Raw genomic sequence first — 72089 nt, 5'->3', positions numbered from 1 at the left:
CCCCTCAAAGACCCCCCCACTAACTACATTCTGTTGCCAGACACCTCAGGACACCCTCAGAAGGCCCTTGTCCATTCTCTGATGAGTCACCACAAGGGTAGACCTGCAGAATATTAGGAAGGTGGTCATAATGTTATGGCCTGATCAACGTAATAGCATCGCAGCTGTGCAAGATGCATTAACGAAACTTTACAGGTTTAAACAGGTATTTTATTGACATTAAAAAAATTAATAGAGAGCAAAAAAAAGATGGGTGAACATCATCGTCATCAGCTTTTCAGTTCAGTAATTTCATAATTTAAACAGCGAGGGTCGAGGTGCCAGCAAAACATGCAAAGACAGCAGATGTCTAGCTTTTTGTACTCAACTGAACGAACGTCTACTTGGAACGGTTCGCTATGTATTGGCCTGTGTGCACAGAAATGCAACTCTGCAGGAGTGAGACTGATGCTGGCCTCCAAAGGCTGAAGCTCCCAAACAAACGTCCACTGTTCAGGGTGATTTTATATTTTATCAAAGAATAAAACACAATTAAGTCAAATTAAGTTGCCAACAGGCAACTGCTTGGGGGGCTCAGGCCAATAGGGGGCTTTTAAGGATTAACTGTAAACTACAGCGGTGGCAATGTGTTAATTTTACAATGACAGTAGGAGACTTGACACAACGCTGGATACTACAAGACAGTGTGTTTGACTTAGTCAGGTTTTAGAATGGCACCCACTCCAGGATTAATAGAGTTATTCCCTATTCCAATAATAGATGCCTTGCAGCATTTATTTCCTTGCCACAGATCCTTTTCCAGTGCTTTTGAATATTGACGTTTCTAATTTCTTCAGTGTAAGCCAGGAACTTAACAGGCACAGCTAATATCTCTGCTCAGACGCTTTTGGTTTGTTTCTCATTACCACAGCCTGCATCTAAAGTCTTACTTTAAGCCACAATGAAGAGCACACATTTAAAAAAAAGAAAAGAAAAAGACACTTTAATGATCTGAGACGTAGTCATTATGAGCGGAGACCTTCAGCAGCTTCTTCTACCGGAGATAAGTGTGCCCCAAGCCGACCTTGAAGTGAAACAAGTCTGTTCTAAGTGCAGAGGGTTAGAGGCACGGTGTGTTCGACATCATTCACAGGACAGCATAAATATATATATATTTATATAAAAAGCCTTGAGGGCAGGATTATTTTCCTGCCATCTGAGTAAAAGCTTCATGATACAGGTTCAGGATTTGCCCACTTAACTTGATCCCATACTTTTTTCGAATATCAATCGAGGCTATATAAATGCTTGCTGGACCGTAATAAAGGTGGAGGCAGGCTGCTGCCTCAACTGCAAAATTATTCCACTCGGTTCCACTACAGGCAGCGTACGACCACAAAGGGGAGATTTATTGACGCATACGGGAGCCGGCCTGGCTCAGTCACTCATGTATGAATTCATACAAACATTCGTTTTCTTTGAGCGTTCACTCTCCTCTGAAGGGTTCTCTGAAACTAAGGCTGACCGTTCATCTACATAGTTCAGTTTTCTTCATGCAATGCAGTGTCAGTAGTACAGATCCCTACAGGTGACATACTAAACCAATGTTGTACACCAATCGGGCATAACATTACGACTAATAGTGTGTAGGTCTCCCTTGTGATTCATCAGAGAATGGACATGGGCCTTTTGAGGGTGTCCTGTGGTGTCGGGCAACAGAATGTTGTTAGTGGGGCGGCTTTGAAGGGAGGGGCCTCACAAAGTGTTTTGTGTGTGTGTGTCTGTGTCAGGCTGCATCCTGCTGGGGATGGCTGCTGCCATCAAGGAGTGTCATTGCTATGGGGTGGGGGTCTGGAGGTGGGGGTGTGGTCTAGCTTGGTGGTACATGTCCAGTTCCAAAAGTTTCCCAGCAGAACATTGAATCATCACAAGATGGTCAGGGTTATTCACTTCTCCTGTCATAATGTTGTGGCTGATCGGTGTAGAAAAAAGAAAAAAATTATGTTTTATATTCCTCAAAAGCCAAAAAACCTCACTATGTGATAGACACGAGAATCCAAAACGCACCATATGTGCAGGAAAAAATACCTCTGCACACGACTGGATAGTCCTCCAACCAATCAGAGCCCGCCCAAACCATTTGATTGGATCGTTCCGCCATTAAAAACAACTGTGGGCGGGGCAAGTTGGTCTGGCTCCCAGGCTAGGGGTGCACGACAAATTAAAAGCAGCCATCATAATCATAATTGTCAGGAGGCGTTTGAGGAGAAAAGAGGTTTTTGTGAATAAGACACAAGTTCCATAAATTCCAGGGAAAGTCTCCACCATGAAAACCCTTAAACACACCGCCACAAGCGCTCCAAGAAATTCTCAGAAATCATCAGCAGTTTTTCCACCGGCAGTCGGCTATTCACGTCTCTTGAAACTGAAAGAGCTGCATCATCAGATGTCCTGCGCTTTGCTGGCTCTGCCTCCCGTCTCATCCTGGCCGCCTGCCTCTGTATTTGTCTCCGGTGCCGTCCCGGTGCTCCTCCTTTTCTGGCCCGGGCTGCGAGATATACGTCTTGGTTGAACTGATGGCTTAATGCCAGTCTGTAAAACTCCTCCGGCCAGCGTCTCTCCTCTTTTTGTTCAGTGCAGTCAGGCTGTTTTTCCGATCAGGTCTTCCGAGGTTTTTTGCAGGACAGGTACAGTAAGAGGACCAGAGTCAGAATAATCGTGTTTCAGTACAAATATCAAGAGAATTTGAAGGTATTTGGAGTGGTTTAAAAAGGCTGCATTATAGGGCAACATAAAAGGCAAGAAGAATTAGAGGTCAGGAACCAAAAACAGGGAATTTATCAATACCAAGTACGCAAACTTCAGACTTTTGGCAATTCTGGCTCCAAAATTACAGCCGTGAAGGCACAGTACGGACACGCTGTAATTGGAAAGGCAGCGCACTTGATGACGCACAAAAAGTTACCTCCCGATGCGTCCTCCACAAAACAGACGAGCAAACATCTGGATATCTGGACTGTGCTGGAGTCAGACGTCTGCTTTGGATTGGAGAAGTGCTCGGGCTGCAACTGGTGACAGTTTCACAAGAACGCAAGTACAGACAAGAACGCATATTTACAAAAGCCCCCGGTCCCGTGGGAGAAGAAACAAAACACGTTGTCCCAGCCATTATAGTTCTTTTTTTCTTTTTTTTCGTGGGGGTGGTTGTAATTATTCTCTCATGTCAGCAATGACTATACGCCCATCATAGCTGCAGGGAGAACATGCAAACTCCACACAGAAAGGCCCCAGTCGGTGTGGATTCAAACCCGGAACCTTCTTGTTGTGAGGCATCAGTGCTAACCGCCATGCCACTGCGCCGCCCGGCATCATTTTTCTTTAATGCATAATTAAGGGAATGGCCGGTTTGAGCGACAGGCTGCTAACTGCCTCAGCTCCACCTCTTTGACTTTTTATGAATGAGCCAGGAGTGAATCCAAGAAGTACTGTGCAGCCAGAAGCAGTGACGTAGTGGTAGCTTCTTTGCTGCTTCTGCAAGGAGATACATGAGCTTTAACGTCCGAGCATCTAAACTGGGACAATAAAAAAAACATTCATCATATTACCATACGGATGTTGGCATATTAACATGCACTGATGTTGTTTCCTCTTTTTCTACAAATGGTTCTGTTGATGCGTACGATGTCGTCGCTCCAGGAGGACAGCAGCAACATGATGCACACGCTGGCAGCACTGGAAATGGCTGGTAACCTTGGTGGTGGTGTCGTGCCCTGCTGCTGCTTTTGCAGAAGAGTAAACACTGATGGGAGCTCAGTGTTTTGCTTTTATCAGGGCGTTCCTCTCATCTCGGAAGGAGTTTTCAGGTTTATAAACACAGTTTGCTGTCAATTTGTCAGTTTTTGAAACATTCATCGCTTAATTGGAGACCAGACCAACGTATCCGCCTACAATTTTGTTTTCACAGCGGAAAGTTGGTCCGGAGTCTCTCCGTTGGGAAGTGATCCACCTGGCCAATCAAATTGTTGGGGCGGGGCTTAATGCGGCAATGGACAGAGGAGTAACAGCGACGCAGTCAAACACGTCATCTGAGGTTTGTGGAGTTTAATTTGTTTACAATCCATAACATTTAAACCATCTTGTGACCATTCAGTGTTCTGCTGGGAAACTTCTGGACCTGGCATTCAATGGTGTGGACGTTACTTAGACATGTAGCACCCACCTAGACCAGACCAGGCACCCCCACCCCATAGCAATGACACTCCTTGATGGCAGCAGCGAAAACACTTTAGGAACAACTAAAAAAAAAACATGAAGAACAGCACAAGGTGTTGACCTGGCCTCCAAATTCACTAGATCCCAAACTGATCAAGTATCTGTGGGATGATCCACAGAGGACCCTCCCCTCAAAGGCCCCCCACTAACAACATTTTGTTGCCAGACATCACAGGACACCCTCAGAAAGCCCATGTCCATGATGAGTCACAACTGCTTTGGAGGTCATAATGTTATGCCTGATCTGTGTATATCATTGCTCTGATTGGTTGTAGGACTATCCAGTCGTGTTGAGTCACTTCTTTATTTAATAGAGTGTTATCCTGTTAATGTAATCCGAGGTTTTACACTTTATCTTTTGATTGTGGGCATTTAAGAATCAGAGTACATAAGTGGAATCCCAACGTCTGCAAGAATCTGCGAACGCCTCGACAATCACCAGATATTAATAGTAACCATGGCGCCAGGACGGCTGCATCTCACCGCTGTGAATGCACATCTCTCAGCACGTGCATTGAGCGAGCTTCAGAAACCACTACGTCTGGTGCTTGCGCTGCCGGCTCTTGTTCAGCGGTGCCTTTATGCACCGATACAATAATTACCGACAGACACAAACAGAAGACAAATCCTTTGCCCTGAAAGACATTCTGTTCTGTGTATTCCAAAAACAAGAGTGCAGGCACTTACAAGAGAAGTCACGCGCACACACACACACACACACACTTCTTTTTTCCAGCCTGGAATTCATATCCTTCAGTGTTTTGCCTTGATACATAATGGAATGACACTGACATTTCCCCCCAGCTATTTCACACACACACACACGTATCAACAATACAATACAATGCAAACAAAAGCCGCGTATCCTTGAAGCGCTATCTTGAGGCCGCGCCGGCGCTGTGCTCCCCCTTTTTTCTTGAAAAAAAAAAAAAAAACACCATTTGAATGTTGATGTTGGAGCTCTCGCAGCACTTTGCTTCGGCCGGTTCTGCTCATTGTGCGTCCTCAAAGATAAACGCGGAGAGGCCCGGGCTTTGTTGCCTCGCGTTTTTATCTCGGGACGGATTCCTCGAAAATGTTGAGAGCTGTTTATTAAAGTGACAATGATCAATAATGACTGATGTTGTAATTACAGGCCAATGGCGGCGCCGTTTGACGTTGAATTCTAAGCAGGCAGAAACACCGAAAGCCACGCCGTCGAGCGCGCGTTCGTCTCCAGCGGCGGCGTCTTTGTCTAATTAATCTTCGTTTTTGAGGACAGATCCGTCTCACTAATGCACTTTCATCATTGCTCAGTGTTATACAGTGGCGCGGCTATAAAAAAACATTCAATCAGAAGCTCGCTGCTGCACCTGAAGCCAGCGCCGCGTGTTTGTTCTGTGCAGGCTTGTGGAAAAGTGAATAATGCATGTTGTTCTGTTCTAATTCCTCAACCCTCGTTCCTCTGTTTTTTTTTTTCCTTTTCTTTTCTCTCTCCTGTAGCTCCGTTTGTTGCGTTTCTTCATTGTGAAACGTATCGACGCTCCTCGTGTCTGCCAGTACATCTGCCACTGTTGTCAAGGACAGGCCTTTTCCGTGCCTGATCTCTGTGGGACTCGCCTTGTTAAATACTGCAAATAGATGCAGGAGAATCACAGTTTTTGGAGACGGCTGTTATAAACAGAGCCGGGGGGTGAGGTGGTGGGGTGGTGGTGGGGTTGGTGGTGGTGGTGGGGGGGGGGGGCTCAGAAAATGGCATACTCTTCCCCCCAGTCTGAGCACTGATCCACCAGTATGTTGGTTATTTTAGTAGCAGAAAAATCTGCTCCTGCATCGAGTGTCAAAACACAACAACTGAAAAACAAGCCTTGACAAATTCTTATCCATTCAGGTAAATGCACTGTAGATGTGATAATTAGATAATTAATGGAAAAAAGCATTTTTTGTATTTAGAATTAGAAGAGAAATCAAAATAATTAAGATGCATGACATGTAGATCCATAGCACTAATATTGATTTCATGGTTCAAGGGTTAATGTTTCATGTGAGAATTAATTTTAGTTAACAGAAACTAAAGATGTTTAGTCTAGTTTTTCTTTCAGTCTCATTAAATATATATACACACGCACACCAATCAGGCATAACATTATGACCACCTTCCTAATATCATGTAGGTCTCCCTTGTGCCTCCAAAACAGTTGTAACTAATCAGAGAATGGACATGGGCCTTCTGGGGTGTCCTGTGGTGCTGGTAACACAATGTTGTTAATGGGGGGCCTTTAAGGGGAGGGGCCTCTGCCTACAGATACTTGATCAGTTTGGGATCTAGTGAATTTGGAGGCCAGGTCAACACCTTGTGCTGTTCTTCATGTTTTTTTTTAGTTGTTCCTAAACTGTTTTGGGGCTGCATCCTCCTGGGGATGGCTGCTGCCATCAAGGAGTGTCATTGCTATGGGGTAGGTGTGCCTGGTCTGGTTTAGGTGGGTTCTACATGTCTAAGGAACATCCACACCAATGAATGCCAGGTCCAAGAGTTTCCCAGCAGAACATTGAACTGTCACAAGATGGTCAATGTTATTCACTTCTCCTGTTAATGGTCATAATGTTATGGCTGACAAGAAGTATATGCAAACATTTGCTATGGGGTGGGGGTGCCTGGTCTGGTCTAGGTGGGTGCTACATGTCTAAGTAACATCCACACCAACACCAGGTCCAGAACTGTACATTGAACTGTCACAAGATGGTCAATGTCATTCACTTCTCCTGTCCGGTCATAATGTTATGCCTGATCCGTGTATATTGACCATGGTTACATATGTTCCTCTCGTCTGTGGCGACAGAATATTTTCCCTCAGACACAGTGACCACGTCCTTCTGGTTTTGCAGTAATCTAACAAACCGTGCCCTTTCTCTCTCTCATTCCTTTCCCCAAAGGTAACGATTTATGAAAATGACCGCGCTCAGACAGGACGTCCTCCCACACAAAACATTAATTGTTCAGTAGAAGTGGGCTGATCGAAGCCTCAGCGATCGATACTTAATCAGTCAAATCATTTTGTATCGGACCATGATTGCACCATCCCTGCCTCCAAAACACGCCTTTCCCCAAGTGACCGTGGGCGTTTACTGATGACACTGATGATTTCCCGATCACTGACTGGTCATTATTTACATCCTCGTTTAAGCATCTGAAGGCTTAAGAGAAAACGAAAGCGAGAAGAGTGGATGGATGAAGATCCTAAAGGTGAACTGAATCTTGCTTTTTAATTTCCCGTCACATTAAACTGCCGACATCCCTGCTCTGCTCTTATTGAGATAAATCCAGTTCTTTCTTTGGCTGAAGGTTTGATATTCACATGGATGTCTCAGTGGCATACACTGTCAATGAATTAAGTTAAACGTGTGGTGGGAATTTGTCCTAATAGGCTGTGTTTGATTTAAAAAAAAAAAAAAGAAAGAAATTGACTTAATGATGATGAAAACTGAGTCAACAGTGCAGCTCTATTGCAGTTAATCTCGAGAGGTGTGATTACGTGTTCCAGATTATTTCAGTGGGTCCAGTAGTTACTGAGTCGTTTTAGTAAATCCACAAATGTGGATGTGAATCTCTTGGAAATAGAATTAATAAATAAGGGGATCACCAGAGTCATTAGGGTTTATCCTTCAAGCAAACTGAAGGTCTGGACTGAGATATTTCACTCTGGACAAAAGAGGCCTGGACCACAGAGCCAGTATTGGTGTTTGCATCAGATGGACATGTCTTACAAACTATACGTGCACCGATCAGGAATAACATTATGACCACCTTCCTAATATTGTGTAGGTCTCCCTTGTGCCTCCAAAACAGTTGAGACAGAGAATGGACATGGGCCTTCTGAGGGTGTCCTGTGATATCTGGTAACAGGATGTTGTTAGTGGGGGGGGGGGGCTTTGAGGGGAGGGGCCTCTGTGGATCATCCCACAGATACTTGATCAGTTTGGGATCTAGTGAATTTGGAGGCCAGGTCAACACCTTGTGCTGTTCTTCATGTTTTTTTGTTTTTTTTTAACATCCACATCAATAAATGCCCAATAGTCCAATAGTTTCCCAACAGAACATTGAATTGTCACAAGATGGTTTAATTGTTATGAACTTCTCCTGTCAGTGGTCATAATGTTGTGGCTGACAAGTAGTATGTGCAAACATCTGTGAATGGAATCAAGTTTCTGTAGTGAAAGTTTCCTCCATGTTGCAGTCAGCAAAGCTCTCAAACCTCCCGTTGGTGGTGTGTAGGATTTGTTAGGTCTCTGGTTCATTATCCTGCTGGATCATTCACTTCTTAAAGTTTGCATTAAACCGACAGCACTCTAGGAGAAACAGCCCTCTGTGCTGTAAAGTAGTAAAACTGGTGCAACCCTGGTCTCAAACACAGAAGTTTAACCAACAGTCGGGAAGTCGCCTGGAACACAAAACTCGAAAAGCTGCCATCTTTCTGTGCAAGATCTTAATGTCTTGAGTTTTTCCCCCACAGTTGCACGGGCCCAACCTGCTGCTGCTGTTCCTTCTTGGTCCATTTGTGCGCCGTCTCTTCTCGTTCTCTGTCACAATGCATTCATTTTTGACAATGTACCCAATTGTGGAAGATCAATAGTAAAGTGTAATTTATGGCTGCTGGATGAAATCGGTCCAGAGCCCCAGATATTTGTTAGGTGAAATTTTAAAGGCTTGATCTTTGCCAAGTGACGTCCTGATTTATTTTAATTTTTAGTTGAATTTCCTCTGGATCAATTTTCAGTTTAATTTTCTGTACTGTATGAGTCTTTGTGAACTGGATGCAGCTTCACATAGAACGTTTTTCTACAATAGAAGAAGCAGAAGCAAGTACCGCAATGTCAAGGTGTACTTGAAAAAAATCAGTTTCCAGCAGCGTCCTCAGATGAATGAAGGTGCGTCTATTTTCTTCTACTACTTGCACGCACACACTAACATTGTGCCTTTTTCTATTCTCCTTGCTCCCGCCGAGCGCTCTGATAAGAAAAATGTTCTCCATAAATCATTGCTTTGGAAATATATATCATTGATCTGAGGGGAAGGCTCTCTGATGATCTTCAGCTGTTAGTGATCAATGCCAGCAGCGACCTCTGACCTCCAGTGTTTCATCAAAACTCCTGCCTCCCGGAGATCGAAGCCTCTGCGTATTGATCACCTCGCTCCGCCGCAGCCTTGTTCCCATCAAGGCTCTTTACGCGTTTTACAAGTTTTCATCATCTGTAAAAAGAACTTCTGCATTAACATTCATGATCTTTGGCTGTCAAGGTTGTCACGGTTCCTCCTCTTCTTCTTCTTCTTCTTTTTCCTCCGCAGCAACAGTTGAACTCGGCGCTGTCACATTATAATGAAGCCACAGATTCTTTATAGGGCACCTTTGGTTTGTCTGCTGTTGTTTGGCAGCTATGAAAATGTTCTCTCCCTAATTAGGCTCGGCAGCCGAAGACATCTTTCCCCATATCTTGCCAATTATCTCGCATTCAGTATGAAAAATGTGTGTGTATTTGTACGCGTGCGTTTCCTTAAGAGAGTATTTGCACAAAGTTCTGTCGGCCCTCTGCTTTGCTGCACAGTTCCATGTCGCTCATTATAAATAAAAACAGTGATTGAATGGAAATTGCGCTTTCAGTCATTACTTGACTGTATTAGGACCTTTTGGCTCCGTTAACTAATCAGCGAATTGCTCATTTGAATTGCAGATGAGGCGGTGTGCTTTTACAGTGACTGAGCAGACCTGAGGCTGGGCGAGGTCTCATTATATTTGACTTTATAAAGACAGACAGAGACACAACTCAGGTGCCTCCATGCAAATACACACAAACACAGTTGTCATAATAAAGCCTGATTCGTGCGGCTTCTTTCATTAGGTTAATGTGCTGTTCAGTATTACTGTGTTGTTGCTGCATGCCAAGGCCTTTACTGGCTTTTAGTTTAAGAGACATGAAAGGCGTTTGTCTCATTTTTATTTATTTATTTTTTCACGGTTAGGAGAAAAAGTGTCATCATGTCATCACCGATGATGCACAGTTGACAGTTTTTGACATTGAGCTAGAAATGGATGTCATCACCATCCCGGCGCAGAGCTCTTATCGGAAGGATACGTTTCACTCAGACGTCACGGGCCGAGTCCTTTTCCCAAAAACATGCACCATTACATCATCAGCAGACCCCAAAAACCTTCAGCTTGGCTTGCGGTTGCCACAGCAACAACATGCTCCGACATTGAACCGCCATCCCCCCAAAAGAATGCCTTCCAGCTGTCACTTCGCTAACACGTTTCTGCAAAACTAAAACACAAACCCAAGACGGGGTTTATTTCTTGTATCCCACTTAATCACCGAGTCGTGCTTGATTGCTCCTTGTGGTGATAAGTTGCTGCTTTGTTTTAGATAGCTGGGGACATGGGTTTACACAGTAAACATGAAAAATGTTCATGTTTACTGGTTTGTGTGTTTCATGAGAAACCATTCAGTCATGAGTTTTCTTTAACTGCTTCTCCTGTGAAGGGTCGCGGGGGGGGTGGGGGGGCCGGAGCCTATCTCAGCTGTCATTGGGCGGGTGCAGCCTGGACAGGTCTCCAGTCTCACACCTACGGCCAATTTAGAATCACCAATGAACCTAACCAGCATGTCTTTGGACGGTGGGAGGAAGCTGGAGTACCTGGAGAGAACCCACGCAGACACAGGGAGAACATGCTGAGGAACCAGTGTTACGTTAAAATCTGATTTCTGAGAGACACTGATGATGTCTTACATGGTCACTCAAAGCTTTGTACCATAGACTGAATAAAGATGGAGGGCAGAACTGCTCCTCAAAAGTGAAGCAAAAACAAGTAGAGCTCCCCCTGGTGGCTGGCTGCAGTATATGTCATAAGCTCCGCCCCCTCCACGTTAGAGGATGGGACTTGAGCCAAACTAAAACAATAAAGTACACGTCAAATCATTTTGTTTTCCAAGGATGGATTCACTCATTTTTAGTTAATATAATGTTGATACATGATCAAGTGTCAATGTTTTGGATAAGTTTCATTTTAGCTATGCTATAGAAACAGGATATGACATGATGGTGACTACCAGTTGCCATGCCAATTGCTCCGTAAAACAGTCCCATGGGGCCGTGAGAGTTGTAATAAATAAATATATACAGTGTATAATCAAACAACTGGTGGAGGTAGAGCAGAGTGTAGTATTAATTAAACAAAAATGTGAGTGAGTCTGGAGGAAGAGTGGGCGGGGCATCGATATCTCGGCTCCACGTGGCTCCACCCTCGGACCGTACTGATCAGACTCTGGCTCCAAACTCATAAGATGGCGCTGCCCATACCCCAAGGAAAATACCGTCAGTTTGGCCAATGCAAGAAAGTGGCGATGCATTGTCCATATTTATGTACAGTCTATGCTTTGTACCATCTCTACCTTTTCTACTATATAATTCTTTCTCTGTATTTGTATCACACTTCACACAAGTATGCATGCATATTTCTGGTCAAGCTTTACAGTACGACGAGAGAGTAACAAAAAAACAACACACACAAATACACAAAGACCATCCCCTAACACAAGCATGCACAATCAACATGCCAGGTTTGCTGGTGTTTGTCTTGTTAGGGAGGAGAAATGAGCAGAGATAAGGAGCTGTGATCCTCCTGTTTGTTTATGTCTCCATCACGGCAACCTGACAGTAGTCATACTCTTCAAACAAAGACAGATGGCTTCTGGGTAAGTCAGGAAAACTGTCTCCCTCTCTTTCCTGTCTATCTATAGCCCTATCTCCATCTCATCCTGTCTCTACGTCCGTTCTCTCTCTAGACAGAATATATATATATATATAAAAAAAAAAAAAAATGTTCTCTTCTTCGCTTTTTGGCAGGGAATCAGCTGGATCAATTCACTGCACAGGACTGGAGGACAGTGCTGGACATCATTTGGTGACTTCAGATGATTGGGGGAGAACAGTTCTATGGATGTGTTAATGTGCTTCAGTGTGGAAATGTTGCATAGGGTTAGGGTAAGCCGCTTCTCTTAACAGATAAATAAAATAAATATCTAGTCTGTCATATGACTCGTGTGACTGTTCCCAATGTCAGTCCTGTGAAATGTTTTCAGACCTGGTCTGGTTTAGTTTAGATAGCTAAATAAACCACAGTGACTTCTGGGTAAAGACAGTTTGAAAAAAATAAATATATAGCCTCTGGTGTCAAATGCTGGCACCATTTCTCCATCCAATATCCTGAAGTTCTGGTCAAACCAGAAAGAGGCCTAACTAAACTATCAGCATGTCTTTATAAGATGCTTGAAGCTTAAAAAAGTTAAGAAACTTATCATAGGAGGTTGTTTAAATTGAAGCGCTTATAGGACCTTTAAAGACGATCCATGAAAGCGGCCATTTTGGAAACGGCTGCCAAAAGCCTGATTATTAACTGCCGTGAAATTTATTAATTTCACCAATATTTTGTTATGACACACCAGTGCTATTCCCCCGTTGAGTCCGGAGTTACCTGTTACCTGTGAAATTAACGAATTTCGCGGCAGATAATGTGTTATTTAGAGGCTGCGTTTCGGTGCCCCATTCACTCCCACTATATGGATATATGAGGATCTAAATATCCGAATGACTCCAAATGACACCAAAGTTATTTGGGTGAGTAAACAATCGTATTTTATGCCAGAAATAAGGTCCAGGTTGTAAAAAATGGTAGTTTTCCTTTAACTTTGTGCCCTAAAAGGCTGCATACTTAAGTGTTATAGGGTTGTGTTTGTAATGAGAGGACAGCTTCTCGCTTACTGTGTGCAAACCTTTATGAAAAACATTTATTATCAAGTGAAGCATACTTCTATTACTTTTACATTTCCACAAAGTTTCCTTTCAAGATAGTTCATTATGAGTTGTTTCACTACTGTAATTTTCTAGACTTTAATAATTGTTCTTTCGTTGTTCCGTCTTTCTTTTTACTGCAAAAAGATCAAAGGTTGCAAACTTTTCGACCGTCTTTCTGCTACTGTGCCAACTTTTGACACTGGGAATGACAAATGCTTTGTTGGCGAATTAATTCCTCCGTCTGCAGGCTCTCCGAGACTTTCCACAGACTGTTGAATTTCCTGTTAAAACGGCCACTTTTCTTTTATTCTGTGAAGGTTTGCAGATTGAAAAACCTGTCTACTGCGCATCCGTCTCTATTTTCTGTCGCATTTACTGATGTCTGCGAAAGTACGCGCGATTATGAGCCCTTTCCTGGATCTGAAAAAATAATTTCCACACATTAATAAGTGGCATATTACTTTTTCTGTCTCACCCTCACTCTCGGCCAAGTTTGTCACAGAACCGTTCAATCGTCTGCCAAACAGCTGAGAGGAAAAAGCCACTCTCTTCACAGTGTGAATGATCGCGGTGTGAAAACCTGTCATCGGCAGGTTCACCCGCACGCTTTCCCTGTTTGGGAGTCAACAGGGGATGCCGAATTCCGGAGGGACGGGGGTAACGCTGTTTGGGTGAATACAGACAAGACGCCGGCTCCCTTGTCTCTCCGAGAGTCACTGGAGCGTCCACTTCCATCTCACACGCTGGCAAGCTTCCACCCAGCTATCTCATACCTTTCATTTTAGGGTTTATGAACTCTCGTGCATGCAAGAGCGAGCACGTGCACATGGGAAATGGGGAAAGTGGAAACACACATTGCTGTTGGCGCGGCAGCTGCTTTCAATTTGGAAGATTTCATGCTTTCGGAGGTGCAAAGCAACTGGGTGTTTTTACTTAAATACGGTGTGCTCGGGTACAGTTCTGATATTCAGTTTGGCGTTATCACGGCGTATTTAAAATATAGTTGAGCTTTCCATCATTCCTGCGTTTCAAAGAGGAAGACTTTGCATTTATGTGGTAGCTAGGGATACATTGTAGGTCTGAATTTTAGCGTTAAGAAGCCTCAGGCAACACCCCTGCAACTACACCACCGTAGGATTGTTTTATGAGAACAACACAATGCCTTCATAGTTGTTTGAATTCTTTCAGAGGCACGTCTCGTTTTTCTGGTTTATTATAAGCCCAATCTTATTTTTTTGGCATTGACTTGAATTTTCTCGATGCCAAAGCGTATGAACATTGTAATCTCACAGCAAGAGTCAACCGGACAAGCTACACACAGGTAGTCGTAGCACTGAACCACAGGTGTTTGCTCTTTTAAAAAGGCGTCGATCAGGGCCGACAGCGCTTCTTCTCTGTTCTTGTAACGTCCAGAAAAGGAAACCAACAGGTAAAGAAGCAGGATGTGGCCAAGACAAAGATCGGAAAGGAAGTGCATAGATACAGAAAAGACAAGAGAAACATTACAACACACAGAACAGAACACACCCACAACTTTGACCAAGGCTATCAGTAGGTGACAAGACGACGTGGAAGCCTGATATAAGTAGTGGTGCTGATTGTGAATCACTGGCAGCTGCTAGGGCGCTCCCCAACACCTGACGCTACTCCTGTAATTAAGAACAAGAACCAGGAACAAAGAAAGGAAAGAAAGAAAAGGAACCACCAGATAGTTTTAACTTCAATACAGTCAAAGTTGAACCGGTCCGACGTAGATGTTTAGAGAAGTGGCTGCTTTAAACACCTGTTTACCTGACTGTATCAGCTTTAAACTCGGAATCAGGTCTCGGCCGTCGCTGTCACCTACAGAAAGACGTCTCACCGAGCTAACTCCTTCAGGACGAGACCTAAAAAATAAATAAATCAGCATTTGTGCCAATTTGTCCCATTGACCGGGTTTGACATTTAAAAGACTTCGCAATGTAAAAGCCGTCTGGACACTATGAACACTGTGTGAGCTTTGTACTGGACATTTCAAAACAATACTAGGAAATACAGTGTAATTATGAGTGCTGATCAGCCAAAACATTATGACCGGCAGGTGAAGTGAATAACATTGACCATCATTGACCAAATTCACTCGATCCCAAACTGATCAAGTATCTGTGGGATGATCCACAGAGGCCCCTCCCCTCAAAGGCCCCCCCATTAACAACATTGTGTTGCCAGACACCACAGGACACCCTCTGAAGGCCCATGTCCATTCTCTGAGGAGGCACCACAAGGGAGATCTGCACAATATTAGGAAGGTGGTCTTAATGTTATGCCTGATTGGTGTATATAGTACATGCAAGGTGGGTTACATAAAACGTAAAAAGAGAGAAAATCTTCCTTGAGTCTGTGCTAGTAAGGATGCTCACATAAATTTAACTGGACATTACGGACAAGAATAATAGCCACAAATTATAAAATGTCATAATTATAAACTTGTAGTATTTTCTCGTTACTACAGCTTTTTACTCGAGCAGACTATTCACTGCTTCTTCCACCGGTCTAGGAAGAAGAAGAAAATTCACGAGGCGGCCTAAGCTGATGAAACCCCTTTCGTAACCAATTAGATAAACTCCAAACACAAGCTGTTTAAGATCAAGGCTGTTTTTCTCAGCTCCTGAAAAGATGTAAATTGCGAGGTTTTCACATGCCACCCATGCGTCTTATGTGTCAGTCTTGTGGGCACGCATTCACGCCGACACGTACGAAAACACTCCCGACGTGCCTGAAAACCCCGAGCGCACACGTGCACGCACGCACGCAGACGAGCAGCACGCCGCATTTCAAAATCCAATTAAGCCGGGGCTCTGGGATCTCAGCCCTACATGCCAAATGGCTTTGAGTGTCTGCACGTCATCCGCAGTGTGAGACATCTGACAACAAGATTATGGCCGTGAGCGGTGCATTTGCGGCTTCGGCCTGCTGATAGCGTATTATTAGCACGGTGGAAGGGAGCAAATGTGTCTTCCACCGCTCGGCGGCACGTGTCATTTGATCCGAGAAGTGTGGAAAAGCTTTTTCTTGAGCACGGCTGATGCGTCGTACGTGTTTGTAGATGAGTGCACCTCTGTGCTGGTGCGCTTCAGAGTTTTCCGGCGCCTACGAGTACGCGACAAGATACGAGATGGAAAAAGAAAAAAAAATGAGTTGTCAAAAGTCGCATAAATACTGGCTATTGTTCTGCGATCCGAGCCAAATCGTCCTACATCAAAAAAAACGCAGAGCAGCCTTGATTTTCTGTTTTACCGTGCCGCACCACTGAGCGACTGTCAGGCTTGCGATGCGGCAGCCTGTCTGCTCATTGTTGTCTTGGCTTGATTTTCTTTCAAAACATTACATTGAGTGCCAAGACGTCTTTGACACGGCGGATGCTGGGCTTTCCCACAGACGCAGAAAATCAGCTTTACAGTGACAGCTACAGAATGATCATCACTGATAATCACATAATATGTTTTGTCATCAAAACCTCATCTGCACTTCTTTGATTAGTCCAGATTTTCAGTTACATACAGTCCAATGAATGCTGTACCGCTGATGGAAACCATATGAGAGTTTCCTAAACTACTAAAGGTTTCCACAGAGTGCGTGCTTTCTTCTGAGGTGGCCCTCGAATATAAAATGTACTCTCACGCGTCTTTTGGACCGATGACTCAGGACAGCTTCATGCTCCGCATATTTAACGGTGCATCACTCACCACAGAGAAACCACAGAGTTCAGTCAACTTGTTAACGCCGCTGAACTCCACTCAGTTGCATTTAATAAGCACGGAGAATATGATGCATCCGCTCAAATGTGCAAAAAGCGAACTGCTGGCGCTCAGGGGAATTAGACATATACACTGATCAGCCACAACATTAAAACCACTGACAAGGAGACGTGAATAACTTTGAACATCTTGTGACGATTCAACATTCTGCTGGGAAAACTTTTGGACTTGGCATTCATTGGTGTGGATGTTACTTAGACATGTAGCACCCACCTAGACCAGACTAGACACCCTCACCCCATAGCAATGACATTATGAGTGCCGGTCAGCCACAACGTTATGACCACTGACAGGAGAAGTGCATAACATCGACCATCTGGTAACAGTTCAATGTTCTGCTGGGAAACTTCTGGACCTGGCATTCATTCATTGGTGTGGATGTTACTTAGACATGTAGCACCCACCTAGACCAGACCAGGCACCCCCACCCCATAGCAATGACACTCCTTGATGGCAGCAGGATGCAGCCTGACACAGGCACACACACGAAAAGAACATGAAGAACAGCACAAGGTGTTGACCTGGCCTCCAAATTCACTAGATCCCAAACTGATCAAGTATCTGTGGGATGATCCACAGAGGCCCCTCCCCTCAAAGGCCCCCCATTAACAACATTGTGTTGCCAGACACCAGAGGACACCCTCAGAAGGCCCATGTCCATTCTCTGAAGAGTCACCACAAGGGAGATCTGCACAATATTAAGAAGGTGGTCATAATGTTATGCCTGATTGCTGCATGTGTAATCTAATAAACAGTGCTTTCCCTCTGACCGGGTACCTGGGTGCTCAGTCCGTGTGTGTACAAATGCAGAGGGCAAATTTCCAACTTCTATCTGGATCAAGCCCGTGCAGGAAGATCGGATTTATTCAAACCACAAAGAGAAACAGTCAGATCAAGCCTCTGCAGGATTATTAAATACTAATATTTTCATATTGAATAGATTATCAAAGCTTTGAAAAATCAAAGATATGATGAAAAAGAGCCAGCTCTGGGCAATATATAAAATATAGATACACAGGACGTAACGCGCAGTGGATCCTCTGCAACCTCTGTGGCTGGAAGTCTCTCTGAGCGTATCTACCGTAGTCCTCACCTCTCATGTGTTTTTATTTAGCAGTGCTGTAGTTAGCTGGGTCTGGGCGTCTGCTGTCAGCTGCAGGATGTCGTCACTCCAAGTTAACTTCTTCTGACGGAGACGTACTGTAGCATTAAAACACCCCGTTTTCATCTGCGTCGTGCCGGAAAAAGAAAAAAAAAAATAATGAAAAATTGAACAATGAAAGCATAAAAGTGTTCGACGAGGCATTGTTCTGCAACAGGAGGATGCCCTTAAAACCCTTCCGTGCGTGCCTTCGTGTGCTTACTGTGTAGCGTCTACATTTCCCTCGTGGAGTCACTTTGTAGTTTTTTTTATTTTATTATTATTCCACCATAGCGCACCACTCCTCTTGCCAATTAGCTGACAGTTGTTTTATTATTCCTTTTCAAAACCTCAATCCTAAAAATTGAAAGGGAGAAAGAAAAAAAAAAAACCTTCAGCTTATCATTACACGAGAGCATCGCCTCTGCACCTTGTACCCCCGGTCGCGAAACCTCGGGAGGTTCACTCAGAATAGCTCAATGATCAAAAGGCATGAAAATGACATGTTGTTTACACTGCTTTGGTATGGAGCTTTGGAGACGGGGGTGGTGGGGGTGGTGGGGGTGGTGGGGGTGGGGTGGCCAAATATTTGGAGCGTCGGGGGTGGGAAACGTGTCAAAATTTGGCAGCATTTCATGCGCAATTAATTTTTCCTCCATACATGTTTGTCAGTCAAGCATGCGTGTTGTGATCAGAGCTGGTGGGGGTTAATAATGTGCCGGGGCAAAACAACCGTGTCACAACCTTTGGCCCCGTAACAACAATTAGGCGCAGCTCTGCAGAGAAAAGAAGGTGTAACTGAAGTTACACTGGAAAGATAACAAAGGGGGAACTTACACCGATCAGCCACAACATTAAAACCACCAACGGGAGAAGTAAGTAACATTTAAACCATCTTCTGACAGTTCAGTGTTCTGCTGATAAGATTTTGGACCTGGCATTCATTCATGTGGATGTTGCTTAGACATGTAGCACCCACCTAGACCAGACCAGGCACCCCCACCCCATAGCAATGACACTCCTTGATGGCAACAGGATAGAAGAACAAAAACAAAAAAATCATGAAGAACAGCACAAGGTGTTGACCTGGCCTCAAAATTCACTAGATCCCAAACTGATCAAGTATCTGTGGGATGATCCACAGAGGACACTCCCCTCAAAGAACATTGTCTTTCCAGATACCACAGGACACCCTCAGAAGGCCCATGTCCATTCTCTGATGAGTCACGACAAGGGAGACCTGCACAATATTAGGAAGATGGTCATAATGTTTTGCCTGATTAGTGTATGTTGTTCTGCTCCAGCAGGAGATGAGAAAAAATCACTTTAGACTCAAAAATGTGTCAATAAACACCACAAATACGTGCAGTTGTGTTGCGTCATACAAGCTAAAACCAAGTTACAGTCCTTCCACCAGACTCTCGTGGAGTTAAAGAAACTTTCTGGCAAAGAAAACTTTAAAAAATACACATGAACAAGTCATTTTCTGTAAAATACAGTTGTTTGTAGCATTAGTGATTTAGACAGTGAAGCAAAACTCCAGGGCCTTTAGCTTCTAGCATTAGCAGCTGTGGCCAAAACACCAATGTCTTCTAAATCTTTACACTCTAAAGCAGTAACTGCTTCATTTGCGAGGGTAAGTGGCCATTTGATATAACTGAGATTCATGTTTAATGCTTGAAAGCAAGGCTTCAGTCCAAGGTAAACGATGTCTGCTGGCCAGCAGTGAAGTGAATCCTCTTTGATAACTTTCCAAAATGACTTGTGTTGATGTTTGGTGTGATTATTAGACGTTACGTTTCACTGAGAACTTGGCTTGTGGCATAATTGCAGCAAAATTAAACTGTATCTGCAAAACCACAAAATATCATGCTGTTTAAAATCTGTCTGTCAGCTTTATTTAGATCATAGGAATGGGCTGTTTATAAAGCTGGAAGAGACTCTCCATTACGTCGCCCAAACAATCGCTGAAGAGGGTTTTTGAAGCTCAGTGTGGCATCGCTGGCCGTCGCCAATTCAAACACAACCAAAAAGGGGGAGTTTGACTTAGACTTTGACTTTATTGCTACACAAGGGAAATTGCTTTGTCACGGTACCTCAGCTGTAGATATAAATAAAAAAATAAATGAATAAAATAAAATAAAAATCTCTTGAAAACCACTAATAAAAATAAAAATTAATTAAAATACTAATGAAATAAATAAAATAAAATAGTATGAGTAAAGAAATTCAAGATTTGCATATGTGCAAATATACAATATAAAAATTAAATTAAATTAAAATACTAATGAAATAAATAAAATAAAATAGTCTAAACAAAAAATGTACAAGATTTGCATGTGTGTAAATCTACAATATTAAAATGAAATAGAAATAAAATAACATTAAAATATTAATCAAATAAATAAAATAAAATAGTATAAGCAGAAAAATTACAAGATTTGCATATGTGCAAATCTACAATATATAAATTCAGTTAAAATATTAATGAAATAAATAAAATAAATAGTCTAAACAAAAAAAATTACAGGATTTGCATATGTGCAAATGTGCAAAGCTAATATAAAATAAAAATAAATTACTAATGAAATAAATAAAATACAACAGTGAAAGCAAAAAACAAGCTTTGTATATGTATAAATCTGCAGGAAATAGAAATAAAAGTAAATATAAGCTAATTACATAGGAAAAGAGGAAGCTTAGGCGAGCAGGTGATGTCTAGTCAGACAGCTGGCAACCTGTGAAGGCACCCACCTGTCACTCAAAGCAGCTCCGCCTTTAATTATTCATAATTTCAAACACTAATACAATTTAAATGGGTGGGCTATTTAAAAATTCCCCTCGTACAGTTGTAATGAATGAGTAAATGAGCCTCAGACACAAAACACGTTTTTCTTCATCTGTATTTCTGTGGTAAATGTACAAATTTTAACATGAAGGTCAATGGAGGCTGACTCACTTTTCGAGTCAGCCTCAAGTGGCCATTTGAGGAACTACAGCTTTATTTTTTTTTGTTGTCACTTTCATGTTGGCTTCTTTTTTTTTAGGGTCTGGGGTTTTGCCTCTTGATCACAGACGGTGCATGCTTTCCAGATCTCCCCTGTAGCATCAAAACAACTCAAAGTCCCAAAAGATGCAGAAGAAGAAAGCAAACAGACACAAACAAGCAGGAATGGATAAAGACCAGACACGGGTCTTTTGAATGACAAGTTCAGCTTCAAAGCCCCGACACGTGATCTCTGAACAAGAACTGTGTTATTTGCATTCACTGCCGACGGGAACTGAGGTTTCAGAGCAGCCAATGAGTGTTTGTTTCATCTCAGATTAGCTGATGACCAACTCCTTATGCTGCCGTCACCAAAAAATGACTTCATGTCCCTGAATTCCCCCCCGGCTCGTCCACCACTGTTGACATCGGCTTAAGCGGCCCATGTGGGGGGGACACAGTGATGACCTAAAAGCGCTGTGGGGTAAACACAAGTTAAGCCGGTGCCAGTGTTTACATGTGGCGCAGTGGTTTGTTGCAACGTGAGTCCCCTGGGAGTCCTGAGAACGGCCGAGCCGAGCTGTAAACAAGAAGCGAGGCGATCTTGGGAAAAGTGCGCTGATAAACTGAGGTCACATCCTTCCACCTTTTGTCATTCAAGAGTGAATCAGTATCTAAATATGTGCATTTGAGGTGCGTGTTTAGCTAAAAACAGACAAAAATGCAAAAAATTTATTTAGAGAAACAATTGAATCTATATCGTATAACTAGTCTCCCACTGATGGAAAGCAATGACAGTGCAATATTCTGATCCCATCATAACTCAAAATAGAGGTCCTATGTGCGCCAGTGTTTGCAGATGATGCAAACGTGAACTTCAGATTAGATTTGAGAAACTTTTCCCATTACCTTCTCTTCATGTTGAGCGTTTTCTTGCACTCGAAACAACCCCATTTAAGAGTTCAGTAATATCTTCATTTGAAATCCGTAGACGGTTCTGATACTGGCTCTGTGTTTTAGGAGCTTTCTGCTCAGCTGTGGCTTTGAATACGTCGATACACATTACTGCACATGTGGGCCGTTGATTACGCCGCGATAGGTTGGATCATTTGGTAAACATGGGGCATGGTGCCAAAACGCTGTCGTCGTCGTCTGGCGGAGCTTTTTTTTTTTTTTATTGCCGTTGTTAGTAGTCGAGGCTCGCGTTTCAGAAGATGAGTTTGTGGACGAGATGCGCGGCGAAGTGAAGCGGCATGCTCATGGGAACATTTCTGCAGCTCAGCCCAGTGAAAGCATGAGGAAATATATCAGCCACAACATTAAGACCACTGGCAGGAGAAGTGAATAACATTGACCATCTTGACACAAAAACAATTTAGGAACAAGGTGTTGACCTGGCCTCCAAATTCTCTAGATCCCAAACTGATCAAGTATCTGTGGGATGATCCACAGAGGCCCCTCTGAGTCACCATAAGGAAGACCTGCACAATATTAGGAAGGTGGTCATAATGTTATGCCTGATCGACGTAGTCATACACATCATACATCTGAGGAGTTGAATTAGTTTACAACAAAAAGGCTCTGATTGGTTGGAGGACTAGTGTCACCAGACTGATGCTGATAAGAGCTGTGTGTTGCTACGCCCGGCCAGGTGACACATTAACCCATCACTTATAATTTCCATCACCCACAAACTTCTTATTGAAACTAATTTCGATATCTGCTCCCCCCGGTTATCTGTTGTCGCGTATTTGCGTGGCAAATCCCATTGATTTGCTATTATTTCGCAATTATTAACTTTTACAAACCGGAGGTCGGCCTGTAATTGGATTTTGAGAGTGATGTTCTCGTGTGCGATTGTGTGCGTTGGTGAATTAGGAGTTGTGACAGTTCACATCTGTCTCCCCCCTCTCTCCCTCCCTCTCCCTCTCCCTCTCCCTCTCTCTCCCTCTATCTCTTTCTCACAAGCACACACTGCCTGGATGTTTCCTGGACGTGTTCACGGACGCAGACGTCTGTACTTGTGTGTTTGTGCAAGGTTAGTGTGTGTGTGGGTGTGTGGGTGTGTGTGTGTGTGCACAAAGACAAGAGATTTTTTATTTTTTTTTTTTAGTGTATATCCAGGGCACATTGTCTGGACAGGGAAAATGAGAATGGATGGGATTGTAATTACTGAATGGAGATATCCACACAGTGTGAAATTAGAAAAGGCTGGGCGAAAACCTCCCACGGGCACAGCCAGTAACGAGAGAGTAGTTGTCATGGTGATAGGTGAATTCAAACAGGGCTTTGCAAACCTTTGGGGAAAGAGGTGCGAGTGTGTGAGGGTTTTTTTTGTGTGTGTGTGTGTGTGTACTGGGTGGGGGTGGCGGTGAGTTTACAGATACTCTTTGTGCACGAGGAGAGAAAAGTTGCCGTGACCTTGATGAAGACTGGTGAATGTGACGTTTTCAATCTTTCCTACGTTCAACCGTGCAGCGAGTGAGTTTCACCTGAGCTAAGGGACGAGGAGGTTCGGCGTTTTAAACCATACACTCATAATCCCCTTTCGTTTTCAAAAACTTTTTGTGGCTCAGTCAACTTCTAGCTTACTTTCACACTAGTACAGCTTAGTTTAACGACTTTTCCTATGCTAACGTGTAGCGTCCCTACACCACTGACACTTAATCCTAAAATAGAAGATTTGCAATTTAGTCCAGGGCCCATACTCCTAAATATTCTGAGAATCCTCCCAGAGAGCTCCTAACTTAGCCTAAAACTTCCTAGCAAGTAGTCTTAGCTTATCTTCCGAACTATGTTACAAACAGCTGCATGCTGCTCGTCTTGATAACAGTTTCAGCTAACGAGTGAGACCTCTCAAAATCTGAGGACCTTTGTCAGGTGCCGGTTTCGCGCCTCAGATGCTGGTTGGCCGATTACGGCGGTGACCCCCAGGATCGGCTGCTCTGGAGGGCTCGTCCGTTTAAATGGTCCATCCGTCGATGGCCGAGAGGGTCGTGATGTGGTACCTGAATCGTGCTTTCCTTCGTCACTTTGCCTGCTTTGTAACCCTGATCTTGTTCGTTGAGAGCGTCCCGTAGTGCTAGCTAGCTGATTGTTTTCTGTTGAGAACCAGAACAAAGCAGTAGGGGTGAGCTGCCATTTTCTTTTGGTCACTGTCTCACCCTAGTTTAAAGAGTTAGGGTTATTAAATGCCCACACTACTACAAGGCAAATGGAAGCAGTCGTTCGTTATCATTTTGGGTTCTGAATCGCATTTTTGTTGTACTGACACGCCGGCGTTTCTGTCATTTTGACATTGTAGTCAGAGGCCAGGCTAAATAACAGAAACACCTTTGCGTTTAATTTAAGCGCCACAAACTGTGCAACCTCCAGGATGATCACTTCATCTGCCGGCCGCTAAAACGTGAAAGGGCCTCTCAGATGTTTTGTCTTTGTCTGTTGTGGGTTCACGCAGAAACAACGTGGAAGACGACCTGTTCTGTGTGGAGAAGTAAATGTCTCATTCCAAGGTAATGAAAACACAACTATTATAGACTAATTATACACACAGCTGTTTTGGAGGCACTGTTGCCATCATTGCTATGGGGTGGGGGGGGTGCCTGGTCTGGTCTAGGTGGGTGCTACATGTCTAAGTAACATCCACACCAATGAATGCCAGGTCTAAAAGTTTCCCAGCAGAACACTGAATTGTCACAAGATGGTTTAAAATTTATTTACTTCTCCTGTCAGTGGTCACAATGTTGTGGCTGATCGGTGTATAGTATGTGGCCTGAAAGAAAAAGTCCTTATTGTGTTTTTATATTGAATGAATCCAGACATTTCCATATTTTTTTTCTTTTTTGTTTTACTAGGGATGATGATAAATAAGTGATTTTTAATGAAGCATTAGATGCCTTTCATATTTAAAGTCAACCTTATGGTTTATCAGCCATCATCTACTATTATAACACAGTAGTTAACACATCCAAAAATCATTTCTTTGCTCTGACTCAAGTCCTTCTGATGACATTGTGTTCCCTCATTTCTTAGGGTTATTTCCTTGGTCGGTCAAATCGCTGCAAACGCCCCGACCCGGCGATTGTAAGGACGAATAAAAACAACAAAAATGGATGCGCCGTCTCACTCAGAGACACCCATGGTTACTGTTTTAAGGACACGCAAGCGCCCCGCCGCCAAACAGAGCCCGGGCAACTGCTCTGGCTTCAGGGACGCGCTCTGTTGCCAAAACACCGTGTAGACTGTTTGAAAGAAAAACGCTGCTCTCAGTGCTTTGTCCCGTTCTTTATACATTCACATGTTCTCATCCACGGGGGTGTTCGGCCTCTGTGGGCGAAGATTAGCAGCCTGCATTTGTTTCCGCACTAAAATAAAGTATTTCTTGGCAGTATTATATTTTCGAAGAAGCGAATGTCTCTTTTTTTGGGGGGGAAACATTTCACTGCTATAAAACAATCATAAATTAAAAGTTAAAATGACATTTTAAATAACTGGGACTTCAATTCGTCCCTAATTCCAATTAAAACTGTTGAATGTGACTTTTTTTTCACTTAATGACCGCATCAATGGGTCCAACGAGGACATTCGCTTAAAGGTCAAATACGTGGGATTCAGAGGGACCTGTTAGAGGAAATGAATTAATAAAACTGATTTTATGATGATAATTAAACCCTATAATCATTTTGGAGGATGCAGTTTGTGTTTCCGTTCAACAGGCTTGAATTAAACACCAAACTTGTTTCTGTTTTTCAGCCAAATGACAAAAAACTGCTTCCATTTTCCTTGCAGTAAAAGCATTTCCTTTAGGGATGATACGCGATATAATCTCTTCTCCTCGATGACTCACGGCTCGTCTTGTTTGAGGTCAAACACGTCGCCGTCGTCTTGTTTTGCAGGCGGATGACTGTCAACGACTGAAGGACATTATTCACTCACAGGTTAACGGCGTTATAACCTGTGAAACGACGAATTAACAGACGTTATCTTTGCTGATGTGTAAACACGTTACTGTTTGTCACCCACCCGGCCATGTATGTATTTTTTCTTCCATCACAATGTCTCTGCGACGGCGGCGTTGTTTAGTCAATAGCTCTGTGTGGTAAATACTCCTGGTCTTTTCATTGTTACGCAGATGATTTGCAAATGTATCTGCCTCTGAAGCCTGGTGATGCACAGGTCACTTTATTTGACTGCATCAGTGGTTTGACCAAACTTTTCTTCACCTAAATGAGGACAAAACAGGATGCATTGTGTTTATGGAGTCCGTGTCGACCAGATTTGGAGCCTTGCCTTCAACACCCAGTTAAACTGCCTTCTGGCCAAAGTCAAAACTTTTTTGAGAAAGCTATCCGTGCTCTAATGAGTTCTAGGCTGGATTACTGCGATGCTCTGTATGCTGGTGTCTTCTCAGTCTTCTCTTAGTGAGAGAGTACATCATTCCTCTCCTTTATTCCCTCCACTGGCTTCCAGTCCATTTTAGAATTGATTTTAAACTTTTAATGTTTGTTTTTTAAAACTCTTAACAGCCTCGTACCGTCTTATTTATCTGAGACGCTAACCGTTCGTGAGTGTGGCAGGTTCTTTGAGGTCGTCTAACCAACTCTTGCTGGAAGGGCCCAGGTCGAAATTTAAACACTGGGGTGACTGAGCCTGCACTCAAGCTCTGAATAAACTCGCTCCCCAATGACATGGGTTCTAATCCATGGGCTGACTGGGGCCGTCCTGTGTGGAGTTTGCATGTTCTCCCTGTGTCTGCGTGGGTTCTCTCCAGGTACTCCAGCTTCCTCCCACCGTCCAAAGACATGCTGGTTAGGTTCATTGGTGATTCTAAATTGGCCGTAGGTGTGAGTGTCTGTCTGTGTTAGCCCTGTGATAGACTGGAGACCTGTCCAGGGTGTACCCCGCCTCTCGCCCGATGACAGCTGGGATAGGCTCCAGCAGACCCCACAACCCTTCACAGGACAAGCGGTTACAGAAAATGAATGAATATTTATTGTTTTTAATTTTAATCTGTTTTTCTAATCATTGTTTGGTCTCTTGTAAAGCACTTTGGTTCACCTGTGGGTTGTTGTAAAGTGCTATATGAATAAAGTATATTACATTATTTAAAATAAAAGGATGACGTGGTTGACGTGATGTAGAAAAAGAAAAGCAAAGGCATTAAAAAAAAAAAAAATTGCAAAGGAAAGCATGACTCATTTGGTTTCCTTTTGTCTTTGTGGTCTAAAACCAACCACACCAAACACGACCTCGTCTGAAGGCGCCGCCTGTACCAGTAGATAGACAGGGTTAGGGTTAACAAAAGATAAATACTCGATAACCACGTCGAGCAGGTTTTATTTTGCACAAAGATGCTCCTTTTACTCGCTGAGTTATTCATGTCGACGACTGAAGCCTTTCATGTTCCTGTTAAATGTACCTCACTACTTCCCGTTGTTTCACAATAAAAGCCCGACAGGAAGGGAAATGTTTTAAGCCTCCTGAACAAATGAAAGGATTACAGCGAAAGGAAAAATGTTTAAATAGCCTCGGAAATAAAGGCACGGATCTGACAGAAGCTTAAATCCTGTTTGTAGACTCTGAACGCCCAACGTGATGACAGACAGACACATCATGGCACAACACAAACAGACTTGGTTTCTCCGACCGCCCAGCATCCCGCGCATGTGGCCATGACGGTATCTATGTGGGCTGCACAGAGACCTCTGGCAGCGAGCCACCTATTTCACCCCGCCGTGACTTCATTACGTAACCAGAAGTGGGAGACGAGGAGGAGTGGATTCCTTTGTCAGAGTTCAAAGTGCACCGTGAAAAGATAATGGCCTCCTTTTATCAGTATGCCATAGTAATGAGCTTGTTCATCACCTAGGGGAGGAGAGAGTATAGGGGGAGGGGGGGAGGGAGGGGGAGGAAGGCTGAGGAATGCCCATCCATCAGGCGCTGTAGTCAGAGTCTGTCCAGAGCCCCAGCCCCCTCAAACCTCCAGACCTCTTCATCACTGTCCGTGTGTGTCGGGGCTGGAGAAACTATCTATTCGGCAATCCTTTACGCCACAGTGGGAACGCAGTTCTTTTGTTTTTCTGTCTAGATTTTACTGTATTCTGCTTTGAGCGACATAAACTGCCGGCATATTTTATCAGCAGCTGCATAAAAGATAACGAAATGTATGAAACATTACATAAATGTACAAAAGATTTTCCCACAGTGCACATAGAAGTGAAAGACGAAACCTGACATATGCTGTGTCATCAATACCAAAGGCTGTGATATTATTAATACTTTTGTGTAAATATGTAAAAGTGGAAGCTGGATTCCTTTTGTGAAACTGAACCTTAACGTTGTTTATAAACCGTTTCATGTTGGGAGTTTTTTTTCTTGGTCTCCCGCTCGATGCTTCCTGGGCCGTTTCAGCGCAGAGCACCTGTTAGGTCGGTACTTCAGAGGGTTCAGGACACTTCTGTAAGATGGATGGATGTGGCCACTGGATGGACGATCCAGACCATGTTCTGTTTCGAGTGCCGTCAACTCCCTACCCGGTGTCGACGCTTTAAATTCACGATGGCGGGAAGTCACGGGATGAAACAGGTGCACTTACTCTCCTGCACTAGCTTTCAGTTTCAGGACGATAAAAGAAAGAAGAACGGGTGAGCTACTTGTTTTGTATATACATACACATCGGAAACTCTATCCAGCTGAATAACAACTCACCTTTCTGTAACAGATAACTCCATGTTATTAATGTTAATGTACATTATTGCACCTTATTAATCCTTCCTATGTATATATTTACTTCTGTCTCCATTTCTTGTACATTTGTTCATATGCAAATCTTGTAAATTCTCTGCTTATACTATTTTGTTTATTATTATTTTTGAATTATTTAATTTATTTTTTATTTTTTAACTATCTTCACCTATTTTTATTTTTACTAGTGGTTCTTAGGAGGGTTTTTTCTAAGTCTAATGCCTCTTTTAAGGTGTTGCAGGACATAGACGCCGCAACCTACGTACACAACCTACGTACACAACCTAACGTACGTAGCCTACGTCAGTGCAAACCATTTATACTTGTACGCTCGACTCGCTCTGTAACAACTCCACCCAGACACTAGTCGGCGCTGTGTCTTTTTTCCCAGTCGGGTTAATTTTTGTTTCTACTTCCTGCTTCACTTTCAACAATGGCGTCTGAAACTTTTGCCAAAATTTCTCAGAAGACAAGTCGTACTAATATTTGAGTCTCCATACCTTTCCTCCATGTTTTCCATCTTTATTGATCCAAAACAATCAATATGAAAACTGCGGAGATGTAGGAGCAGCCGGAAATACTAAAGCGGAAAACACGCTACTACCAGGCGGACGAATCACAGCCCTTGTGGTCTGCGTTGCCACGGTGTACGTCGTTAGGATACGGCGTTAGGGTCTGCATAGCGTCTGGGCTGTCACTGTAGCTACGGCGTCAAATTTACGCAGAAGTCTAAACCGCCTATAAGTCTAAGTCTACATTCTAATGACTCTGTCTTTTGACTTTTTGACTATTCTAACACTTTTTCATCAGCATCTAGATTTAATCTTCAGTTTCTTATCGCAGCATATTTAAAAGAATGGTTCCAGTTACAGAAATAAATAATAAAAATCATATATGAAGCATTGATTGAATGAATGTAACTCTGATCAAGACATCAGGTGAATACCCGGAGCTGAAGACCAGCTAAATGTCCGATAGATTGTCTTGGAGAACGTGTAAAAATCTGTTTGAGATTTGTTCTTTTTTTTTTTTTGTGGATGAATATGAGAAAGAAAATAAAAAAATCAGCCTGAAGGTTTTCAGGTGACGGGGACTTGACGAACTACCATCCCCATGTGGGGTCGCTGACCTCCACTTTCCTTCTGGTTTAACAAGCAACCCCCCCCCACACACACACCCCTCCCCTCCTCAGCCCCAGAGGACATATGAGCTCAGCGGAGGGGGAGGAATGTGTGTGTGTGTGTGTGTGTGGTGAAACCTTGCTCTGGGGGAGATCTTGTTCTCCTGGTCGACCTTGAATGTTTTCATTCATTTCACTGATAGCCCTGAATAAGAATACAATCTGTGAATACGCTTCTGCTACAGCTTCAACGAGGGACCGCGGTCAAAATAAGAGGAGCAGGGCGATAACTGCTAATGTTGGGAGTTTAAGTCCCACCGGGGCCGCCCCTCGTCAACTGTAACACATCATAACCATTACTTATAGATGAATAAATCCCCAGCAGGCATCATGGGTGAAGTGTCTGAGTGCACAAATGAATATATCCTAACCTATAAATGAATAAATGTACCGCCTCAAAGGTATCTGGGATTGAATTGCTAATTCCAACTACTCAGTTACTAGAGTAGAAACTCTAGTAACAGGTTGTTGTGGTTAGTCTGGTCATTCAAGGTTGGAGGAGGTCATTGTGTTTGGGAATGTGACCAGTCGAAAATGACCTGTGGATTTTTAAGGCTAATTCGGATATTTGCGAAATTTCGTATCGTCGCGTCGGACTTAGGTCAAAGCAAAACAAGAGGAGTTAATTAAAATAAGCAAGGCCGTAGAGTAGTGGTTCTCCGCTAGAATAACACAGCTGAAAGCTGTGGAGAGGGCTTTGAAAGCTTGGGCAAATGTTTAAAGATAAGAAAAAGGAACCAGACAGTTGCACAAACAGTTTTTTGTGAGTGTTCCAAGATTTTCCAGGGGGCATGCGGCTGGGCTCGGAGGGGTCGGGGAGGGAGGGAGGCGAGGGGAGGGGAGGGGAGGGGAGGGGAGGGGGAGTTGGACTCTTGACAGCATCATTATTAAAATCCTGACTACGGCCCAGCTGTTGCACAGGGAGAAGCTCTCAGAATGTTAAAGGAAGGACAGCAGCTGTGTCGCAGCGTAGGAGAGCTCTTAGATCACTGAGTCCATTCACTCATATTAATATTATTAGAGTTCTGCTGTGGTTCCTTCAGTCGTCTTTTGTGTCCCTGGTGCGTGTGCTACTCTGTAATTCAGGACAGTTGTAGTTATCGGGTCCATCTTATAGGGTTTAATAATAAAAAAATGACATACACCGATCAGGCATAACATTATGACCACCTTCCTAACATTGTGTAGGTCTCCAAAACTGTTGTGACTCATCAGAGAATGGACATGGGCCTTCTGAGGGTGTCCTGTGGTGTCTGGCAACACAATATTGTTAGTGGGGGTCTTTGAGGGGAGGGGCCTCTGTGGATCATCCCACAGATACTTGATCAGTTTGGGATCTAGTGAATTTGGAGGCCAGGTCAACACCTTGTGCTGTTGTTCCTGATTTTTTGAGTTGTTCCTAGAGAGTTTGTGTCTGTGTCAGGCTGCATCCTGCTGGGGATGGCTGCTGCCATCAAGGAGTGTCATTGCTATGGGGTGGGGGTATCTGGTCTGGTCTAGGTGGGTGCTACATGTTTAATCCACACCAATGAATGCCAGGTCCAAAAGTTCCCCAGCAGAACACTGACTTGTCACAAGATGGTCAATGTTATTTACTTCTCCTGTCAGTGGTCATAATGTTGTGGCTGATTGATATTCACTTCTTTCTGTTGTCACTCAGATAATCTACACATATCTTGTTTTTTTTTGTTTTCTGCTGCTGGTAATGTTTTAGCTCTTCCTACGCTCACCTTCTCGTCACTTTCGGTTTCTGACGCCGTCATGATGACTAACCCTAATTCACAAATTATCATCTTATCTGATCAAATGTTTCTCTGCTCACGTTCCGGCGACCAATCAGTACGACTCAGATCTACTATCACACGTCCCGGGGCGCGCCGCCATCGCCACGTGGATCTTCAGACTGTTCTGGGAAATTTAGCTCAGTTCCTTGTCCACCTGCTGCCTCTTCCTTCTTCTTATCTGTTGATTAACTTCCTTTTGTCTGTACTGTACTCTGCATCTAGCTTTGACCTCAATTGCTCAATGTCTCTGGTTGAACTCTGCCTTAGTTACGTTTAGTATGTAGGTCAAATTTGGAGTATAGGTTCGCTTATAATGATCGTATAGTACACCTGTGGACAAAGTGGTCCATCTCCTGTAGTAAATTGACCAAAGCAACATATCATTCCTGCTTTTAATTGTGAATTTATTTAAAACATTTTAATTAATATTCATTTTTTCTTACTTTAACTGACAGGTTGTGGCCAAATCCTTGATATAATTTGCAAAACTGACCTCCAGGCCTCTAACTAGGAATATCAGAGTTAAAAAATGCAATCATCCTTTTTCATGTAATCCTCCTCACAATCTAATTTCGTGCCTTTACTTGTTCATTTTTCAGTTCTGCTGATTTGAATCGAAATACCAATAAATACGTCTTTAAAAAAATAAAAGGAGAGAGAGAGAGGCAGGAGGAAAAACCTCTCGAGAGCGCTTCAATTATTTCGGGGCTCTGGGGCGTGGAGCACGCCAGGCTCGGTGGAGCAGCGTTAAAGCCGAGGCACTTTGTGCTCGCAATCGGAGATGAAGAGGCTATTTGTCTGTGTGTGTGCTGTGTGTGTGTGTGTGTGTGTGTGTGTAGCTCTTATCGGGGATTTGTTTGTGGCGCAACTTAATTTGCATAAATTTCTTAGAGAGTAAGACGAAGACTCTTGGCTGGAGCAGGAGGAACAGATCGGAGCACATTTCGCCACACGGCTCACACCGTTGGAATAAGCAGTTTTAAGCATCTCGGCGTCTTCATCATTAATATTTCTGTAAGAATTAAAGCAAATATTCGATTTTAAGCGGCGTAAATATCCCAGCCGCTCCTGTGAGGAGGCTTGAATCAGGTGACGACTGTATTTGCAGGGTAATTTACAGTTGCTTGGAACTTGGGCCACGGGGCCGTTGCTGATCTCTGGGAGCAGCAGATGAAATCCAAAGCTAAACACAGAGAGAACTTGTGACAGGCGTAAACAAGCAATACTCCCATGTCTCTTGTTTGCTCTTCCAAATTAGTTCAGGTAATGTCAAGGTTTGCTCAAAACCTGTCTTATCATCTGACTATTGAACTCTCCTGACCTCGTGGTCCGGTGTTTGTTTCTTAGCAGTTTAAAGATAAATTTGACGTGTTTAATTGCTCAAATGTTGTCAGTCTGAGAATCTAAAGCCAGATATGTCTTATTTGTTGGTGCTCAGTAGTGTGTGAGTGACGTTTTTTTCAAAAACAACCTCGCTAGAGATAGGTTTAGCAATGTAAGCACCTGAAATAATCTATATTTTCTTGTTAAGATTGTTTTTTTTCTTTAAGTAAGAATTACGGATGAGTGCCATCTGACTATGTGGACCTGACTCCGGTGACTGAACCCCCTGCGTTGCTCTGTTCCTGACCCTGACCTTTGACCTCTACAGAGGAAGGGGGTAACCGAAGTAATGCCTCCTCTGGGAAATAGCCGAATATCACGTAAACAAACATTTCCTGGTTGATGGGAGTCAAGGGAGGACTGCAGGAGAAAGAAAAACCAACGAAAAGGAAAAACATGTAGAACCAATAAAGTCTTTTTATCCATTTTTCCAATAAAAAATACATTCATACAGAAACTATTTTACAAAACAATTTCAAAATGAAAAAATCTCGTTATGCCATAAAACGAACAAAAATAGAGCCTCGCGTTTTTACGTGTTTGTCCAATAAAGATTCTCTAGCTAAAGATCTTCGCAGGTGTTTGAGGAGTCGAAAGAAAGAAGTCACATGGCATTTTTAAAAAAAAACAACAAAAAAACAAATAAAATAATAATAAAATAAAATTATTATTAATACTTAGCGGGCACCAGAATGTAGATTTATGACAATTCAAGTGTCCAGAACAATTCACGTCTGAAAAGTTTTTTTTGTTTTGTTTTTTTTTTTCTTGAAAGACGATAGGCCACAGGTGTAGGCGCTATTGATGCCGCTTTAAAATGTACATTTCCTCGACCTTTCTTGCGATTTTCTCCAAAAAAAAACAAACAAACAAAAAAATCAAGATGTTACAGAAGCAAATGAAGGATGATGGAGTGCATCTATTTTACAGTAATTCCTCAGCCGTTTGTCTTTCAGGTTTAGAAACAACACGCTGCACATGTTTGTTTTGGTCCCGTACCCGTTCAAAATAGAAGCTTCCTTTACAAAATTCTCTTAGTTAACAACATATCTTTTTTTTTTTTTGATTTTTTTTGAATTTTTTTACATTTCTCAGTGTAAAAAGAAGCATCGCCTCCAGAAAATTTCCTTTCATGATCAACAGGTTCACCTGCACAGGCGCCGACTTACAACCAAGGCTGCCTGTGATGTTGACTACCGAGTGACAGATGAATGAATCAATGAATCAATGAATGAATGAATGAATGGACACTTCCACTTGTTTTACTTTGTGACAAAACTCCCAAGTATTTTTTACAAATGAGGAAAAAAGAAAGTGACTTGATTATCCAATTGTGAAGAGATTTCAATATATCCGTGAGATCAGAGAGATCCGTCAGCCCAGACGGGGGAAGGGCGACGACGTCATGTAACTTAAGTTAAAACATGCATATAGTGAAGCTGGTACAGACTTAACATCTGCTCCTAGTTTTACCGCGGTTCACCTGCAGAGAGGCTGAAACCTCCAGGCCTGCAGCACAGCTCGGCTGAACTGGTCGGACTGGTTTTGGTACCGTATCATCAGATCATGAGTTGTTTGAAGTGGGACTGAGTAAAGATAGCGACTCGACCCGCCTCCCCTCCCCTCCCCCGAGGGCGAGACTAACTAACCAAAACACCAACGCGGACTCGTGATTGAGAATGCCGTCATTACTTTAAAGAGGACATCTTATTTATTTATTTTCAAGAATATACGCCTTTGACACATCGAGTGATTTAAATCGCCTCAATGCAAACGCTTCATTCGCAGTAAATCATAAACTCGACGGCTCAACGTGCCACCTTTCGTGAGAACATGTTTCCAAGACTCCGTACCTTTGACAGCATGTTACAGTTCATATCAGAAGTGCATCCACGCTGTTTTATACTACATAGTAGTAAAGCATTATAGTGAATTGCCTTTTTCTTTTTCTCAAGTGCTCCACAATTCTCTCTCAGATCCGGGGCATTTTGGAGAAGATGATTTAGTTCTGATATATATATATATATATATATTTATGACATATTCAAGAAAAGAATGCACAAAAATGTAAAAATGGCAGTCGTCATGAAGCTGATATATATATTTAGTTACTGTTTTGATATCCGAGAGTTTAGAGGAGTCTGCCGGCGGCGGGAGGAAATGGTAAAAAGGTGCAACTGTATTGGATCAGAGCCTTTATAAAGCTATTCAATGACGCGCTACAGCGTTCGCGACGGCCGTTCGGTACGTGTACGCATGTGTGAAAGAGTGATCTATTTAAACAGGACAAGGCCACTTACATAAGGCATCAGTAAGGTCAACAGTGCATTTACAGATAGAAACCGAAGAGAGAAAAATCATACGTGGAAAAGGGAAAGGGAAGAAAAAGATCCCCAAGATCGAGACAGCTGCTAAGCAATAGTGGTATCCCCAATTTTTTTCATCGAGAAAAATAAAACAAAAAAAAACAGAAAAACCAAAATGACTGCCTTATGTGTTTTGTACAATACCATGATATTGAATATTATGAAGGTAGCTGCTCTCGAATGGAATTTTGTTGTCCCATAAGCAAAGAGGTGAGCAACACGTCCCCAGATCCCATGCAACTGTCGTTATAATGGCAATAACTGCTGTGTACAATTGTTGTTTTTTTCATTTTCTTTTAAAGATACAATGCTTACACGATGGACAACAAAATGAGCTTTGTAGCGTGTATGTTTTTTGTTTTTGTTTTTTTGAGACAGGCTATGTAATACATTGCACATTTAATAGCTGCACTAAACAAAACAACCTCCCGCTTTTTTTTTTGGACAGGGAGCTGTAGTTCCACCTCCGGGCAGAAAGGGGGCGATCTCCGACGCCGAACGACCCCCTCTCACTCCTCCTCTTGCCCAATCGGCACAGACAGAACCTGTTGCTTGCATTCATTCTTAGCGAGATAACAGGTAACCTCCCCCTCCCCTCCGCCCTTAAAAACAAACCCTCCCTTGTACAACACCACCCCCTTCCATGTCATTCACTCGCAGCTCCACAATGCAAGCTCCATCCGCTCCACAAAGCCAGCACAGGCATCCAGTCGCAGGCACTCACAGTCCCCATGCGCACAGGCAAACACACTGTCAATGGAGGAAGGGCACCCCCACCCCCCTGGAGGTCCCACGATCCTCCACGGAAAAAAAAAAAAAGCGTCGAACACCATACAGAAGAGTCTCTTCCCGTCTTCTCCTCCGGCCCAGATTTTCTCCCAGTCTCTCGCCGCCCTCCCGTTCTCCGCCGCCGCCGCAAAAGCCTTTCAAGAGCAATCTCCACAGCGAAGGTGTTGGAGGCACTAAGTATGGTGCAAATAATAGCCTGCGTTGCTTCATGTGTTTTTTTTTTTTTCTTCCACTGACTGGAACACTGGCGGTGCCCCTGTTAACGCTCCCAGGACACACCGGCCTCGCTGATTCCCCACGCGTCAGGACAATCAACCAGAATCATCCCTCAGAGCTCTCGACGCGGAGGCCATCTTAGATGTGCCTCTTCATGTGCAGCGCCAGGTGGTCGGAACGGGAGAAACACCTGAGTGGGAGACAAACAGAGAAGAAGATTAGGATGCTGGAGTGTGCCGGTAAAAGTAGATCCTAGGACGAAACGAGGAACCCGGCAGTTAGCATGAGTACTGCTAGCTGTAAATAAATAAATAAAACTCTGATTTAAAGTTGCGTTAATGCAGCCGTCAGTTTTTTCTGTTGCATCTGAGAAGGTTTAGAGGCAAAGCTCAAGCTGTATAAGTTTAATTTAAGTAAATGGATTGATAATTTAATTACAACTCGACTGAGCTCTACCTTCCACTCTCCAGCTATCCCCATTCGACCCTCTCCTCAACTCCCTCCCTTTTTTTATCCAACCACTTGACCTCGACCCTGTCTCGTCAGTCCGCCCTCCTCAACCTTCCTTTGCCAAGCTAATTTTCTTTGCTCTCTGTCAGTGAAAGTGCGCTTGGCACAAAAAAGCTAAAGTGAAGGGGGATTAGCGCCTCACTGCCGTCTCTGGAAGTTAACATCCTGCCGTCCCGTTGCATCCTATCCTAACAGCAGCACTACGTTTGAGGGACATTGCAAGGTAATAGAGTACGTCGGCGTCTCACCTGTCGCAGTGGCTGCATTTAAATGGCTTTGCTCCGGTGTGCTTCCTGAAGTGTCTGGTGAGCTCGTCGCTTCGTGCAAAGCGCCACTCGCAGCCTTCCCATGAACACCTGTAAGGCTTCTCACCTAGAAGAACCACCAGAGAGAAGAGATCAGGATCAGGACATATTTGTCAAAGAGTTCACAACCTTGCACGCACCTTGCATCTAGCTCTCCGCTAGGTGCAACATTTTAAGACACGCATAAACGCGCGGCCAACATTTACAGTCAGAGAGGTATCATCGCGCTCATTCCCGAGAGAATATGATCCCATGCAGGTGCTGAGCAGAGCGGGGCCGACTACTGTAAGCCGAAGAGAAAAACAACCTTGTGCCTTGTGGCTCTCAGGAGCTGTGGTATGCAGCTGCTTGGCTAGAGGGGGCTTATGTAATGATGGGTGAGGGGGGGCTGCATGAAAAAATAGAGGCCGTTCCTAATGGTCGCTAAGCGTGCGGCCAACGCGGTCGGAGAGGGATGCGAGGAATGCGACTTCCTCGGCTAATGGGCGACACAGCTGTAAACAGGCTGGCAGGGGTCAAAGGTGACGAGGGAAACTGCTCACATTTGAACCCCCCCGACTCCCCCCAGACGAAACGCTGCAAATGTCAGATTCCCATAATTTTCCTCTCGTCTCGTTTTTTTTTTTTTTTTTTTTTAAGTTGAATGCAAGCGCGTGCGTTTCTGAGTCTTTTCCCATGGTGAAATCTGAGATCTGTTGATTTGTTTTCAGGATCCACATCCTCCGGGTGCTGCTCGGCCACAAAAGAACATCCCTCCCCCTCCCGTCTCCCTCTCTCTCTCTCTCTCTCTCTTACACTCCCTCCCCCCTGCATGAAGTCACGTTCCTCTGTGTGAATTAGGTCACAGTTGAGGACATTCCTCCTGACGAACTATTCAAAGTATGCGGGAGCGTTTTTTAAACACTTCGAGCGGCCAATCGCCGCTTTGCGTTCGTTTCGCCGGCCGCGTCTGAAGTTCTCCGCCGTCCGCCTCATTTACCTGTGTGTGTGCGCTGGTGTGCTTTGAGGTGGGAGCTCTTGGTGTACACCTTCCTGCATCCGTTGAAGTGACACCTGTGCACCCGCCTCCTCCCGTCGGGGGATGCCTCCCCGCTGGTCAGACCGGACCTTTCCAGGGTCCTCTCCATGCCCCCAGTCCTTATTTTGCCGGGAGAGTGCAGCACAGTCTGTATCCCGCTCCACACCTGGGCTACGGAGCCCTCCTTGCCGAGCTCGGGGGAGGACGGCGGCGTGCTGATGATGGCGGAGCCCAGGTCTTCGCTGCTGTCGCCCAGAATGTCAGTCAGCGAGCCGGAGGAGAAGTCGAGGGTGGGGGAGAGCTCCTCTGAGCTGTCCGAGGCCTCGCTGCTGGCGTCGGAGTTGAAGCCGCCGGCGTCGAGGTGCTGGCTGTCCTGATTGTCTTCCTCCTCTTTGATATGGGGGATCTTTGGGTCCGACTCGCTCGACTTGTCCCCGCAGGCGAGCATCAGCTTGCTCCACAGGTCCTCCTGGCTCTCGAATTTGAGCTCGGTGGCCGAGACGTACGGCTCGCTCTGGAGGTACCTCTCCAGCTCGAGGCATGTCTGCGTGAAAGGGGAGACAAGATAGCAGTGAGTTGAGTGGCGCACAGAGCCCAAGGGATGGGGAAAGAATGCTTCTCGTAAACCGGAAAGTCCCCCAAAAAGTCATTTGGTTTAACAGGAAACGCAAACTCCCGTCTTCTCCAGTGCACTAGGTTTATTCTTAGCAGCAGCAGGAGGAGGAGGGGAATGCTGTGACACTGTAACACCACTGGCCCTGCTTCCTTTCTGCCTGCAGGAATGAGGCAAGACACAATGTCCTATGCAGAAGACAGTCAAGTACGTTCTCGGGTGCCCTCTGAGGCCAAATCAGGGAAGATTACAAGCGCTACATCTCCTTCTGAGAGCATGCAAGAACAAGGTGCTCTTACCCAGGAATGCATGAGCGGGCCGTGCGTGTGTGCGAGTGTCTGCGGGCGCGCGCCAGGGCCGGTCATGAAATTTACATACGCTACAGAGCCCCCCCGTCGGGTTGGGGAAGTGCTTGTAGATCTTTTAAATCTATCAATTATTCAGCGTAATGTGGATTTAATAATGCATTCGGAGGCACCGCTAGAAATAACATAGCACACCGGGGACTTAGAGGAGGGAGGTCTGGTTCACGGGGGTCCATAAAAAGCCCGGCATGAATACTGCAAGAGCCGCTGTGGATTGTGGGGCCTTGTTTTTTTTTTCTGCGAAAAGGAAGTGAGGGAGCACTTCCTCTACGCTCAGCGGCGAGCAGGCGCAGGGCCGGATGTTGAGGGCCGCTAACGGGCCTGGCGAAACGCTTCCCAGTTCATTATATTCCAGCTCAACAAGGCAGGGGAAAGCCCGAGCTTTGGGGGCACGTCATCCGCCTAGAGGGTTTGAATGAATATCAAAATGAAACCGTTTAGAGGGGAATATCCCTCTTTGGTGAAACGGATCGTGAGTAAGCACTCATATGTGTGCAGGCTCATGGTGTTTTGTAGAACTTTAAAATGAAATGTGTGTAAGATTAACAGAGTGGGTGATAAGGCGCCAGTAAATCACTTCAACTTCAGGACAGAACACAATAAAGGCTCATTAAGAGGTGGTTGTAAACAGCTTTTATATTACAGATTGGTGATAACGGGAATGAAAGAGAAAGCTTTCATCAAATGTTTCTCATCAGCAGTGCTGGATATGTCTCCAGCGAGCTTGAAACGCCTGGGAGGGCGACTTGGAACGAAGCCCGAGAAGATCTGACAGGTAGACGGAGACACGGAGGAGAAGGAAGGGTTGGAGCGAGCGGACGGTTCATTTCATTTCCAAAGCAAGAAACGAGACTTTTTCGCCCTTTTCACTGGTTTCCAGTATAAAACTCCACAGTTCTGTCACCCAGGGGCCGCTCGGTCGAGCCAAACTGGAGCAGAAATCATTCTCTCTCTCTCTCTCTCTCTCTCTCTCTCTCTCTCTCTCTCTCTGACAGTCTGCCACTCTCATTTGCCTGAGTGTGTGTTGGTCTGTGTGTCAGAGAGCAAGAGAGAGAGAGAGAGAGAGACAGACAGACAGAAGGGTAGTGAGAGAGCAGCAGCAGGAGGAGGAGGAGGAGGAGGGGGCGGAGGAGGAGGAGGAGATACGCGCAAAGACGCACGGCTCGCCATTCAATCGCCAAATCTGCAGCGAGCAGCGTGTTTTTATTTTATCTCAATGCGCCCCTGCAAGCGTGAGCGCACAGCAGCCACAGTACTCTCAGCAGCTAAACACGCACAGGAATGCAGACAGAACGAGCACATATTAAAAAAAAAAAAAAAAAAAAGGAATAAAACTGCAGCTAATTTGAAAATAGCAGAAATGTTTTAATGACATTCCGTGCGCAAATTTTCGCAAAAACGAAGTGGAAGTCATTCTTCACTATAAGCACGCTAAAAGAGAATTACACTAAAAATATCGGAGAGATCTGTCATTAAGGGAACTTGCATCACTTCCCCTATGAGCCGAGTTTTTTTTAAAAGGGAAATCGCTGTAAACTGTTGCACGAAATCAATCGCGGATTTACACGAGCTTCGCAACTTTGACATTTGCGCGTCCGCACGCAGCTGTCACAGAAAAACTAGTTGTTGTTTTTTTTTTTTTTTCCCCCCTTGCGCACACGCCTTCTGTGAAACCACCGCACACGCGAGCCGGCGTGCCTATCTGTCAAAACCTGCGGATTCACACGAGAGGGAATGAACGCGTTTACCTGCTGCCAGTACTCTTCCAGGGACGGTAAAGCTGAAAAGTATCCGGTGTCGTGCACAATCTGGAGCTCCTGGAAGATGCTGCACATAGGGATGACATCCATTTCACTCCTGAGATTCAGCCACAAGTAGACGCGAATTCGAGCCTGTGAGGGGAGCGGAACCTGCTGGGTTGTGAGAGACGCTGGAGCCTTGGCTGCGTTCGCATGTATGGCAATAGTCTGGAGTCCTGCACTTCGCGGCGGAGGGCTGTGTGAGCGTGTGACGCACCGAGAGCGCACAACACTGAACTCTCCAAAAGTCCGTCAGCGCACTGTAAACTTCCCCCCGATTCAAAATTACAGACAAACCCACCCCCATGTGATTACATTGCGTTTCGGCGCCTCCGCCAATGGGCTCGCGGGAGCGCAGCGCCCGCCCACGGCACGGGCCCCGGCCAATGGCGCGCCACAGCCGACTCATCCTGCAGCCTGTGGTTGGCGCACGCCTCGAAGCTCCCGCGCCTCTCATTGGGCTAGATCTGCGCTATTTTTAGAGCGCTATATAACCCGGGCTGCTCTCTCGCCACAACGAGGAAGTCGAGTTCTCGGCTGATTCAGAATGTGAGCTCCGCGGCGTGTTCGGAGCAGCGACAGGAGGAGAAGCGCTTGTCCGCTGCCGGTGACTTCGCTCTCTAAATAGATTGTTGTTCGTCTTTATTTCCTCACACGCTCTCTGTTGACTTCTCTTATCTCGGCGGCTTGAGAAGGAAGTCGCGACTCTCAGGAGGCATCCGTCTGCAAAGACAATCTGATCTCCTGGTCTGTGAAGCGCAAATCACGCCAGCAATATTCCGAGGCGCCTGCAAACTCAACTCAGGGGGACCATCAAAAAGTCTGATCAATTTCTGCAGCCTATGAGACAAATCTGATAGACTTCTCCCTTTCATGGCTGCCCAGAGATCCGCGCGGAGCGTTAGGAGTCTCACAGTGACAATGAAGACAATTTAATAAGCCTTTAAGTTGTAATAGAGTCGCCATAAAGATGATTATTCACAAAATGCTGGGCAGGTTATTGCAGCAGAAGCCGATGCTGGAAGGATGCCATGAGGGACAGGTTTGCTTCTGCTGGAGATAAGGTGCAGGTTAATCTCAGTCACCTGTGGCTCACGCTTGGAGCAGAGGAGTGTTTGGTATTGGGATCGTGAAACCACATACATTGCCACACTGTGTGCTTGTTTCCTCCAGAAACAGCAGAGAAGAAGAAGAAGAAGAAGAGGCTAAAAAAAGAAAGTGTGGGCCACCCATGGTGCATAGTGAGAGTTTCTAATAAAAGATTGCAATATACCTCTCACAGCTCTAGAATGACACGTTATAAATACGCGCCGGAGCTCTTCCAGAAATATATTTCCCCTCCTTTCAATGTAAATGACCGCCGCTTCCCCATTTCTCTTCGCCGGGATCGGAGAAACATGAATATTAATCAGAGATAATAGATCAACATGTTGATGTATGAGGAGATTTATGTCCTTTGTGTGTGTGTGTGCAGTGCTTCGTGCTTTATTACGTCCTCAGCATAAAAACGCAATCCGTCTAACGTAATTTATCGGGGCACGGTTTTAAAATGTAGTTTGAAAGAGCTTTTATTTTAAGTTGCCTACCTTCTAATGCTTCGGTTAGAGTCTCAACCGTCAGCAGAGAATATTTAATCTGCAGTCAAAACACTGTGACTAATGCCCGAGCTATTATTAAGCTCCGCAACGGCCAACATACAGTACATGTGAGTCAAGACTACATATCCAATTGCATAAGATGTGGGATAAAGTTGAAGTCGAGCAGAACAACGGCAGCATTGACGAGTTTAAAGGCAGGCGATGTGACAAACAACATATTTGGAACAGAGCGCCATTGTCTGACCCGCCGGGGCCCGATCGAGCGCCTCCACAACGGAGTCTCTTTTGTTGAGATCTCAGCTGTGGGCACATTTGCAGCTCTCAGCAGCATCACATTTTGTCATGAGTCTATGGGTTTCAGGGGGACGGTGGGGGGGGGGAGCACATGGACGGGGGGCCGCCGCGGTGACACACATCATAAGTGATGGAAGCGGGAGCGCTGATGATTCATGGTTGACCTTATGAGCGTCGCAGGCCGACACTTTTACCGCGCGATAAAGCACAAACTATACGCACCCTCTGTTGCTTTTACTGCTTTATATGCAACGTGCAGTTGCAGAAATGCAGCAGGTTTTGGAGGACTGACCTGCGTTTGACTTTTAAGTCATGGGAAATGTGGACCGAGCTTATCTCCCTTTGACAGATCATTGGCTCGACAACTTAGCACGCTAAGGCAAAGGGAAACTGGTGCTTTCCACATCTGCACGTCTGCAAGGGTCCACATGTTGCGCATGTCGTCATCCATTCTGGTCTGCAAGGGGGGGGGAGGGGGGTGCACGGACCCTTCTGCAGACATGTGAAAACATTTGTGACTGTACGTATTGTGTTCACTTGTAATTCATCACAGAAAGAGCACGAGGGTGCAGATGGCGTCGCGCAGAAATCATTTCACTTTCTCCAGAAATCTTGCACCGTGTCTGCCCACTGTGCTCGGGACTGGAAGGCAGCAAACTCCAGTTACGGGCCTTTTCTGTAGCACTTTGCACGAGAACGTTCTCTGAGACGCTGGAAAGATCTTGAAGCTAAAAAGAGACAACTAGACTTTAAGGAACATCCACTACCCTGGAAGCCAGACCAACGTCCCCACTAATAAAAGTTTATGGCGGGATATTGGTCTGGAATTGCTTCGTTGGGAACCGATTATGCTCCGGCAAAGATCTGCCAGGCCAATAAAATTATTTGGACAGGCTTTATGCAGCGATCTAGCGCTGTGGGTCCACTGGAGTCTTGTGTTTTGTGTGGTTCAGTGAGGGAAGCAGCGCTACGTAGCCATGGCTTTCTTTTAGCAAAGACTCAGTGCATCTTTTTCTGACATATTTCACGCCATCGTGTGGGGCCCTCTGCTCTTTCTCTGTCCAGAACAGTTGCTTCCACCAACCAGGGCAACTTTAGGCGGATTTTAGCTCGGTTTACACTCTCACCAAAATGCTAGGGCGGGAACCAATCGGCCGTATTGAGTTTCCGAGTGTACGTCACACGGCGAGATGAACTGGCTGGCCCACGTCTGGAGCGCGCGGATCGACTTTCACTGAAATCGCGGCAACTCAGAGGAGACACCCGAGTAGATGGCGTGCAGGAGGCAGGAGGAGGGAGAGCTTGCACTGCGCGTCCCGACTGGCGAGGGACCGATCACAGCTGTAAGCGGCCTGCGTCACGGCGATGCGTAGTTAGATTACTGGGGAAGTGCTCGTCAGGCTGCACTGTAAAGGTCTAGAGAAGCGACATGCGACTAGAAACCGAGCTTTAGCGAGCAGGCCCGTGTATTCTGAAAGTGATGCTAATTCACATCATGTTCAGTTCAGACACACAGGCAGTCTGATGTTGGTTTTATTTAGCTTCATGTATGTGTTAGTTCATATGCAAAGCCCTAACCGACAAGTCCAGGCTGTATTTACACCCGACCGCCGTTACCTTTCAGCATTACCGCCGTGGCCTTTCAGCGGTGCACTGTTTATCACCTCGTGAATGTGACGCTTTTCACTTTTTTGTCTTCAAAAAAGAAGAAAACACTTCCCACAAAAGTCTATATTTATCATCTCTGCATCTCTATGTCACCAGATCGACCACATTTTGTGCTGTGCGCGCCGGACGCTGATGCAAAGCTGCCATGAGTCATGCGACCATACAGGAAAACCCAGTTGCTATGAGGCGACGATAGCGGCAGTGCACGTGGGATGCCGAGCTAAGACGGGATGAATCCATAGCAACAAAATACTGGGGCGTAAACAGCGTGCATATGTGCAGCGCAGCCACGCGCGGGTCAGGAATTGCTCGGGCCACGTGTGCCGTACGCTGAATGTGAGACTGCTTTGTTTGCTGCTTGTAAAAAATAAAAATAAAAATAGATAAATGCAAACAATACGCTTGCAGAAACAGATATTTCACAATATCAGAGCAACACGACATCACGTGCAGGAAGAGAGAACGGAGCACGGTGGGTATTGCATGCATACAGTTTATCGCACGATTTTATTTGGGTATGCACACTTGTTTAATGTGTTTGCATTTAGATTCTCCGTTCGCTTAATTAGATGCTGACATGTTATCTTTGCACCGCGGCCAAAACCGCAACTGTAATAGGTACACCTCTGCGGATAGAGACTGCACAAGCGCCCGGTACATGTCATGCACAGGCCACAAGCCAGGCCCCGTTCTAAAAGTCTAAACCACAGCCAGTGACAGGAATCAAGCAGCGAAAAACAAACCACATCCAGCGCCTCACAATTAAAATCCTGCATTTGGAAGGCATGCCAAAAAATGGTCACTCACTTTTAATTAGCTGTCCTAAAATTCTTTGCGCAGCAGATAATGGCCAGTTCTCAATTTGCCAACAGCGTCTGGTGCCTGATTACAAATCCGCGTCGGCAATTAGGCTAAAAAGTTTTGCTGCTGCCATTAGGAATGAAGAGTCAGATAGCGTAATAACAAACGACAATGATTCAGAAGCCGCGCGCCGTCGTCGTCGTCGTTTTTGTTTGATTGATCAAAAGTGCACGGATTACAATTTGGATGCACGGGAGAGTTGATTTTTGCCGACGCGTTCGGCGCGCGGCACCCCGACGAGCCTGTTACTTGAGTCTAATCAAAATGCAAAGATATTCAGAGCGAAGGAAAAGTGCAGCGTGTAAAAGCACAGGAGCTAGACACAATGAGCGAAACTCTGTCGAGTGACTCTGCAGCAAAAAGTAGAAAAAAACAGAAACAAGCAGAGTTAATTCAATTGGTTCATTACATCACATGCCTCACTGATCTTGGGTTTTGATGTGCTGCAGATGAATCAGAATCATAAGACCTGAGTCAGTTGCAGTTGTTGTTCAAAGGAGAAAACATATGACAGGAACGCCGCTTTAAATCCCGAGGAAACAGAATGAGTCATGCTCATTCCTTATTTAACATACAGTATGCCTTTAAAGCGCTATTGAACGAGACTTTCAACGCAACACGAGGTAGTTATCGTGTACAACCTGCAGCGGTGTGAAGCCAAGAGCCGAGAACATGACTGAACAGACTCGGCTCGGCTTTTTCTGGATGAGCACCAGCAGAGGAGCGATGTTTACATGGCTGCCTGAAAGTAATCGAGGCCCGTGACTAAAGAATTATCCACAACATAACCAAATAAAGCCACGAGTCACTCAGCCCCCGGAGTGACCGGCGCGGATACCTTTCTGCCTCCGTTCTGGGTGAGGTTACCAGCCCGGGGAGGTTTTAGAGAAGTTTAATTTTAGGATTTGGCTTACAACAGGGGGATTCCCGCTGCCATGGTTACGACAATATAAACACCGAGATAAGGTTATGGAACAGTTCTGGTTGAGAGACGCACTACCTCTCGGCTTGAAACAGGAAATAAACACTGGTGATTCGTCATCATGGTTGCGATGATAAATATGCATGGAGGTTCACGGATTCAGGGTAATTTTATGGTTGGAAGATGGAACAGCAGCGAGAGAGGGAGGGAGGGAGGGAGGGAGGACTCAAATGAAAGACACCAAGAGGAGGCCGGAGAAGGAAACAAAGTGACTTAAAGAAACCGGTAAAGACCAAGAACCAAGGAGGAAAACGTGAGGAACTAACGGCGAAATCACAACCACAAAGGGAAAGGCCTGGTTATATATACACCACACCCACAGAAGAGCTGATGGAATAACAAGAGACAGGTGAGTTCAATGAGGGGTGGAGCACGTCGACAAAAGACACAAGGCGAGACAGGTGAGTGGAATCACTGGGACGAGGAAAAAGGACAAAGACAGGAAATAACAGTTAAATCCGTCAAGAAAACAGATTACACAGTAAAACAGGAAACACCAGAAGAACCTAACGAGACGTTCAAAAACGTGACAAACTCACGGCAGCTCGCTGAGCGTTTTTGACAACCCATTCATCCGCCCCCACCTCCTCCTGCAGCTGATTTAGTTCAATTATAACTCACTGCCTCGTTTGACCCCGCGTTAAAGCCTGTGTTCACTAGAGGGCGCTGTCAAAATAAAACACAATTAAGCGTCGGGATTAGCGTGTGACAGTAAAAAAAATAAACAAAAAAATAAACAGATAGACAGATCAGCCACAAAATTATGACCACTGACAGGAGAAGTACAGAACATTGACCATCTTGTGATAATCCAGTGTTCTTCTGGGAAATTTTTGGACCTGACATTCAATTATGTGGATGTTACTTAGACATGTAGCACCCACCTAGACCAGACCAGGTACCCCCACCCCATAGCAATGACATTATGAGTGCAGATCAGCCACAACATTATGACCAGACTGACAGGACAAGTAAATAACATTGACCATCTTGTCACAATTCAGTGTTCTTCTGGGAAACTTCTGGACCTGGCATTCATTGGTGTGGATGTTCCTTACACATGTAGCACCCACCTAGACCAGACCAGGCACCCCCACCCCATAGCAATGACACTCCTTGATGGCAGCAGCCATCCCCAGCAGGATGCAGCCTGACACAGACACACACACAAAAACACTTTAGGAACAACTGAAAAAAAAAAACATGAAGAACAGCACAAGGTGTTGACCTGGCCTCCAAATTCACTAGATCCCAAACTGATCAAGTATCTGTGGGATGATCCACAGAGGAGGCCCCTCCCCTCAAAGCGTCCCCCCCCCCCCCCCCCCCCCCCACTAACAACATTGTGTTGCCAGACACCACAGGACACCCTCAGAAGGCCCATGTCCATTCTCTGAGGAGGCACCACAAGGGAGACCTCCACAATATTAAGAAGGTGGTCATAATGTTATGCCTGATAGGTGTATGCAAAGGCAGTTACCTTGGCTACCTTGGCTATTTGACAACAGCATAAAAGACTGTCCTGATAATAATTGTACAGCATCTTTCTTGAGTAAATTCTTCTTCTAAGGCTTTGATCTGTGTGTTTCTGATCTGCAGGAGATGAATGCTACTCACCAGCCCGCCCAGCGTTACCTGAATCCATGAATCCTTCAGTCTCCTAAACGAAACCTCTTATATTCATAGACAATTGCACCCAACTCACCTCAGCCACCTTTATCACTGACGGTTTTACGGCCCCGTGCTATCGTGCGTTCCTATAACAGTCCTGTAATCTATAAATTTCTCCTGCAGCACGCGTCGCCTATATATCGTACTCATGTTTATATGCTTTCACGTATTCGTGCTTTATTCAGATGTATGCACGGATTCATCCCGTTCCTCCTGCCGCTCGCTTCTTCTCCTCGTCTTGACCTCCAGCAGATGGGTCCCCTTTTTTACGTGAGCCGCTCAAGGTTTCTTCAAGGAGTTTTTATTTTCCCTTACCCTTTGGGAGTTTTAAGGCTCCGGGACTGAATTACACCGCGACGTACAAGTGTATTGTATGGGAGGACGTATTTACAAGGCAGATTTATAAAGATGAAACAGAGCAAAATTACATAAAGTATTCCTGGGGTTCCAATCAATGTAGAGGAAAATATCTACGTGTACCCGTCCCCCCCAAGCTAAGGTAATGAGATATTTTTATTTGAATAATATGGTGCTGTAGAAATGTATTACCTGCGGGACTTCACCTGCTACCAAGGGGCATGGAGGAAAGGTCAAGACTCCAATTGTAGCACTTGTAGAATATGGAACATACACCGATCGGCCACAACATTATGACAGGAGAAGTAAGGAACATTGACCATCTTGTGACAGTTCAGTGTTCTGCTGGGAAACTTTTGGACCTGGCATTCATTGATGTGGATGTTACTTAGACATGTAGCACCCACCTAGACCAGACCAGGCACCCCCACCCCATAGCAATGACACTCCTTGTCATTTTCCAGCAGCCATCCCCAGGAGGACACTTTAGGAACAGCTCGAAAAAACATGAAGAACAGCACAAGGTGTTGACCTGGCCTCACTAGATCCCAAACTGATCAAGTATCTGTGGGATGAGCCAAAGAGGCCCCTCCCCCACTAACTAATGTCCACTCTCTGATGAGTCACAACTTCATCTTGACGCTTAATCAAAGGTTTAGATTATGTAATGGACTGAAAGGTGACAGAAATAGCACGCAACATCGGCTCTCCCACATTTCATAAAAGACACAGGAGCATTTTTAAAACTATTTAATTATCCCACTTGCGGGAAACTGAATCATCCTGTTTGAACAGTGGTGAGACACAATGAGAAGCTACACACATGGCCGTGGGAGTGCTACAGGAGTGTTACCCAGTATCCCGCTCTGAGAGACATGTACACAAAGGCACGCCGATTCCGGCTCGTTTCCCACATCCATCAACTCTACATTAGATGAGTCACGGCTCCGCTCCATCCCGTCCGAGGCGCACGTCATCCGTTCATCCCAGAGATGGAGGTCAGGTTCGGATGACCCCGACCACAGCATGTTAACCGTTTGCTGGAAGGTTGCATTCGGTGTTTGAGCGTCCCAGGGGAGCAGTAAAAAGGACGACGCGAGCGAGCAAGTTAAGAAATGACGGATAAATGCGCCGGGAAGAAGTGAGTACCTGCGTGTTTGGCCAGGCATGTATGAAAAGCTTTTAAGTGACGTAAAGTGCAGTGTTGGCAAGTGTTGGTGAATTTGCTCCCGGTGACATCATTTCTTTAAAAGGGACGAGTGAAGGCCTCAAAACACTTTCCCAACCATCAGGAAAATACTTGTCTGGAGTCCCCCGAGCATTTTTTAAAACAGATCACTTGTCTGGAGGGCTGCTTTGTCCGGTTCATCGCTATACACTCTGCCTGCTTCTAGCTTGGGAAAAGCCGAAGTGGTGTAGCAAATGCATTGATGTGCTAATCAGCGAGTGACGTCATTTGGCAACCTCCTATGACTTTTTGAGCGGCCAATAGCTACTTTTGACAAAGGAATGTGCTTCATGTGCCCTCTGGCAGCCATGCTGTGATGGTGGGCAGCTGCAGAAATGTGTCGTGCAGTCCTGGTCATCTCAGGCCATATCAGCTGCATAAAATAGACATGACCAAGCAAGATCTGCCTGGGGTTTTAAAGTTGCTTAACAGAGAAGGGGACATGAGCTCAGCTATTCTTTGTTGACTTATGACAAGGAATCATTTTGCATGCATCACATGCAAAGGTGTGGCAGATACAGCTCATGCATATCCCAGTTAAAGCGACATGTGCTTGTTGCCAGTTTATGTACATCAGAGACTTTATAAAGTTGTTTTACTGCCAAAGAATTCTTTCTAACAGCAGAAGCAGGTAACACCGACACAAACGTACGGTTGAGGTTCAAATATAGTTTTTAACTGTGCGGTGCCAGGAGCAGGTGCAGACGGATGTCGAACGGGAAGTTTTAAGTGTACTTAGCGTTCTTATTGGCTCACCGTATCCGTAACGTCAATTATCACGGCATTTGCTCACAGATGTTGGTCTTGTCACGCCGTTCTGGGCTGAGCCGTGACTGAACCGTGAAGATTTCAGACTTGACGCTGATTCTAGACGTGCAGCTTTTATGTCCAGATTGACTTTTAACTTCCTTCTCAGTCATTTAGACAGGAACCGGCGACGCTAGCAAGATGGCTAGTGACTGGTGAGACTTTCCTATAAGGACTTTAACTCTTTATGGGGCGAGGAACCGTGTTTGGTAACTCCTCCAGTCTGTCTCTCAGCACCGGGGTACCCCAGGGCTACGTCCTCGGTCCCCTCCTCTACTCCCTTTACACATCATACTGCAGTGCTACTCACCTTTCAAACAGAATAGTCAAATTCACAGAAACACAACAGTGGTAGGCCTGAACACAAACGACAACTAGTCAGCATGGACAATAATCTTTTAGCAATAAACATAAAAAAAATAAAAAAATAAAAAAATTTCGATTTTCGGAAGAACAAGGCCGACCACACTCCGCTAACCAACAACAGAGAGGATTTAGAGAGAGTCTCCTCCTTCAAGTTTCTGGGGTCCTGGTCTGTGAACGCCACTGCTCTGGTTTAGAAGGCTCAACAGAGACTCTATTTCCTCAGAGCCCTCAAGAAATCCAAACTGTGTGCAAATCTGCTAAAGGCCTTCTACCACTGCAACACTGAAAGCATCCTCACTTACACTTACGACTGCCTGGTATGTAAACTGCACGGACATAGACAGGAAACGCCTCCAGAGGGTCATCAAAACATGTCTAAAAATAATCGGCCTCCACCTCTTGACTCTGGACACCTTCACAACACGCTGTCTCCGAAAGTTGCACACAGAAATTTCGTTGTACCATTTGGCACAATTACAATAAAGCTTTCTGATTCTGATTCTGGGTTAATGACATTAAAACGCACAAATAGATCTTGCTTTGAAACCGAAAGCCCTGACAGCGCTCTACCTCCAGTCTTTTTCTCCAGTCTGTGCCGTGTAAGAGTCACAACGCCCCACGCTGCAACACAACACAGCAAAAAGACATGGCTCAACTATACTTAACGGGGGCAGCGAGTCGACCCAGACATGCCAGTAAAGAAAGCTCTGCACACTTTCTTTACTGCAGCTGAGAACTGATAACGACTTACATTTTTAACTTCTGCAGTCGGCTTCATCTGCAAACGTCTGCCGCAGATTTTTTGTTTGCAAGCGAGTACACGTTGCAGCCCTGATTATGCTGACTGGCTCATAAATGCAACGTGTCACACAACAAGTGGGTGCACATAGGCACCAAGCAGCCATCTCTCACTTAACTCACTGTGCTCAGTCGTACTGTACTCAACGAGCAGCTCCTAATTGTGGATTAAATTCTTGTTTTGCTCCCTTGTCATTACAGAAACGACGCAGCTGCTAATCCTGTAATGCTCTCGTGCAGGTGCACATGCAATTATTCATGTATTTACTATAAGATGATGTGTTGACCTGTGCACGAATGCACTTTATTCCAGTCACTCTCCCCCCTCTCCCTCTCTATCTCCCTCTCTATCTCCCTCTCCACCTGTAATCAAAGAGCCATTTACAGAAATAGCCGAGTGAACCGGAGTGAATCATACTTAGGAGGGTCTAGTAACAGCTGACTGTGAGTCATCTTCGTCTCATGACCGCGTGCTCCATGGAAACAGAAGCCTCCACTTTACCTTGACCAATTTACCGTGAAGTGTGTCAATCTGATGAATTTCTCTGGTTTGGTCCACGGGGGGAAAAAAAACATGCCCGTGTTGAACACTGTACTCCTGTTGAAGATTTGACAGAGCAGCAGGGTGACCAAATGTCAGAGAACAGCCGGGGGCTGCGAGTTGGATTGCTGCACAGAGCAGATGTCAAAAACATCTGCGCAGAACTATCTGGGCATGTATTTGGAGTTTAAACGTTTTCTTTCGCTTCATCATTCATTTTTACACATGCACCCAGGAAGGAGAGGGGAAAAAAAACAAAAAAAAACACTGAATCATCCATCCATTCCCCATGTTCAGCTAAAATGTCTGATGTTAAGAAAAAAAAAAATGAAATGTAAAAAGATAAAAGTATTGATTTCAGTTTAGGTGAGCGCGGCGGCTGTTATCATCAGTGAGCAGCTGAGGTCAGTTGTTTTAGCTTCAGCTCTGGAGATTTATCACCTCTGTTGAGTCGCGGCGAGAGGGAGATAAATTGAATGCTGATCCGCGGTGGAATAAGAAAGCAGCACCGCTCCAAAGTGAGATATATATATATATATATGTGTGTGTGAGATATGAGTCGAAGCATTTACGCCTCGGGATATGACCGACGGAGCACGATGAAGAGAACTACTTGTCAACAGTTTTTATTATAGAGGGGTGAGACTTTAAAGATATTAAATATTACACGTGTGTGCTAATGCTGTTTTCCTTGCATTAGCGTTGCAAAGCTGTCTGTTTATTACTATAGGCTGTCATAGAGCTCCGGTAGCTGACGTCACAACACCGCCATATTGGCAGGAAAGCACGCTTTTTGAATTACTATTTGGTTGACAACTGCGAGCAACTAACTAACTTGTCCTTGTACCAGTTATATCCAAAAATGGTCGACAGCTGTTGTGGCCCACGATGCCAGAATAGTCTGGGACAAGCAAAGGGGAAATCGTTTTAAAGGATTCCCAAAGATCCTGCAAGACGTCAGATGTAGATTACTGCGATAAAACGCTCAAGAAGCAGGACCGAGATTTGTCTTGCGTAGCGATCACTTTATATCAGGTACAGAATCCAGCGTTTTCCAAGTGTAATGTCTTCTTTATTTAGTTTTTAACACCACGTCCAACAGATTTCTTTTCATGAAGGCAAGTTAGGCTAATGTTAATAACGTGGATTACAAAGGGGTGTTGCTCATTCAGCACTAAAACTACTCACAATGAGAAAGAGATTCAGGATTAAACAGTCACTTGTTATTGTAGTTGTGTTACTGTCATGAACCTCCTCAGATAAATTCTTCATTGTATGCTTTCAGTGACTCTCTGGAGTAGGACGAAGGAAAGTCAATGAGGTAGTTATATTGTGGAGGGGGCGTGGTGCATCAGCCGCAGGAGAGAGGTGTGGAGAGGGCTCATGAGAGCAGCACCAGGTGAGAGTGATTGGCACACCTGCATCCTGTTAGTCTAATCACTCTCTCCTTTTAAACACAGTAGCGTGCTGGACCTGTGAAGATGAGACACGATGCAGAGACCCACACATGGCTGTCGGCAGCGCTGAAGACTGAATGCCTGCGAACGACAGCTTAGGATGTGTGGATGTGTGGATGTGTTGTGCTGAAAAATAAAGAAACTTGAACGTCATCGCTCTCTGGTTGATTACCTGTTGAAGAACCCACAGTGGCATTAGAGAACGCCACATATATATATCTGGATGCTACAGGTCAGGAACACTGGGAACATTTTCAAGCATTGAAACAGCGCCGGCTGTTTCAAAAAAATCACACCTGTGGCATGATAAGGGTCTGTGATATATGATCTGTAGAGTTTTGCCTTGTACTGGTCAACTTCTATCTGTTTAAAGTGCTCAGTAAACTGACAGCCTGAAATCAGCGCTGGCGCCATTCATTTTAACTCAGAGTTTTGCTGCTAATATGGAGGTATCAAAAAAAGTCAAGCGATGCCCCATAGCTCTATAGGCCCTCTGTTGTCTCCCACATGATGTTAAATGTAAAGATATTAAATCTAAGCGTGTAGCGAAGGCCCCGTCTGCACGGTGCAATGCAGCAGATTTCAAGGCTCACTTTGATTCCTTCGTGTCCATTATCAGCCGCGCACTTAGAGCTGAACGGCTGGAATTAATGAGTTGAATCATCAGGATCTCAACCTGACAAAGCAGGTTGAAAGGAAGAGAAAAAAAAAAAGATGAGGGCAGGTTTGAAAATGCACTAAACTGCACCCTGGGAGTTTATGACTGAATCATGTGAATGAGATATGCACAGGGTCTGTTAATCCTGGTAAAAATACTATTTGTCCATAATGGCTTTTAATGTGCTGCACCATTACTCATGTACTTATAGGAACTGTGTTGCAAATGACTCATCTACTCTTTACGGTGTTAAGGATTTAAAGTTAAGTCGTCCTGACGGGATTCTGTAGGGAAACTTTTTTTTAATTTCTTGTAAAAATGACACAAATTAATGACTGAAAATAAACATATAATTGAGTTAAAAAAGAAGAAGAAATCACAGTTTCCCTGTTTATATTTAACAACAGCTGCGCGGCGCACAAAAACGGGAAAAGGTATTCAGCGGCGCTAGACGGAGCTAAAAATGATTTGTAGGTCACGGAGAGCCGCACGTACGGTCCGAGTGGCGCACATCCTGTTGCTCCTGGGAGGAAGGAAGCCGACGTATCCGCGCAAATGGGAAATGCAGGGATGAAAATATAGGAAAAACAGGTTAGTGGGAACGGACGTTCAGCAGGGCGGCTGAGGATACAGCGGCCGAAGAGGAGAGTGGAAAGGTGTTAGGAGGCTTAATATTTAATTTTTCTTCTCTTCGTCCTGCTGTGAGTGATGTTAAAGTTACTGACTGTCGTATTAAATACAACAGGGATGATTTTGGTCCAAATAAAACATATTCTTGCAGCTGAATTCTCCTCCCACTGATTGGGACTGTGTTGCACAATGGAAAAGGGGCTACCTGACTGGTGCTTAGCAGCCTGAATGCACCGTTTCTGCAGATGCAGTAAGAGTCTGAGTTTAATTTAAGCCTTTGTTTATCCAAGGAAGTTTGGCGGAACATCGTTGCTCCTCTTTTAAAACTCATTCATTCATGCCGGACAGCCACTCCACAGTGGCTCCACTCAGCTGTGTGTTCGACAGGTTCCACCTCGTCGTCCACATTCAAGTCCGGCATGCTTGAGGAGCGTACATCATGGGAGATTTTATTATCTTTTTTTTTTTTTTCTTGTTGTTCCACCCGCTGCCCTCGTCCTCCCACACAGCCCGGCCCCAGCAGCTGTGAATGTGATGATGGGAGGGAATGACCCCAGAGGACCCCCTTCGCGACCCATCCCCGTCCAGATCTCCTCTGCGGGCTGCCAGCCCATAATGCAAACAAACAGGAACGTGACCCTTTCCTTCCCAAACTTGGAATCCAGCCCCCCCCCCACACACACACACACAACCTCCATTCCTCCCCCCCACTCCGAGGGGAATCCTCCACCCGTTCGGGGGCATTCCACGTCCCGTCTGAACGCCTGCTGTGCGGAGAGAAAAGACGGCTTCTGGGAGAACTGAAAACTGTTTTTTTGATTGTTGGCTTTTACTGTAAGCGTGAGCCGCTCGGGCCAAGATTCATGAGCGATTTGGTCAGCGGCGCGGCCAAACCAGAAAGCCGTGGAATTCCCTAACAATGTGCAAAGACTGGAAAGCTGCCTAATAGCACTGACAAAAAAAAAAAATAAATAAATAAAATAAATAATCCGTGTGCTTTGGTCATACATATTCAAATCATGTGTGAACGACATTACAATCTCATAATGGCTGTTTGTAGGGGAAGCGATCCAAGCTGTTGGCCTAATTCATTCACACTCTACAGCACAAACTCGCCCAAGAGCGCTGCATTTGGATTTCTCCATGAAGGTGTAAAGATGCAGGGACGGCCGGGTCAGTTTTGAACGTTGCGGTTGGTGAGGAGGAGGATTAATAGCTGACAGACTGCTCCCTCTGAGAGCTTGTTTGCACCACAGTTTGACTGCAAGCTTAGCGCGAGGAAGTGCAGGCAGGAAATATATAAAAATAAAATGCATCTCGTCCATCTGAGTACCATCTTTTTTTTTTTTTTTTGTTCTGGTGAGGTTGAGAAGCTTTTGCATGCACTCATTAGTGATTTTTTTTATTTTTTAATCTCTCCTGGGGTTTTCTCACTTCTCCTTCTCTTAGTGTTAATTATAACATGGAAGCCTGCTGGTTGTGTTATAATGTAATTCTGGTCAGAGACCTCGTTTTAAAAAACCTCTGAACTTTCCTCAAGACGGTTCCTAAAGGGAGTTATGCAAGTTTGCTTCTTGCTGACTTGGTAGTTTGCATTAAAACTTCTGAACTCAGAGAAACATCGTGCAAGAAGATTTAGTTCTTGCAAACCTTCCTGACATGCAACGCCTTCACAGTCTGAGGAAGTGCCACTCACTAAAGTCACGCAGTTATAGTTTTCATTCATTTTTTAACTGAGACTTTTGCAGGCTGGCAACCTCACCGGGAATCCCCACCCCCCCCGTTATAAATACACCCTTTCGCAGTTCACGGCCGCTGCAGCTCTTCTGGTCACGTGGTTGTTACTGTATGAATCACGCCAGCGCAAACAGTGAATGAGAGAACTCTGCGGGAACCAACAGAACTGTATTTACACAAGCTGCGGGTTATAATGTCAGGGTAATCTTGGGCGTTTTGTGAGTCATCTCTGGCCTTCGACATGTCGTCGCTGCAGCCAAACGGGTAACTAGGCAATCATGTCGGTTTGCTGGAGCCCTGTGTGACTCACACCAGTCAGTCCCGACTAAGTCTGAGTAGATCTCGTGTCTGGAGGAAAGCAGTGTGGCATTCCAAAGTAATGGACTCTATATTGGGCTCCCGGGATCATGTGTGTGTTTCTCGGTATGTGGGCTGGTATGTCAATGCAATTACATGTGGGAGCATTTTGTGTGTTACGCGTCTGTGTGTGTGCATGTTTGATCTCTTACAAGAATGGGAACCATTTGTGTTTGTTTGTGCCACCCCGGCTCGCACTGACAATGAACGCTGTGATCACAGGCTTGTGCGTAGGTTGTTCTGTGTGTTTGTGTGTGTGTGGCCAGTGTATACCGGGGCAACCAGTGTGGCAGCAGGGCGCTCCCCAGAGCCGCCCAGTCCAACGAACAAGCTCCGCCGTGTCACGACTGTTGTAGAACGGTACGGACGTGACCCCGCTGAACCTTACCTTAAAGGGGAACTACCATTTTTTACAACCTGGACCTTATAGGGCACAAAACTTGTTCATTTCACCAATATTTTGTTATGATACGCTAGTGCTATTCCCCGTTGAGTCTGGAGTTACCTGTTATCATCATCCAATGAGTTTCGCGGCAGATAATGCGTTATTTAGAGGCTGCGATTCGGTGCCCCATTCACTCCCACTATATGGATATACGCAGCTCTAAATATCATTCGAATGACAAAAAATGACACCAAAGTTATATGAGTGAGTAAACGATCGTATTTTATGCCAGAAATAAGGTTATAAAAAACAGTAGCTCCCCTTTAAGAGAAATAAAACAGTAGCAGTGTTACACTCAAATTAAAGCAGTAAGATAAGACCAAGGAGAAGATCAATCTAGAAGATTTATCCAAATGCCGAGAACATTGTCACGGCTGCTGTAGAACGGCACGGACGTGACCCCGTTCAACCTTACCTTAAAGGGGAACTATATACCGTTTTTTACTACCTGGACCTTATGGGGCACCAAAACGCAGCCTCTAAATTACGCATTATCTGCCGCAAAACTTGTTCATTTCACCAATATTTTTTTATGATACGCTAGTGCTATTCCCCGTTGAGTCTGGAGTTACCTGTTATCATCATCCAGTGAGTTTCGCGGCAGATAATGCGTTATTTAGAGGCTGCGTTTCGGTGCCCCAATCACTCCCACTATATGGATATACCCGGATGTAAATATCGTCCGAATGACAAAAAATTACACCAAAGTTATGAGTGAGTAAACGATCGTATTTTATGCCAGAAACAGTGGTTCCCCTTTAAGAGAAATAAAACAGTTGCGGTGTTACACTCAAATGAAAGCAGTAAGGTAAGATCAATCTAGAAGATTTATCCAAATGCCGAGAACATTGTCCATGTGTCGCTGCATCAAACTCATGCATTTAGTTATTTATCAATAGTTTAAAACATGTAAAACTGTGCAAGGTGGAAAATGTTTTTTTTTTTTTTTGCAGAATAAGATACCACATTAAAACGTGATATAAATTTGCAACAGCATCAATGTGTGGAATTCTTCAAAAAAACACCACAGACGCAGAAACACAGTTTTGGTTTCTTGACATTTTCATATTATCTAAAAGGCTAAAAGATAAGAAAAGAAAAAAGAAGGCGGGAGAAATTGGAAAATGATGTCGCCGTGACCGAGACCATTCCTCCCACTGAATTTATATTTACTCCACAGACAGTACGGTACGTTTCTTATGCATCATTTTACACAGCCTTTCCTTGTAATGGAACATTTCTTGCGCCGCGTTTTACTAAAGTAATTGGCGTCCACTCTGCCTGAAGCAGACTTTGGGTTGTGCGAGGCAGCCGGAGTTGAGTGAATGACAAGCAGTAGGTGTGAAAAGAGTGCATGCTCAGCAAAGCTTTCCTGCATTTAAAAAAATATATGTATTTGCCAGGTGTAAAATATAGTGAAGGCTTGACAGGCCAAGAAAAAGATCAGACTTTCAAAAATTAATCCCAGCAACTCCTTATTACCATCTCATCAAGCATGCACATTGATTAGTTCTAGGTAAAACCTCAGAGGTGCATGAGGGATTTCAATTTGCTGCTTCTAACAAGAATTAAACATTTATGGCACCTTAAATGCACATTAATCAGCATCAATGACTGTTAATTAGTACTGGGTAACATTTACCTTGTTAATCACCCCCAAAGCCATGTGCCCATGGTGGAAAATTCATTTTCCGACTCCTGTGGTCGCGTCATGCGGCGTTACCCACAATGCAAAGTGACGACAGTGCCAAAGGCTTACCGGGGCAGTCTGTCACTTTGCCCCAGTTCTGCGCTTTGTCCACACCGAAGCCTCATGTCAACTCTCACACATTCAAAAGTGTCAAACGCTCGCGATGGCCCGCTTTGACACCCACGGCGCTCCTCTCACTTTTCCTTCCCAATCTGGGAAAAGGCGTTTTTCACCTCTGTTCCACCTCACTTTCTCTTTGAAAGCAGAAACCCGCATGAATTCACTTGAAAATGCACAATTAAATCACGCTGGCAACAGGGTAGTTGGGCCCAAGCCTGGATAAATCTCAGCTAAAAATAAAGCGGAGCCAGATCCGCGGAATTCGCCTCGGGCTCCGCGATAATCAGTTCAAAAGTCGCAAACGGAGACCAGCCCTCGATGCCGTGAAATCATTTTACAGCAAACACACACTTTAATAAATAAATAAATAAGTGTGTGAGCTCGGCATGCGGTGGATGGATGGTGCCAGGCTGGATCGGCACAGGACGGAGTGACACCGGTGGCGGGCTAATGACACGGGCCTCAAGCTGTTCTCACACCTGCCATAGATCTGCCTCATTCGCTTGACATTAACATTGAGGAAAGAGGGCCATCGCAAGCACACACACACACAAATACACAAAGCTGGCCATGCAAGAAGAAGAAGAAGCAGCTCACACTCTCACGTCCACTAGGCTCTCGAGAGCGCACACAACGCACACAAACAAACAAATAGGCCATTATCCTTGAGAGCCCAATTAGGCAGTAAATGAGAGAGCTGACTTGTTAGTGGAAGGGAGCAACACACACATGACTGGATGATCAAAGGGGCAAGGAGCGTGAAGGTTCAAGGTAACATTTAAACGCTTAGCTTTTGTTTTAATCGCTCAAAGATTTCCCCGATTTAGGTCCAATTAGTGTCTTATTAGCCAAGTTGAAACACAGCTTCCTATCCCTCAAATTAGTCATTAGAGCCCTAAGCGTACTAGAGGTTGTACCGACTAGTCGACTTTACTGCTGTGCCATGACGATTTAAGCAGGAAGTCGACTAGTCGCCGATCACGTGACAACAGGGACGCCTCCGAGAAGACAGGGGGAGAGCCCAGGTGAATTTGTTCAAGTGTGTGGAAATACTTCACTAAAGATGAAGCCCATACTACCGTGACGTGTCAGTGCTGAAATACAACTAAAGTACTACTGCAAAGCATCTGAAAAGACATCCGCTAACGCTAGCAGAGGAACAGTCAGTTAACAACTTCACCTGTGGTAACAGAGAGAGGGAGACTGCACATCAACAGTTTGTTGGTGAATTTTCATTGCCTAAAGTTATTAGACCCTTAGCTGCAGTACACGGAAAAAGCTTCGGCTACATTATATTATCTTACAACATGCTGTGAAGTACTATTAAACACTATTGACGGTGCCGATTTATCTAGGCTAAACATATCTGCAGCGCACAGTATTGATAAGCTTGTGTGTTTATGTTCAGTTCTGTTGTGCTCTGTTAGTTGACACTGTCGCTGTGGTTATTGGCGTGTTTTTTTGTCCTTGATGTCAGTGAATGCACCACGTGAGAGACGGAAGTTGACTGACGGTGTTTATGGTGTTGACGTGGGCTATGGTCGACAGTGTTCATGCTTCAGAAAACTTGCAGAAAAGCCTCAGTAGATTCTTTTGTGTGAGATGCTACAATATGTATTCAGATCAAGAACATAGACGGTAGACATCATCGACTAGTCAGCATCGACTCGACTTTCAGCACATATTAGTCGACTTTAAAGAAAATCAGAAGTTGTTCAACCGCTAAAGCGTACATATAAAGTCTGTAAATTACCACTTTGTGCACTCAGTATACACATTTTATTGTCTCTGTTAAGTCATTCGTACTGAGGAACAACATAAACTCCTCTCAAATGTATAATTTGTGTCTCCAAATTGGCAAACATCATCCTTAAATTCCATAAAGCTGCGATAATCCGTTTTAAAGTAACAACAAATGATATAGCAGCTGAATAAAATAAGGCATCTGACCTCTCAGAGCTGGTGGAGACCAAACAAGAGCCAAAAGAAGAGCAAATATTGGACATTTTTTTATTACTTTAGCTACCGTTAATGTTGCTTTATAGATTTGCTGAGTCAATATTTAATGTTTTCATATCAAATAAAGATTTTTCTTTTTCCATCAGTGAATTTTAAGTGCTCTGCGTCTCAAGTTTCAGTTTCAGACTTTCAGAATGAGAAACTGTGATGACAGGCTTGACTTAAGCTTTTAACATACGTACTGCAGCTCCCCTGATTTTCAAACATAACCTGGAGGAGCTGGTTTCCCTGCCAGCTCCCTGTAGAACAAAGCCTGTGATTGATGTGTGGATAGATCAGGTAATTAGGCAAAGATAAGGCTGAATTCACAACCCACTTGAGGGCATGTTGACAGAGTTTATATCAATCAACTCCTGTAAAAACTGTGGGAATACAAACATCCAGTGATGATGAAAAAGGGTCATTTAGAAGAGACAATGAGATTGAAATTCAAATAATGAGGCGAATAGGTCAAAGTCAACCCTGTCCCTTTTGCATAATGTTCTGCCACAAACTCTAACCCAACCGCCACCCCTCAACGAAGCCAAATAAGGGTATTTCCAGAAACGAAAAATGCCTCTGACACATACAGTCCTCTGTTGTGGGCCACATGTGCAAAAGTTACGGGTGGCTTCTCCATTGGAGCCGTTGGGTGAAAGCCCCGTTTAAGTCAGATTCACATTCAACCGCATTGTTTTGCTATAGCTGTCAGGGACTATCAGTGTTGTTCCTGTGCCTCTGGATGTAGTGTCCAATCAGCATCAAGCAGAGTCCCATGGAGAGACTTTTATATATATATATGGCTGCAAATTGCCCAGATTGTCCAAATCAGCTCTTATGTTTCGGAGGGCTTGCCCGGAGACGTTACGTAACCCGTCATAACAGTCGATTTGTTAACGTTATAAATCTTTGCAGCTCTTTATTTTGGATTTGCTGCACATGGAATTATGATGAATTGTATCCGATGATTATGAGTGTCATTAATACTAACATAGTTGGCGTGATCTGATAAATTTAGGTGTTGCTACCTGAGCTAAACATTAAAAACCAAGTGTTTGATGCAATGTCTAATTAGCCTGCAGTCAGTTTACACACTGAACAGGTCACCTTAGACGTGACAGTTGAGAGATTTGACAAGAGATGATTATGGCAACTCTGCACCTGATTCTCCAGACATAGTCCCGAATATCCTCAATGCCTCTCGTGTTAAGGTTGTTCCTTTTCGAAATGCAGACTGAATGACATTACATAACCTGTCACCTTAGGCGTCACACCGACAGTTGCCCCCCTTGAGTGAATTGACAGAAGCGAAGGGGCAAATCATTGTCCAGAGTCCGGATAAAGAAATGCTTTAGACTGATCACGTTAGTTCTAACTTCGCTAGATGAAACTGCTTCATCAGCTGGTTCAGTTTCTCATCATGAGTCATGAGAATCCAGGCTTTTCACAACAGGCCACGCTCTTTATTCACCTCCTTTCCCGAATTAGTCATTTGGTGTTGCCATTCAACAACAAGTCAGTTAAACTGTAGTCAGCAAACATTTTGTCCAGAGGTTTTCATCTTGTTTGGTTTTAAATGCTCTTTCCTTCAGACTGACTGAGTTTGTAAAAGTCAGCGTGCTGCAGTGTACTGACTTCATGTTCAGGCCCATTATATTATAAGCCTACAGGCATTATTCATTCATTCATTGTCTGTTGCTGCTTGTCCTCTGGAGGGTCGCAGAGGGGGGTTGCTGGAGCCTATCCCAGCTGTCGTTGGGCGAGAGGCGGGGTACACCCTGGACAGGTCTCCAGTCTATCACAGGGCTAACACAGAGAGACCTACGGCCAATTTAGAATCACCAATGAACCTAACGAGGATGTCTTTGGACGGTGGGAGAACATGTGGGAGGCCCCAGTCGGCCCATGGATTCAAACCCAGAACCTTCTTGCTGCAAGGCATCAGCGCTAACCGCCACTCCACTGTGCCGGCCCCCTATGGGCATTAACTTAGACTAAAACACAACATGTAGTTCAAGCACTGGAAAACAGGAAGCAGTGACGAATCATTCTGTGAATTTCCTTCAGAACGTCATCCAGAAATTCGCTCCTGCGTGTCCTGTAAATGAAGCAGCCATCTTTTAGTCACTTTCAAAACCAGACTTGCCCCGTCTGCGGGTTGTTTTCACGAGAACTGAGCGAAAGGCGTATTTTCTCTGAAATCTGTCTTAGAGGAAATTTGCACACAATTACTTTTCACAGTATTGGCCACGGAAGTAGTCCAGCGGTGGATGCACTTAACGGTCTACATGTGCAGCTGAACGCAGCGTTTGCTTGCCGCTGTGCGCTGGCACGTCACAGCGTCCTCCTCGGGCAGTATATACAGAGTTCACCGAGGTGTTTCACTGCAGTTTATAGGAGATGGAAGAGCTGGGATGCATCATACATCTGCTGGTCTCCCGCTCGAGTGCCATTTAATCTGTTCCATGAGAAAATCTCTTGTCGTCGTAGTAGCGATGCAAGCCAAGCCAAATTTTGGCAGAGCTTCCTGAGGACAAAGTTACATAACACCCCCCCTTTCTTTCTTTCTTTCTTTCTTTCCCCCTCTCTCTCTCTGTCTGTCACTTTCCCTCTGTTCCTTCTGTTTTTCTCTTTCTGGTTTCGGCATTTTACTTTTCTTGTGAGACATTAAAAAGCCCGTGCTGTATTCCTCTCTTTCTTTTTTTCCTTTTGTCTCATCTTACCTAAAGCTGTCTGCTCATTCGATCACGCCGGGACCTCTAAGACTAAACTTAGAGGCTGTAACACGGGCACGCGCGCTCACACACACACAACAAACACGGACATTCCTCCAGAGTCTTACTCCAGCAAAATGTCTTGAGCTTGAACTCCAGCGCCAAGCGGGCAGTTACTCAACGCCTCTGCCGAACACAACACTGCGTTACATAACGGGAGGCGACTCATTCATTCACTCCCTCGCTCGTACCACATGTATTTTTAATTTGCTCCCCCTCCACCCCCGCCTCCCTTCTTATGGGTCCTGATTTGTTCCAACAGCGTCTCTGACACAAACTGGGTTTCTTTACTCCAGTGAGCAAGTACCGCAGAGTTACACTTTTGCAGAGAGAGAAACAAAGACAGAAAGAAACTGCTTGTCTTGGCTGCAGAAACTTTTGAAATCCTCTTTGCATTATTGGACGTACTGTACACAGAGCCTAATATTCTTTAAGGAGTAATTTGGTGACAGCAAAGGAAATCACCATCTCAGCTTTCTTTTACCTAAACCGAAAAGCAAATAACATCTGTGGCAAAACGTTGCATTTTTCAAACCAGCTTTACTGTTATGATCCAAGTAATTTGTACCAAAACAACAGCTCTGCGGATGCAGCAGTCCGATATTTACCTCATTATCCCTTACGTTCTCCTCACAGATGACTCTGTAGCTGCTCTGCTGTGCTGTGGAGGAAGGCTCAGCCTGGCGGGGAGCGAGCTCGAGTTTGAGAAGTGTGAAAGCGTCAGACGTAAGGGGAGGGGGGGTGCAAAGCTGAAATATTTATTCTGATTTCAGCTTTGAAACTAATTTGGGAGAGGGCTGAGAGGGAAGCGTGCAGGCCAACCTGCAGCCTGACTGACAAGTACGTGGACAGACGGTTCGTTTTCTTTTTTTTGGGGGTGAACTAGTCCGTTAATTAGGAGAAGTGATAATGTCAGAAACAAGATTTTATCTCCACGGGGGTCACCCTTGATAAATGTATGCAGTCACGGCTGCATGGTGGGTTGGATAAAAACAAAAAAAAAAAACCTCACTCAGTCAAACGTGGAAGCCAGCGACAAAAAAATAAACATCATCATACTGTTTCTATCTGCGGTTGTCATCCTTCAACGGCAAAATGGAGCTTGCAATTATATTTTCCACATCTGTTTTGGTTTACAGTAAGGGAGGAACTGGGTAAATAAGCTCTTATTTAGTGGACTGATCTGTCAGCGCTGGACCGAGAGTTAAACAGCCACGCAATATGGTGCATGAAAAAAGTGGGAATTCCGTTATATTCACGTTTGGAGATGACGTCGTCGTCTTTACTCGATTATTCACATCAGATCAGACTTTCATCAACAGGAGGAAGCACAGAGGTCGGTTATTATTTGAGTTACCGAGAGTAATAACTGTAATAGTAATAGTTTTCAGTTCCTAGCTAAGACTGTATATAATGCAGGGAAACATAACAGAAGCTAAACTATCTCAGTTCTGAATAGGGCCTTACCTGTAGTTACACAATCATCAGTTACAATCAGTTTTAATCCTGAAATAAATAAAGAATTTGGCGGGAGCCTCCTTGAAATGCTGCCATCAACCAGTATTTTTAGCTTTTGTTCTGTTTATTATGAGCAAGTGGTGACATGTTGCCCCTCTGTAGCCAGAGGTTAGTACTAATAAATGAGTTATTTAAATATGAATGAAGATTCCTAGCTTACTCACCTACTAGCTAGTGGGTTTTTAGCTATTCTTAACCCTCTGACACATAGTGGTCACTGCGGTGGACAGCTGTTTAAAAGTCATTTCCTCCTGAATGCAAAGCTTTCTATGGTGGAACTGCATATCAGCCCCGAGACTGCTTTCTGCTGCACGACTCCATTGTGGTTTATTCAGTGGTCAGTCGTTGTAACTGCAAGTAAATTTTCTCTGAATCCAGCATGGTTGTCAGAAAGCCACACTTGTTGACCACTGCTGGTATATCCTGTCAGTCCCTCTGTTCCAAAAGAATTCTAGAGGTGAAAAAAAATGATGACGTACATTTTGATGGGTGCATTTGCTTTCTTACTAGCTAGGAGTTGGGTGTTCATTTGATTGAGCTTTACCCAAATTAGAGTGTGCTGCATCTTGTTAGCTGGTAATTACTGTTGAACCCAGGTTCAGGAATCACCCCTCAAATTGAATTTTTTGTTGTTTGGTCAGCCTGTTCTACCGCACTGAGCTTCAAAACACCACGGAGGGTTCATCCATCTTCATACACACCCAATGGTGTCCGCTCCATTATAAATACAGTGTTACCTCTTTTATCGCGGAGTTTACGTTCCAGACCCCCTGTGAAAAGTGAGAATCCGTATAGCGACCACATATTTATTTTATTATTTATACTGTTTTATATGTATTCTAAACTTTTATGAACTTTTCCCACACTCTTATAAACACTTTCTACGCTCTTAAACATACATACGTAATAATTTTAACAAAAAAAGAAATTTACGTATGTTTTACGTATTATTTTAATATAAATATATTAAAATAAAATAAAAATGATTGGCCGTATTTTCCCGCAATATAGCGAAATTTCCGCGATATAAAATTAGATATGTATGAATTAAATACCCGCGAAGTAGCGAGTCTGCGAAAAGTGAACCGCAAAGTGGCGAGGAACGACTGTGCAGTAATTCTGCGTTCAACAAGACCGACGCGCGGTTTATGCTTCTGCTTCAATTTGATTCCGTAGCTACGGTGTCAACCCAGACCCTACGCAGACGCCGTAGCCTCCCCAGAAATGTATCCACACATCGTGGCGACTCAGACCTCAAGATCTGTGATTGGTCCGCTTGGTAGTAGCGTGTTTCTGCTTTGGTATTTCCGCAATTTTCGAATTGATTGTTTTGGATCGATAAAGATGGAACGCATGGAGGAAAGATTAACTGAGGAGGAAGTAGAAACAAAAATGAACCCGACTGCCAAAAAGAAGGCACAGCGCCGACTGGCATTTGGCTCGCACCGGTGTAGGTTACGCTGTCTACGTTACGTACACCAGGTATAAACCAAGATTGAGGAGCACACCACACTGCAGAAGATGCTGCATGTCAGTGTGACCAACCAAGATAATGTTTAATACAGCAGCGTCGGTTGTAGTAGCAGTAGAGTGCAGATTTGAACACTGACACAGTGCCCTTCCACCCATATGGATTATTTATTTCATTGAAAGTTTAGGCAAATTATTTGTGATTTGTGATGATGTTTAAAAATAAATCAGTGGATTTATGGTTTGTGTCCAGTATGTAGTAGATTAGACTCTTACTAGGTCTATTTGTCTTAATACTACGTGACAGCAATGTGCCTTTCACCTTTCACCGTAGCTTTATTGTTATTGGATGGTTAAAAGACACCGAATGTTACAGGGTGCTGCCAATTTCTGACTATTAAACTGACTAAAAGGCATCTAGGCAATCATACGTGTTTGACATGAGTAGAAGTAACACTTGATTCTTTGTGTACGGCTCGTGAATTATTGGACTGTTTCTTTCAGCGGCTGACAGGCGTGCATACACAACCTATTATTGGCACAAGAGGCCGATTCTTCCGTCGCCAAAGCAAACACATAAAAGAAAACTCCCAGCCTTTCTCGCCCAACAATACACAGCGTCTAAATGTCATCGCCGAGGCAGGCCGGGCCTTTATTGGGATTGATGTGTGACGACGTTCCCACTGTGATACACCATCCGTTGGTGAGGGGCCAGGGGGTTTGCATGGACAGTCGCCCGCTGCGAGGTCCATCTGTGTGGGAGATGCTGCAGGGCTTGGCCCCTTTGCCTGTGGAGGAGATGGATCTCTTACAGGTGCCTCTGCCAGCATGGACCAATTAGGGATGAGATGCACACACGCACAGAAACGTGCGCGGAGATCACAGACGCTCAGATAAAAAAAAAAGAAAACGTGTTTATCATTTATCGTCAGGTGATTTGTCTCCTGTCTTTGTAAAAAAAAAATCAAAAGCAGTAGTAGACGAGCTCGTCTCTTGTTCGTCGGTAAAATTGAAATTCCTCACAATATTTTGACCTTACAGAAATGGATCGGCAGGACACTAATCATCTCATTAGGATTCATTTCATCTCATTATGTGAAGGCAGTTCATAAAACACAAAGGGTTGGGGGTTAATTAACAATTACACACAGCGCTACATTCTGCCGTCTATGAAATGAGGCCGATCACTGAAGGTTGGTGTCTTCAGTCACGAACCTTTTAACTTTAAATTCTGATTTCTAATTCAGTGGTTTCTGGTGGGGTGTTTTTTGGCTAATTGTTAACCCTTCCAATGAAGGAACTGAGTTGTGTGCACAGCCTGGCCCACATGGCAAGTCAGTAGGAGTGTATCCAATGTCAACATGTAATGAGAAGAGGGTGGATGAACAGAGTCTACAATAAAAAAAAAATGACCTATGAACTGTATGTTTTCAAGAAATGTAGAAACCAAAAACCAGAGCTTAAAGAAAGTGAATATTTGACAAACTAAGATGCATTTGCTAAAAGGTTCACCTTATCTACTTCAATATGCCAAAGCTATGGTTAAATGTGTCTTCACTTCCATAAAGGGATCAGAAAAAAATCAGTAGATGCAAACTTAATTTAGCATTATGCATTTTGGGCCAGATGATGCCAGTAGAGGAAAAAGTCAAGGACTGGGAGAATCCTGAGGGAGGGCGATGAAGGTCTGCACCAAAATTCAAGTCAATGCATGCAACAGTTGTGAAAAAACATAAAATAAAATAAATGATGGTATCAAAATGCTATGTGAAATCACAGAAGTACGTATGAACTCCACTCCACTCTGCTTTTTCAACATCGATACCGCAGGAAATGACTTCAAAGTACGGTATTTACTGATAACATGCCGCGTGACGTAGCGCATTACTGATATGCCGTTAGCCGATACCTTTTCCCCGGAGAGAAAACAGTCTTTGTTGTCCTCCATGGATGGAGGAGGAGATTCCCCGAATCGGGAAGAACGTGTTTCCAAATTCAAGTCTTAACCGCTGCGTGTCAACATTTACTCCGAACGTGGCAAGCATTTTCCATGAATCCACTGTACCTTTAAAAAAACCCTCCCCCCCTCCACTCCGTGTGGTAAACACCTAGCTAGAACTTGCCCATAGTTTTGGTAGACAAGAAAGTTCTGAGAATTGACATGGAGATCTGAGAACTTTTATAGCGTTCTAAGAATCCATATCACAGACTAAGGACTCAGGAACGTGTTCTGAGAATGTGGCAGACGACTTAGCAGCACATCTGCCTGTACCTGTCAATTAACGTCACGGTCTTGGTCGTGTAAGAGGTTGGTTCTTAAAGTTAATTGATAGGTGTCAATCATGCAATAATAATGCGGTACAAGTTCATCAGGGGACAGTTCAGCGCCTCTGAAGCAATTAAAAGAGCTTCCTTGTCGTGATTTATGGTTTGTTCTCGTGTTCGTTCAGTTCATCCAGTGCGGCGGGATGTCATGCACATCCAGGCACCTGTGACTTGAAGCTCCGAACGGTGACAGGCATGTGGTTTCAGCGAGCAGGGCGAATAAACACGGCATTTCTGAGCGGAGACAAACCGTGAAGATTCTCATACCAATGACTCATTCCTGCCGTGTTGCTCAACAGCCACTGTCGGTTGCTTAATCTCATGCCAAGTTTTGCGACAGGAAGTCAAATGAAATGTGAATGGTTTCCTCATGATGACCGACCGACAAGCTGGTTAGAGGATCTGTTGTTTTGTTTCACGGCTGTAACCATAGTGAGGCAGTGTACGCCGATCAGGCATAACATTATGACCACCTTCCTAATATTGTGCAGGTCTCCCTTGTGGTGACTCATCGGAGAATGGACGTGGGCCTTCTGAGGGTGTCCTGTGGTGTCTGGCAACATAATGTTGTTAGTGGGGGGCCTTTGAGGGGAGGGGCCTCTGTGGATCATCCCACAGATACTTGATCAGTTTGGGATCTAGTGAATTTGGAGGCCAGGTCAGCACCTTGTGCTGTTCTTCATGTTTTTTGAGTTGTTTCTAAAGTGTTTTTGTGGCTGCATCCTGCTGGGGATGGCTGCTGCCATCAAGGAGTGTCATTGCTATGGGGTGGGGGTGCCTGGTTTGGTCTAGGTGGGTGCTACATGTCCACACCAATGAATGCCAGGTCCAAAATTTTGTATCAGTCGTTGCAAATTCATGCCTTAATCCCTTGTTTACCTGAATCTAGGGTTTTACTATTGTTGTGGATGTTATGATGTGATTAATGTCATTTGCTGCTCTGAGGAATGGCTGTTTAGGAAGCAAGTAAGAAAGAACTGTGAGGCCAAATGTTCCAGAAGATAGTCAACATAAGCAATTTTTAGCTTTTCAGCTGCCAACAGAACCCTTAACCCAGCCCGAAGCCACTCAACAGCTTATTATTATGAATGACAAGCTTCAGGTCAGGAACCCGATCCTGCGAATTCTGCAAAACGCCGGAGCTTAAAAGGGGGAAAATCTGTGGAAAACTTATCGACACACCCCGTGCACCTCTCTGATATAATCATGAAAAAAGTAAAAATAACACCGGCGGCGCGGAGAGGAGACGGCCTGTTTTGATGATGTCAACCTGAGACGCTGGAGCTGCGCCATAGACAGTGAATAACGGGACGACAGTTTGACAGCACCCGGCGTGACTTTAACGGGATATCGGCGCATTTCCTCCGTCACAGCTGTGAGCTCTACCTTCAAATACGTTTACATGTACATCTGACAGACAATAAAAAGCATTTATGCGCTCATTTGGTGGGTTATTTTCTCTGAATGGACCAAAATCACCAGCTTAAAGTTTAAAATGTGTACATATCCTTTAAGTTTTAATATTTTAAGGCTCTTTTTTATGTTTCCTTATTCCAGCTAACCTGTATTTTTCCAACTGTAAACAAAAGAAATTCCAAGATTTTCCATGTGTCACACCTTTAAGATAGTAGCATATTTCAAACCGCAAAAGCCTGCCTTATCATAATCTGATCATACTGTACTGTGCTGAAGGGTAAATCCCTATTGTGTCGCAGCACATAAGTTGTGCAGAGCAAACCAGACCAAACATGTCGTTTACGAGAATTAGAACGATTACTTCATGCACATGCTGGATGGCAGGAGCACAGCCACAATAAAGTGTTACAGATTTATTTTTCCCATGGCCCGGTTCCAGCTTCTGTTATTAGCGATGGTGTAATGTGGGCCTGTCTACTCGTGCCTGCTTGTCCCTGAGAAACTCTAGAGGAGGTGTTGCTGGGAGAAGGAAGAAAGAAAAAAAAACAGAAAAGAAAAAAAGGTCGCGGTGCAGGAGCTGACATGCCACCGCTTCTCTGACATGCATGAGATTTGGCTCGGCCGATCTGCTGTTGCCGCTTTTATTGTTTGCCCGATTCCCTACAGGCGGGTTACGTGCAGCCAAGACGTCTCACATTCGGAGGTGAGTATGCATCCACATGTGTAACCAAATGATTTGAATGCTAAATATTGCACGCGCAGTACAGTATACTTCCTCACGGCCACTTCAAGGCGTCCAAATGATGCCCCCTTCATCACCTCCTTATCGAAACAGTCAACCGCTGCTCAGCGAGTGACGGGCTGAGGGTGCATTTGTGAGCGCCTATATGAAAAACCAGGTCATTTGGATTGTGTGAAACAAATCAACTTGTCACCTCGGGGGTTGCTGTGACTCTGATAGTGAGAACCGGTTCTCCTGCGCAGACTTGCGAGGCAGGCTAATTCATGTATGGAGTGCTGCAGGCCATTCTGCTGGTGCTGTCAGTCCTTCTCACTGTCCTGCAGCCTCCACCGCCCCCTCCCCCCCGCACATGGATGCACATAGTTACTCTTGCAAACGAAATTTTGTATGTGCATGCATACGCTTCAATCCGTTTTGTTTAGCGTTTAGTCTATATTTAAACAGAATCCCTGCTTTGCACACAAAATAGCTCATGAAGTGTTGCATCAGTGTTTATTTGTGCAACCTCAGA

At 44.6% G+C, this 72089-nt stretch overlaps 1 protein-coding gene across 1 annotated transcript; it reads right to left on the bottom strand.

Moving 5' to 3' along the window:
* Window positions 1–33488: 33488 nt before the first annotated feature.
* Window positions 33489–41356, bottom strand: LOC311489558 (Krueppel-like factor 6). The gene is made up of 4 exons (XM_084546687.1): window positions 41020–41356; window positions 38255–38837; window positions 37219–37342; window positions 33489–36650 (listed from the first exon to the last, which is right to left on the bottom strand). The coding sequence occupies exons 1-4, from the start codon at window positions 41119–41121 to the stop codon at window positions 36599–36601; spliced, it is 861 nt and encodes a 286-aa protein (XP_084402813.1). The 5' UTR covers window positions 41122–41356; the 3' UTR covers window positions 33489–36598.
* Window positions 41357–72089: the final 30733 nt, after the last annotated feature.

This window comes from Chelon labrosus (genome assembly GCF_963514085.1).
Source record: "Chelon labrosus genome assembly, chromosome: 6".
Lineage (NCBI taxonomy): Eukaryota > Metazoa > Chordata > Actinopteri > Mugiliformes > Mugilidae > Chelon > Chelon labrosus.
Note: the sequence above shows the minus strand (reverse complement) of the source record. Positions and strands in the feature narration are given on the sequence as shown.

Bases quoted from the DNA above. Each gene is read 5' to 3' on its own strand.
- LOC311489558 (XM_084546687.1), bottom strand. From the start codon at position 41,121: ATGGATGTCATCCCTATGTGCAGCATCTTCCAGGAGCTCCAGATTGTG. The intron at 38,838-41,019 runs GTAAACGCGTTC...CCTTTCACGCAG, and splicing joins TGGAAGAGTACTGGCAGCAG to ACATGCCTCGAGCTGGAGAG. The intron at 36,651-37,218 runs GTGAGACGCCGA...TCTCCCACTCAG, and splicing joins AAATGCAGCCACTGCGACAG to GTGTTTCTCCCGTTCCGACC.